The sequence below is a fragment of the Enhydra lutris genome, unplaced genomic scaffold (genome assembly GCF_002288905.1).
Source record: "Enhydra lutris kenyoni isolate GAN:26980312 unplaced genomic scaffold, ASM228890v2 scaffoldscaffold18, whole genome shotgun sequence".
NCBI lineage: Eukaryota > Metazoa > Chordata > Mammalia > Carnivora > Mustelidae > Enhydra > Enhydra lutris.
This window is the reverse complement of record NW_019154102.1, coordinates 1,925,079-1,997,167: the sequence shown is the minus strand read 5'-3', so window position 1 is coordinate 1,997,167 and position 72,089 is coordinate 1,925,079.

Genomic DNA, 72,089 nt, shown 5'->3' with positions numbered 1-72,089 from the left:
TACACTATGTGTTTTCCTCACCCTGGAAACCTTTAAATCATCTATGCACTTAAAGCACATTAACTGTATCCAGAACATGAAGATATGATTTGTATATGAGTTAAGCATAATTTGTAAGAGTTAATCCTAAAAAATACTTTCATTGATTTCTTTGTTACCATAGGGTGTCATTGTTGTTTTACACTAATATACTTGCATAGTCTTTGCCTGAATGCTGTCTTTAACTCATTCTGCTCCTTATAAGAAGTAAGCCCCCTCATAATCTAATGAGTATCATAAACTAAAATACTAATGATTGCATCTTTATCTTGATAAACCATAATATTTTGAGAGATTTGGACAGTTGATCTTTCCAAATGCTTACAAATGACTCATTTCTCTCTGAAATGATACTTAAAAAAAAAGTTTCCCCCTTAAAAGTGGTATTCCAACATATCACGTATGTACGGTATTCTAACAGATCACATGGTGTGTGGGCAAGTAGGTGTGCTTATGTAAGTGCCACATGGCCACTGTAAACCCCCACATCTTTCTCCCTATCATATACCAGATTCAGCTGGAGTCAGATTTGCTTCTATACAGTCCTCTGTGGTTCTATTTGTGTGTGTGGCGGGGGGGATTCTTTTCTGCCTCTGTTGACCTTTGCATATGGTATCTGCTATGATTCACTCCATATTCCAGCCACCCCATATAAACACAAACATATTGTCTGTGCCATACTTCCCTCTATACACATACCTCTCCCATAAAGAAGGAGTGTTGAGTACCATTGCGATCCTTACTCATCAGTACTCATGAGGTCCTGGTGGCGTCCTGGAGAAAGGGTTCATTGCAGTGCAATGGTTTACAAACTGTGATATTGGACTCTTAGTTCTATAGCACTGCCCCAGAGTCTTAAATGGGGAGAATCCCTAGCAGAAAGGATTCCATTTCTTGCCTACCCCCATTTCATATGAGGGTCAAAAATTTTTAATAGGAATTTATCTTAGGATGATTTCCCAGAAACAGACTCTGAAATGGAGGTTCATCTAAAGAAAGCAAGTGGTCTGCAGTACCGGCAAAGTGGCTCCAGGTTGATGCAAGGCCTTCAAAAAGAGCACAGGTATGGGTTGTTAGAAAAAGAGCCCTTGGGCAAGGGGTGCATAAATGGGGAAAGGGACCCAAGGGGTACAGGCACAGCAGCAATAATGTTTGCTATTTGCTTCCATAATGCTAAAGCCCCAGATATGTCCAGTTCTCATTTCACTTTATTTCTCAGAGATATTCCCACTAGCTACTCCCTTCTTGAAATAGTCTTTTACTTTGGTTTCTGTGACATTCTTGTTTCTTGATCTTTTCAGCTGCTGTTGCTTGACCTAACTGTACTCTGACAATGCATTTTAGAGTTTATTCTAGGCTCTTTCTTCTCTATACTTGTTCTCTATTTGATCTCATCCCATGGACTTAGTTATCCGTCATAAACAGATGTTTTAAATGTTGGTATCTCCAAACCAGTCCTTCACTCTGATACCCAGATATGTGATGAATACTATTGTCTTCTTTTAGTATGACACCATAAGCCAAATATGCCCCCAAACCATGGCCATCCCTTGAGAATATATCTTTCCTATCTCTCAGTACCACCACCATTTATTAGTCTGTGCAAGACTGAACTGATGCTAATTCCAAACATTCAACAAATCTGCTCACTTACCCCCCAAATAAATCTAAAACTGTCCTCTTCCACTTCTATAATACTACCACTTTCATATCCAAATGTCTGTTATCTCTTGCAGTATTATTTATCAGCCTACTAATTGGTCTAACCTTTTCTACTGCCACTCACCAATTCAGTTTATCTTTCCCACTAGTCTATAAGCTCTATGAAGCCAGTAACCATGGATAAATTTTTTTCTTAAAAAAAAAAGAAATGTAAAAACCTTATATTTTATGACAGCTTTAGATTTATAGAAAATTTCAAAAATAGGACAAAGAGCTCCCATAAACTGCACCCAGTTTCCACTATTATTAATATCCTACATTAAAATGGCACATTTGTTATAACTAATGAACCAACACTGATACATTATTAACTAAAGTTTATTCTTATTTCTCTTTTTTATTATTTATTATTAACATTGCTTTTTTTTCATTCCAGTATATCTCCCAGGATATTATATTTATTTATCATGTCACCTTAGACTCTTTGGCTGTGACAATTTCCCACACTTTCCTTATTTTTAATAAGTTGTGAGGAGTACCAATCAGGTATTTTTGTAAAATATCCTTTTATGGAGATTTGTTTGCTGTTTCTAACATGATTTCCCTTGGTCTATGGGTTTGGAGGGGAGAAAAACCACAAAGGTGGAGCCATTTCCATTCCATCAAATCAAGGGTACACACTATCACTATGATTTATTATAGTTGATGTTGACCTTGATTACACTGACTTAGGAGTCTCTGTCAAATTTCTGAACTGTAGTTATTCTTTTCTCTTGTTTCCATGTTGTACTCTTTGGGAAGCAGTCACAGTATATAGCGTACTTAAGGAGTAAAATGTAAACTCTCTCTTTGAGGGTAGAGTAGCTACATAAATGATTTGGAATCCTGCTCAGGAGAAAAGTCACTTCTCCCTCACTTATTCACTTATTTATATTTGTATGGACTCATAGACATTTATTTTATGCTTTGGGTCACTACGTTACTGTTGTTCAAATGTTTCTATCTTAGACTTTTGGGAGCCCTTTCAAGTTGGCTCCTATGTCTCTTTGCCATTGTGGGTTTTCTCTTTGAACATTTCTGCATTTTCTGGCACTATAAGACATAGTATTATTTTGTACCTTTTATGCTCCAGTCCTAAAAGCAGCCATTTCTCCAAGAAGCCCTGGTTTCTTTCACTGGAGAATGGATTAGAACCCATGATCTGGGAGCTAGATGTACTCATTGTGACTGGAATGTTCCTATTTCTCAGCTTCCTCCATTGGCAGAGCAAGAAATACATGCATGAGTACTAACATGTATATTTATAAATATTTCTCTATACAACCATCTCTATCTGTAGTAAGCTAAACTTGAGTTTGCACTGATGTCTTCAACTTTCCTCTATTATCACATGGATCACTACAGTGTCCCTTTCTTGTTCATCTGCAACAGTGAAAAACCTGGCTCCCACCACCATGGTGGTGGTGCATCCATGTACTTAATTGTTCAAGTCCAGTATACTTGTACAGAAGTATCAGAATTGTTAACCCATAGACCCATGGCCTACAATTTTATCAGCTAGAGTATAGTACTTACGTTGTTTCTTTTGCCTTTAGTTTTACACATTCTGCTCATTTCTGAAGTTACTTAGGTCAGCACCTTCCATGATTAAGTTATCATCATCCTCTCTATAGACTAACACCATCCTGACATAGAGTAAGTAGCCAACAGGTAATTTTTGCGCCGTTGAAAGAATTGAAGTATTTAATTTGAAAAGTTTCAATTGCTTACAAGAGAAGAAAGAAAAGGAGACATAGAGAAAGAGGAAGAAGACAGATCTTGAATTCATGTTCTACTACTAATTATGATTTGTGCTAAGTTATTTAACTTCTCTGAAACTCAGTTTCTACAACTGTAGCATAGGGATATTGACAACCACAAGGGATTATTGTGAGCAAAATATAAGAAAATATTCATAAATTGCTTGGGAAAATATCAACAACATAGTATATTCTAAACATTAGTTCCTTTCCATTCTCGGAGATTTCTAGACTCATCAAAGTTCATTCCCAGGATTCCAAGAAGTACCTGATCACCACAATTACTTTCCTATCCAGCTGATGAGCACTGAAATTCCTTCTAGAGGGTCTAAGCTTTGTATTAATGGCAACAATTTAGGACTAAATACACACATTTGGGGAGGACGACACTGATGCATTTATGGGAGTAATTAACAGCATTAATATTAACAGCTAACAAATTGTTGGGCTTCAGGCACTATACTGAACCCTTTAAATGCAAACCACACAATGATCTTCCCTGGATGACACCATTTTTAACCCTCATTCACAAATGAAGAAACTCACCCATATTTCAATCACTGTCATAATGTTAGAAGCCAAACAAAAAGGCTAGCCCGCTACATGGTGGCAGATCAACAAGTTTAAAAATTGCGAGCATGAAACATAAATTCCACAATTATTTTTCATTATTTAGATTATTTTTAACATCTGAGTAACATAACAAATTCAGCTCCTCTTACGTCTGCCACTCTGTGATCTCAGGCTAGATATTTAATGATGCTTCAACTTGGCTTTTTGGTTTCTTTAAGGTTTAAAATCCAATGTTCTGAGTAGTCTTTGAGAATGTCTTCTTGAGATGGATTTGACTGTCTGCTACTTATTTTCTAATGCATAACCAAACTCTCTCTCCCGTCCCCTGCCCCTAAATTTGCAGAAGCTTAGTTTACTTTCTCTACCCTGAAAACGGTCTCAAATCATACCTTCCCTACTGATTCTCTTGTTGCATATTCCTTCATGAATAAAATGAGATGTTATTTCCCACAGTCAACTCTGGTTTGGAATGCCAGTGCAACAAATCTGAAAGCCAAGTGTGAGTTCTCATTCTGTGCCAGGCACAGTGCTGAATGCTTTAAAGGCACTATACTATCTTAATCTTTCTACTAGCCCTGTGATAGAGTTATGGATATTATTCTTTTTTAGACAAAAACAAAACAGAAAAACCTCCACAAACATGCATATATACACATATATACAAACTAGCTTCAGAGATCTTAAGCAAATTGCCCAGCACTTGACAGGGCAGAATTCTGAATGCATGACTCCAAAGCCCATGCTTTTGGCCACCAAATCTTGTCCCTTGAGATAAGTTATGTCTTGTATCAAAAGTGTTAATAATTAAGAGGGACATGGAACCAAGGTTATAGACCTGGTGTATGATGAGGCAAAAACATACAGTAACTACACAGTATCTATTGGACACTATGATGTTACACACGATAAGAGAAGTTACTATTAGTATTTCTATTATTCAAAGGAGGAAGATGAGACTTTTAAGTCTAATAAAACTTTCAAATGTAGCTCTGACTCCTACCCAGGTAGCTTCCTACTGCTAAGATGCCAACTTCAGAATTATCTAGACAAATTTATTTAAAAATTTTTTTAAAAAGCCAGTTGTAAATTCAGTAGGCCTAAATCACCATGGACCTAGAGAGCTATATTTTTAAAAGTTCCCCAAGTGATGCATTTCCAAGTATATAAGCATCATACAAATATAGATTTGCCTGATAGAGGGGGTCAGCCTCATTTACAATAGTAGAATACCAGGTCAGTGCTGTTTCCTCAACTTAATAGCCTATTAAAAATACTATCTATCAGCTATCTCCCTATCACCACCCCCAGAGCAAGCATGAACACATTCTGAAACCCATTTGTACCTTGGATGACAGGAATATACTCTTTCCAAATGAGATCCGAGCACCTTATTTACTCTGGGCCTGGTCCTCAGACTCTGGGTATCAGGGTCATGTCTGTAGGATGCTTACAAACTGTTTGTTAGTTTGTTTCTTTTTAAATCTAGGGCTCTTGTAAAGGTGACAAGGCTTGATTTGGTCATGATTTCTTTACCCCACAACTTTAAGCTGCCAACCTGCCATGCTTTTTTCATTTCATCAGCCCTGCCCTCAAGAAAGCCACTTGAAGCAGTCATTTTTCTCTGTAGTCAAAATACTCCCTTAGAGATATTTACATCTTATCTTTTCCTTATTCTTGTCTTTCCACCATCCATTTAGTCAGCAAATTAATTTAAAAAAAAAAAAGGATTTTAGTACCTCTTATATTTCAGGTGCCATTTGAGGCATTGAGGAGATAAACAAAACCCTAAAGTGTTAGAGTGCTTATGCATTCTGTCTCTGTCTCTCTTGGTTACACACACACACACACACACACACACACACACACACACACACACACGCTTTGGCTATGGCTTCGCAGTAGGAAGCCCTGTATAAGTAGAATCCCTTCCTCTGGACCTTTCCCAAATTCTCCCTTTCCTCCTATATCTGAGCTAATAGGCTAATAACTAGGCATTTGTTACTGATTGTGTAGTTTTAAGTCGCTACTTACATTTGATCATTAATTCCTTCTATTCAAATTATCTGCCCTATAATAAAATACAGGATGCATTTGGCATCCAGGGGAGACTTCAACTTCCCTCAAACTACCATAACATGAAGCCAGCTCCTTCATTCCCCAAATTGATGAAAAGTTAGTATCCACAAGGATCCTATTCCTCTTGACCCAGAAATCACAAAGTTGATTGCTCTGACTCGTTGCACAGTTTCACCTAATAATATATTTCAGCCTAAATTTGGAGATATTTTAATGTGCCTTTTCTGCAATTCTCCCCTTCGTTTTCCGCTGTCCTTCTGCTTAGGTAACTAATCTATGCACCCAGATGTGCATACCTAAAATAAAAATTGCAGAAGAGTTTTATTCCTCCTGACTCTGTAATGGGATACAAAAGCAGGGCGCTGACCTAACTGATTCAGAGATAGAGAGAATGTTTTTTAAAGCGATGCCAATGCCCCCTGCCCAACGTTCCAGAGATCAGAACCCTCTTCCTCACTGTAAGTTTTTCACATCTATTCCCCAGAACAGGACACTTTAGGAAATCAGAAGTTTAAAATGCGGACCACCTGAGAGGAAATGGGAACGGGAATGCCACCAATAAGGGAGAAGAGACCTGCAAGCTGCGAGCAAGCAATCCAGGCTGGCTGTAGCGGGCTGTTAATGCACTCTGCAGAGAGAAGGCCGGCATGGCCTGTAAGTGTGCATGCAACCCGCCCACCCTCCTGTTACTCTCTGCCAAGCTCCCCCTCACCCCTCAGCTGCTGCCAGAGTCCACCTCTCCGTCCATCCAGGGGAGCAGGCATGCACTTTGCTGCTCTTGCTGCCTGATACGTTCTTTACCAATTCCAGCTACATCCCAGCCTAGCACTCTCTCTCCCCATCCTTGCTTGCTTTTTTTTTTTTTAATTTTTTTAATTTCTTTTCAGCATAAGAGTATTCATTGTTTTTGCACCATACCCAGTGCTCCATGCAATCTGTGCCCTCCCCAATACCCACCACCTGGTTCCCCATCCTTGCTTTCTTAGTTCCTGTTACCCAGGTCTCCAGGTCTCCTTCTAACTTACTGTGTACTTATAGATTATTATTATTTTTTTTTTAATCTAAACCCATAGTATGTGATTCCATGAGGGATGGGATTTTTCTATTTTGTTTACCACATTTCCACCAGCAATTAGATCAGAGCCCAGCATGAAGTACGTGCTCAATGAGAACTTGTTGAATACACAAACAGGCTTGCGATGAGCTGGCCCTGCAACCATGATTATGTCAAACAAAAAGAAAAAGAAAAAAAATGGAACCGAGTGTTTTTCTGTTCTGGTGCCAACAGATAATGAACTTTTGAGTGTTACATGAACAGGGCATTGGCCAACACTGGACCACTGTATGAAATCTATTCCCTTTCTGTTTCTTCTGATTATATTAAACCCAAAAATCTTTGGGCTAAAATATCATAAACCTTTGCTAATTTTCTTTTTGACAAGATGAAGAGGAGGAAGGGGAGGAGAAGAAAGGAAGAGGAAGAGAAGGGGGAAGACAAGAAGAAAGATGAAGAAGGAGGAGTTGAAGGAGAGAAGAAGGTGGTGACAATAAAGGAGGAGGAAGGGGAGGAGGAGAAGGAGGAGAAGAACAAGAAGAAGATGGTCAATTCTCAGGCTGTCCTTGGTTGGCAGCTAACATTTTTTGTTTTCACTTTTTAAATTTAATTTTTGTCAAGTAATGCAGTGACATAAAATTTCTTTAAAATTACATTTATAAAAAGAAAAGAAAAAAGAAAAAAATGGAAGAAAGGGAGGGAGATTAAGAGGGTGGAAAGGAAAGAGGGAATGAAAGAAAAATTAAGGGAACAGTTCATTTGGTACACAGACTTTGCAAACAATGGTAAAGATGTAGCAATGGTATGGTAAGGATTAACGCTTTGGAACATCAACCCCATGAATACACAGATCTCTAACCCTAGGAGAACACAGGAGGCATATCCTTTGGATACTGATCTCTGCAAATGGTAGCAGCCTGGGATCCCAGTCAAACAGAAAGTGTGGGGTGCATTCTCTTCAAAATATATGCTGCAGGAAAGCCCATGAGTGCCAACCAGGTGCTGGGAAGATTACATGAAAAGAGAAGAAATTTTTAAAGGAGACACAGTTCTTAACCCTTACCAGTGTCTTATTAGGTTGAGATCAGTGCTTAAAAAATGGTGAAAACAGAGAAGACTTGTGTGCATCGTGGAGACTGTTTCTAGGAGAGCCCCCAAAGGATGACGTGTCATTTCATCATGACAGTGACATTGTACAGTTCAGTGCCAGTCAAGTTGTATGCTTTACCCCCTACACAATCTGCACATAAACACTAACGTGCCCCTGCCCCTTCTTGACCTCATCCTACCCTCCGAATGCAGCTCAGCAACTTTACTGACAGCTGAGCCTCCTGGGGGGCATAGACTGACTACAACTTAGACCATGAGCACTTGTCATTCTGAAAAAAGAGCCACAGACATATTTGAACTATAAAGAAATAACAACAAAACAAACCACATCCTTATCTTTCACTGTGCACTTGAATGCAATTTATTTTCATTTTTACATTTTAAGGGGAAACTGGTGGAGACCTGATGGTTAGAATAGAAATGAAGTATAGAGAATATTGCTTTTTTTTTTTTTTTCCTTTCCCACAGAGCTGGTGGGATAGATGTCTTTGCCTTCAGCTCTGAAATTTGTATTCTCTACTCTCTGGGAAGAAAATACAGGATAATGTCCATTCTGCTGCTTTTATCCCATTTTGTTTATTCTCACAAGGTGGAATTTTAAAGAAAAATGAAACACATTAATCTTTATCTAGTAATTTATTGCTCCCCCACTAAATCTTTTAAAAGGCCTATCATTTTAAGAACCTTGTATTTCTTTCAAAAATCTGCATCCTCAGTCCTTTCAAAACTGAATAGGTTACTGAGCTTAATTCATTCTCATGAGATTGCTTCTCATTCTTCTTTCCAGCTGTGCTCCAAAGAACAGCTCTGCATCCCTTGGAGAATCTCCATGTGGGGAGGGTGCAAGGAGTTTGAAAGCCATAGATCAACCTAAGACTTACCTTTCCCCTGGGAAATCTTGATGAGGGCTTCTCATACAACCTGCAGCAATTCCTTCCATCATTGAATTTGCAGGATGAAGATATGTTTATGAAGGAAGTGTGTGGTTTTCCTTACAACCACCATCTCGACCTCAAATTGAACCAGGTACATCCCTTGTCAGTTTTGAAAATCCAACAATATTAACAGTGACGTAGAATTAAGTTTTAAAAGGAAGAGAAGGCCATTGGTTAAAAACTAGAAGAAGGCAAGAAGCAAAGTATGATATGAGTGAGGGGAGATTACTGATATGGCCACCCCTCTAGTCTCTTCTGACACCTTGACTCTGTGTCCAACCTGAGCTTTAACCCAACAAAATCCTAACTGTTTCCTTAATGAATGAATACTGCTCCAGAGCTCGAGACATATACATATTATAAAAAAAAATCACACCTTATGAGTTTTGGTTTGTGTTTGGAGGGTCCTAGAATTGAAGGCCAAATCAGATTTTGAACATTGAACTTGGTGTGAAAGCTTATTCTAGAAATATACTGATTGGCATCTGAATGGTGAAATAATTTGTTTGTAATCATAACATAAGAATAAATATACTTCTATAACCAGTGCCATTTAATAATATTTTAGAGTCTCAAACAAGGTGAAAATGACTCAGTTAAAGAGACTAGGAAGTTCCCAAATACCAAAGACCAGTTCATAAATGGAAAGTCTTACTTCTAAGAACTCAAGAGTTAATTTAGGCTTCATTTTCCGAGGAACAGAAGGTTCTTAATAAAGTTGCCTAGACAACAGCAGCTCAGTCCCAGGGCAACCACCCCTTTGATTTCTCATCATCCTGCACCAGCTCACACCAACCCCATAAACAACTTCAAGGCCATTCAGGGCCCCTCGAAATGGCTGTTGGCTGCTGTTAGTAGACCCATGTGGCAGCAAACAGAAGGATCAACGTATCTAATTCATCTGATCCAAGGTTTGGGCAGGATGTAGGTCACAATGTAGCAGCTGGTACTTATGAGGAATGTCATATGCAGGGTCAGTTACAGATTCAGTTCCTCCCACTAAGGAAAAGGGAGGAATGCCTCCATGGATAAAGGAGATTCGAAATGGTACAAGGTCATCTCAAGTAATTTTTCCTTCCCTCCCCCACCAAACCTTTTTGAGTTTTTCATTTGTTTTTCTACAATGAGCATTTTGTTCTTCTAAATGTCTACAATAAATGTAAATATGTTTTATAATCAGGAATCAATTAAAATTGTCCTGTATACAGGACAGATGCTGATGGCGACTGTAAGATATTTTGAAACTAAAAATTTTAAATCCTACATGTCTCCTTCATGGTGTTTCATCACAATTGTATTCAATTGTTGGATTATTCATTTACTGTCTCTGTTCCCTTCTAAACTGCAAGCAAATCCATGAAGGTGAAGACTACATTTATCTCTTACACTAGTATACCCTCTATCCCTGGCTGCATGTCTTGCACAGAGATGGCGCTCAAAAAGTGATTATTGAACAAATGAACTACCATTTTTAAAATTACAAACAGTTTAAAACCATAGGTTTTTATATAAATGTTATAATTTATTTTGAAGAAAGTCTCTTACTTATGGAGGGAATCATTTCCACAGGCCCTTTAGGTAAGGCAGATAAAAGGCAATCACAAGAAAAATGAAAATAGAAATAATACAAAGGATAATGTTTTAGATTTACATTGTAAGTATTCTGTTTAAAACAAGACAGTGGGTTTATCTTTCAGTGGATCTAAAGCCATCCATGTCATGTGTTAATAAAGATAGCATAAATAATAGATCATATTTACATGTGTATTTATATTTATATATGTTATCTATCATTATACAACAAATTATCCCAAAACTTAGCAGATTTAAGCAACAATTATTATCTTACAGTATCTGTTGGTCACAAATCTGGGGGTACCTTAGCTGGGTGGTTCTAGCTCAAGTTCTCTTACAAGGTTGCAGTCAGGCAATGTCTAGGGCTACAGTTATCATAAGGCTTCTTGACTAGAGCTGAAATATCCACTTTCAAATTATTTAATCATGTATCCACCACCACAATCAAAATGCAGTATATTTCCATTACCTCTCCAGATATCTCCATGTCCTTTTGAAATCAGTTCCTTCCCTAACTCTCAGCCATTGACAACCACTGACATGTTCACTGTTCAGTCTCTGTAGTTCTGCCTTCTCTAGAAGGTCATATAATTGAAATCCTACAATATCATACCGTCTTTGCCTCAGATTTCTTTCATTCTCTTCTGGGTTTGTTTGTTCATTTTTTTGTTTTTTGTATTTTTGGTTTTTTGCTGAGCAGTATCCCACTGCAGGGATGTACTAGAATTTTTGGGTTTTGTTTTTTTTTTTTATCCATTCCCAAGTTGATGGGCAGTTGGGATGGTTTTGTTTTGTTAGGTTGTTTGTTTTGTCAATTATGACTAAAGCTACTACAGACATTCATGTAGAGGTTTTTGTGCAAAACATCAATTCTCTCAGGCAATACTTAGGAAGAGGATTGCTGCTGTGTTACAGGGTAAGAGTAGATTTGACTTTATAAGAAACTGTCAAGCCATTTTCCAAAGTGTGCCATTTTGTATTCTCACTAGTTACATATTAGAGATCCAGTGTCCCACAATCTGGCCAGCACTTGACACTGTCAGGTGATGCTACTATGGGTTTTTGAATCTTACCCGTTCTAGCAGGTATGCAGTAATACTCGCTGTGGTTTTCTTTTCTTTTTTTTTTTTTTAAGATTTTATTTACTTATTTGACAGAGACAGATCACAAGCAGGCAGAGAGGCAGGCAGAGAGAGAGGAGGAAGCAGGCTCGCTGCTGAGCAGAGAGCCCGATGCGGGGCTCGATCCCAGGACCCTGAGATCATGACCTGAGCCAAAGGCAGCGGCTTAACCCACTGAGCCACCCAGGCGCCCCTCGCTGTGGTTTTCATTCACACTTTTTAAATGACCAAAGTTTGGTACTCATTTGCCACCTTTATCTTTGATAAAGTTGTGCTTTTGCTCATTTTTTATTTGGTTATTTGTCTTCATCAGAGGCAAAGAAGAAACTAGAGCAAGAAAAAAGTGAAAGGCTGATCCTCTCCTTAACTATCCAGGGTAAAGACTCAGAAAGGACTCGATACACCTGGCCAATCACAATGTGGACTGTCTAACTCAGGTTCCACACAGTATTAGGTATATCTGAATAGCTTAAACTGGGAAACATAAACTCCCCAAAGTCAACCTGAATCTCAAAGAGATATCTGCACTCCCATGCTCACTGCAGCATTATTCACATTAACCAGGATATGAAATAACCTAAGTATCCACTGACAAATAGATGGATAAAGAAAATGCAGTGTGTGTGTTTATATATATACATACATACATACAGGGGGATATTATTCAGCTGTATATATAAAAAAGAAGATCCTGTAATTTGTGACAATATGGCTGGATCTGGAAGACATTATGCTAAGAGAAATAAGCCAGTCACAGAAGGACAAATACTGCAGGATCTCACTTATGTGTAAAATCTAAAGTAGTCAAATTCTTTAGAAGCAGAGAGAATGATGGTTGCCATGGGCTAGGAGGAGGGAGAAAGGGAGGATATTGATCAAAGAATGCAACTTTTCTGTTATTCAAAATAATTAAGTTCCAGAGATCTACTCTACAACACCAAGTCTATGATTAATAATACTGTATTGTATATCTAAAATTTTGCTAAGAGGGTAGATCTTATGGTAAGTGGTCTACTACAAAAAGAAAACAAAAATAAAACCATTGCAGTGGGAGGAAACTTTTGGAGGTGATGGATAAGCTTATGACATTGACTATAGTGATGGTTTCACACATGTATCCTAATCTCCAAGCACATGAAGTTGTATATATTAAATATCTGTAGGTTTCATTTGTCAATCATACCTTAATAGTTTTTTTTTTAATTAAGGAAAAAATGATAAGAAAGCTAGGTGTCCTAGAAGAACAGTATAAAGAAAATCAAGGATAGGAAATCAACAAATAAATTTTAAAAAATTAACAGAATCAAAGGTCATAAATCTCCATATTAAAAAAGGCCATGGACCACCAATTAGTTCACTTTTTGGCTCAACAGTGAAAAGTTACCTGCTGAATGACAATAAGGTAAACAGTGAAATTTACTGTTGGGTAAATAGGGAGGGAGAAAGAATGGGTCTTGGTAAGTGTGCTAAGTTCTCATCTTTACCACTGGCAACTTAGCGACGATGACTCTGCACTACCATGTACTAGGCTTAAGCTAAATCACCTAGTAACAGTAGGAAGGATTTATAACAATGTGCAATTAGCCAGTAATGTATACCTTGTCATTTCTGAAGGAGTAGTCTTCCCCCTACTATGCTGTGGATTAATATGTGGTCCTATTGTACTTGACTAGGTATGCAGATCACATCACCCACAGATGTGCTGGAGCTCTTGTGTGTGCTCAAGAGAGCTGACTGATTTCTATATTTGACATTACATTGGTTGCTTGAAATCAGACATGGTGGGAGTATTTATAACCAGAAATCAGCAAACACTCCAAATAGAAGGTTTTTTATTGGTGGTGTTACCTTCTTTTTTTCTTGAAAGCTAGTTTACCTGTGCATCCCCACAAATAAGTCTAAAACACAGAATGATCGATACCTTGTTCAATGAGATGAGGCCACTGACGAATCATTAAATGTTGCTGCAATATCAAATATCTATAAAAGTTCCTAAACTCTTTCTCTCAATATTTCTTTTACCTACCTAGTCTCAGACAGGTAATAGCTTGCAGACTGACATTTACTCCTGGACTGCACATTGAGCAGCATTGCTGTAGAGCATATAAATTCTCTTCTCCACCCTCAACTCTGTGTCAGTGATCTTAAAATTTATCTTTATTAGTTCCCCGGTTACCAAACTTAATAAAACTTTAACAAGGGCCCAAGGTCAATTTGCCTAACAAGTTTTACTTTAAAAATATTGCATAAAGTTAAGAAAATTCAGTGAAATAGAAAAGCTGAAATGCTTAGGGAAGTCCTTACCATACGTGGTAAGTATTTAACAAATATCAGGAGTAAACCCCATTACTAGATCATGAGCTTTTTGATGCAAGGGCCATGGTTTTGTTTAGTTTTGTGTGACTGTGTGTTTTTTTATATGAACATTTCCTCTGATCCAAGCAAATTGCCCATTTCCTGAAATTAGCCATATGATTTGACTAATGTGAGCAATGAGAGAATTTGTATTAAACTCAAATCTGAGCTCATAAGTAATCTTATTTGATCCTTTGGTTATTCCCAAAGGAGGATGGGGTACTCACTGAAAACTTGGGCCTCAGTCATCTCATCTGCCAAGTGAGAGAACGGGAGATTTTCCTTGCATCTCTTAGTTCTACCATTAACCATTAACTGCTCTGTGCAGTGAAGAAGTGGATAATATCAGAGTTTCTATGAATTAAGGAAAGAGATTAGCTTTTCTGTTTTCCAAGTGTTGTCAGGAAAGACTTCATGTAGATAAGTCTTGTTTGATTTACAGTTTGTGTATACCTGAGCATCTGGTATTGTTCCATCTTCTGCCTTCTTTGCCCGCCATCTATCATCATCAGCAAACAAGGTGCCAAACATCATGAGACACAAGAAGTAGGACAGAGTTGTAGGAAATGTGTGGGACCAGACATTTCAGTGGCAACTGATGAACCATGTAATATCTGCATCTCCCTTTCAAGGTTTTGTTGTATCTAACTGACACAGTATCCTAACAGAACCTCTTAGGAAGAGCATAATTCATCAGATTCAGGAGAGCCAAGAGTTTGGCTTACAATTCATATTTTAAAGCCATGGTTCTTAATCTCTTTGGTGAAAGCTGTGCACTCTTTATGCAGAAGGCACTTAGGCACAAACTTCTGCATAAAATTTGAGGTTTGTAACCCCTAAAACTAAATAAATAATCCAGGTTAAGAACCTCATATTTGAGAAAGGAGAGTCTGGGATGATATCTATATTGATGACCCTTGCTTGGATGAGGAATTTGACAGAGTTAAGCAGGAGGGGCTTCTGGCATCCATAAAGAAAGGGGTGGGATGGAGAATAAGTATAGTCTCCTGTAGGATGGGAAGAGTCAGCCTCAGAGACAGTATAGTTTGTGAAAGAGAACCTATCTATAAGAGGGTTAAGAGCCCTGGAATATAGTTCTGCTTTGCCTCCAAATGTCGGGGTAATATCATACTATTTTCTTTGTGTCTTAGCTGTCTCATCTAAGCAAGGATAGACATGAATTAGATGATTCTTTTAATCTTAAAACTGTATCATTTGGAGATACAAGATATGCACAGAGTATAGGAAAGACTTGTGTAATGGAGAGAAATTTTATGCCAAGGAGATGAACCTTTGCAAAAGTTTGCCTGAGGGCTAAAATTCATATTCAACACCACTGTGCTACTGGGTTATAATGAGTCCTCAAGACTTCTTCCTTTTTTTTTCCTAGAAGAACATCACTTCTATCTCTCCCAGCAATCATTATAATCTCAATTTGGGGAAGGAAGCAGTAGCAACCTAAAAAAGGTACACCTAGAATTCAAACTGCCTTGGATGAGATTGAAGAGGGAAAAAGGAATATAAAGTTAACAGTTTAAGAAGCCTGCTTTAAGTCCAGAGCCAACGCACCAGCTCAGAGAGAGCCAAAGTGGCTTGTTTGAAATGCAGTACACATAAGGATGACCACTAATTTGTGCTTTTCTAACCCGGCTCTTTGATTTAAAATTCCAGATTTAGAACTAGGTCTGCTTTTCTGCCTTCTGGCTTACAGCTCCAGCCTCAACCTCCAAATCAAAATTTCTCATCAATTTTCCAGAGGTATGATGTGAAGGAAAACTGTTAGGTAGGTTTCAAGCACTCAGAAAACTTTATACTAGGTCCTATAGCAGAATAATCAAATGTTTTTGACCTTTCCCACAGCTACATGAGAAATCAGGCAAACAACAACTTGGATGGCACAAAAGAACCAGGTTTAAAAACAAGAATGTACTTATATAAGTGACTTAAGATTCTATCCAGTTGTGGGTTTGTATAGACCTCACTGCTATAAACAGGCATGGATTGACATTGCTTTTTCTTCTGAGAAACTCAAACCCCCTCTTCCATCATATATTCATTTTGGGACTTTAGTGAACTCTGTGGTTCAGAAAAGAGTTTAAATAAACATGCCTCAAGTCCATGGAAATAAGTGCATCAGTTAAACTTGTCTATCAGGCAACCAGACTCATAATCCATCCTGACCCTTCCTCAGCCCCTCTGGGACATGGCAGCTGGAACTGGCCCTGCTTCATTACTAAATACCCAGTGTAACCCCTTCCCAAGAGTATTTTCTTTGGCATTCTTTGCCATTCATCTAAATATTTACCAAGCACTGCCAGACAACATTACCTCATTTCATCTTCACAGCCTCCCTAAAATAGTGTTATATAGAAAACCAAATCCCACAGAGACTAAGTTACTTGTCCAAATTCCCCTATTTATTAAATAAGAACGAACAAGGATCCAAACCCACATATTCTAACTCCAAGTGTACACGTTTTTCTTCTGGATCCAAAATCTCCCTGTATATGGATGTATATGTATATCTTTCATTTGCAAGGAAAAGAGACCCAAGACATCTTTAAAATATGAGACTTTAATTAAGGAATTCGAATTTTGAATCCCAAACTGCTTTGGGTATTTGTGGATCTCTCTCACAGAAACCATGTTTTCCCTTCCTTGTATCTTCTTCTCCATAATGCTTCCTCCTAAAAATTTTCTAAAATTTTCTTATTGAAATTCTATAGACACCTGACCTAACTAGTAATAACGTGAACTATCACTCTTAAAATTCTTTTAATGACTTTTGCAACAGAACACCTATTGACTTACTGATTAGCCTCTGAGTGGAGCCAACTTTTGGGCAAGTATCCACTCTTCTGATCAGTGGCAGTGTCTGAGCCAAGTTTCCTTTCTTGAACAGGGGTTGTGGGTGATTTTTTTTTTTTTTTTTTTTTTTTTTTAGCTAAAAACACATACTGGACCCAGAGAGCAATGACTGTCATGCCTGTATACACTTAAGCTCTATCAGAGACATACCAGCTGGAGAAAAAGAGGGCATCCAAGAACCTTGTGTCCCGTGACGTCACACAGTACAGCTGAACATCTCTGTGAATGCTTCCAGGCAGACTGTTTATATGAGTAGGTTAACAGATGACCTCATACCCTTTGCCTTTGCTACACTATGTGTTTTCCTCACCCTGGAAACCTTTAAATCATCTATGCACTTAAAGCACATTAACTGTATCCAGAACATGAAGATATGATTTGTATATGAGTTAAGCATAATTTGTAAGAGTTAATCCTAAAAAATACTTTCATTGATTTCTTTGTTACCATAGGGTGTCATTGTTGTTTTACACTAATATACTTGCATAGTCTTTGCCTGAATGCTGTCTTTAACTCATTCTGCTCCTTATAAGAAGTAAGCCCCCTCATAATCTAATGAGTATCATAAACTAAAATACTAATGATTGCATCTTTATCTTGATAAACCATAATATTTTGAGAGATTTGGACAGTTGATCTTTCCAAATGCTTACAAATGACTCATTTCTCTCTGAAATGATACTTAAAAAAAAAGTTTCCCCCTTAAAAGTGGTATTCCAACATATCACGTATGTACGGTATTCTAACAGATCACATGGTGTGTGGGCAAGTAGGTGTGCTTATGTAAGTGCCACATGGCCACTGTAAACCCCCACATCTTTCTCCCTATCATATACCAGATTCAGCTGGAGTCAGATTTGCTTCTATACAGTCCTCTGTGGTTCTATTTGTGTGTGTGGCGGGGGGGATTCTTTTCTGCCTCTGTTGACCTTTGCATATGGTATCTGCTATGATTCACTCCATATTCCAGCCACCCCATATAAACACAAACATATTGTCTGTGCCATACTTCCCTCTATACACATACCTCTCCCATAAAGAAGGAGTGTTGAGTACCATTGCGATCCTTACTCATCAGTACTCATGAGGTCCTGGTGGCGTCCTGGAGAAAGGGTTCATTGCAGTGCAATGGTTTACAAACTGTGATATTGGACTCTTAGTTCTATAGCACTGCCCCAGAGTCTTAAATGGGGAGAATCCCTAGCAGAAAGGATTCCATTTCTTGCCTACCCCCATTTCATATGAGGGTCAAAAATTTTTAATAGGAATTTATCTTAGGATGATTTCCCAGAAACAGACTCTGAAATGGAGGTTCATCTAAAGAAAGCAAGTGGTCTGCAGTACCGGCAAAGTGGCTCCAGGTTGATGCAAGGCCTTCAAAAAGAGCACAGGTATGGGTTGTTAGAAAAAGAGCCCTTGGGCAAGGGGTGCATAAATGGGGAAAGGGACCCAAGGGGTACAGGCACAGCAGCAATAATGTTTGCTATTTGCTTCCATAATGCTAAAGCCCCAGATATGTCCAGTTCTCATTTCACTTTATTTCTCAGAGATATTCCCACTAGCTACTCCCTTCTTGAAATAGTCTTTTACTTTGGTTTCTGTGACATTCTTGTTTCTTGATCTTTTCAGCTGCTGTTGCTTGACCTAACTGTACTCTGACAATGCATTTTAGAGTTTATTCTAGGCTCTTTCTTCTCTATACTTGTTCTCTATTTGATCTCATCCCATGGACTTAGTTATCCGTCATAAACAGATGTTTTAAATGTTGGTATCTCCAAACCAGTCCTTCACTCTGATACCCAGATATGTGATGAATACTATTGTCTTCTTTTAGTATGACACCATAAGCCAAATATGCCCCCAAACCATGGCCATCCCTTGAGAATATATCTTTCCTATCTCTCAGTACCACCACCATTTATTAGTCTGTGCAAGACTGAACTGATGCTAATTCCAAACATTCAACAAATCTGCTCACTTACCCCCCAAATAAATCTAAAACTGTCCTCTTCCACTTCTATAATACTACCACTTTCATATCCAAATGTCTGTTATCTCTTGCAGTATTATTTATCAGCCTACTAATTGGTCTAACCTTTTCTACTGCCACTCACCAATTCAGTTTATCTTTCCCACTAGTCTATAAGCTCTATGAAGCCAGTAACCATGGATAAATTTTTTTCTTAAAAAAAAAAGAAATGTAAAAACCTTATATTTTATGACAGCTTTAGATTTATAGAAAATTTCAAAAATAGGACAAAGAGCTCCCATAAACTGCACCCAGTTTCCACTATTATTAATATCCTACATTAAAATGGCACATTTGTTATAACTAATGAACCAACACTGATACATTATTAACTAAAGTTTATTCTTATTTCTCTTTTTTATTATTTATTATTAACATTGCTTTTTTTTCATTCCAGTATATCTCCCAGGATATTATATTTATTTATCATGTCACCTTAGACTCTTTGGCTGTGACAATTTCCCACACTTTCCTTATTTTTAATAAGTTGTGAGGAGTACCAATCAGGTATTTTTGTAAAATATCCTTTTATGGAGATTTGTTTGCTGTTTCTAACATGATTTCCCTTGGTCTATGGGTTTGGAGGGGAGAAAAACCACAAAGGTGGAGCCATTTCCATTCCATCAAATCAAGGGTACACACTATCACTATGATTTATTATAGTTGATGTTGACCTTGATTACACTGACTTAGGAGTCTCTGTCAAATTTCTGAACTGTAGTTATTCTTTTCTCTTGTTTCCATGTTGTACTCTTTGGGAAGCAGTCACAGTATATAGCGTACTTAAGGAGTAAAATGTAAACTCTCTCTTTGAGGGTAGAGTAGCTACATAAATGATTTGGAATCCTGCTCAGGAGAAAAGTCACTTCTCCCTCACTTATTCACTTATTTATATTTGTATGGACTCATAGACATTTATTTTATGCTTTGGGTCACTACGTTACTGTTGTTCAAATGTTTCTATCTTAGACTTTTGGGAGCCCTTTCAAGTTGGCTCCTATGTCTCTTTGCCATTGTGGGTTTTCTCTTTGAACATTTCTGCATTTTCTGGCACTATAAGACATAGTATTATTTTGTACCTTTTATGCTCCAGTCCTAAAAGCAGCCATTTCTCCAAGAAGCCCTGGTTTCTTTCACTGGAGAATGGATTAGAACCCATGATCTGGGAGCTAGATGTACTCATTGTGACTGGAATGTTCCTATTTCTCAGCTTCCTCCATTGGCAGAGCAAGAAATACATGCATGAGTACTAACATGTATATTTATAAATATTTCTCTATACAACCATCTCTATCTGTAGTAAGCTAAACTTGAGTTTGCACTGATGTCTTCAACTTTCCTCTATTATCACATGGATCACTACAGTGTCCCTTTCTTGTTCATCTGCAACAGTGAAAAACCTGGCTCCCACCACCATGGTGGTGGTGCATCCATGTACTTAATTGTTCAAGTCCAGTATACTTGTACAGAAGTATCAGAATTGTTAACCCATAGACCCATGGCCTACAATTTTATCAGCTAGAGTATAGTACTTACGTTGTTTCTTTTGCCTTTAGTTTTACACATTCTGCTCATTTCTGAAGTTACTTAGGTCAGCACCTTCCATGATTAAGTTATCATCATCCTCTCTATAGACTAACACCATCCTGACATAGAGTAAGTAGCCAACAGGTAATTTTTGCGCCGTTGAAAGAATTGAAGTATTTAATTTGAAAAGTTTCAATTGCTTACAAGAGAAGAAAGAAAAGGAGACATAGAGAAAGAGGAAGAAGACAGATCTTGAATTCATGTTCTACTACTAATTATGATTTGTGCTAAGTTATTTAACTTCTCTGAAACTCAGTTTCTACAACTGTAGCATAGGGATATTGACAACCACAAGGGATTATTGTGAGCAAAATATAAGAAAATATTCATAAATTGCTTGGGAAAATATCAACAACATAGTATATTCTAAACATTAGTTCCTTTCCATTCTCGGAGATTTCTAGACTCATCAAAGTTCATTCCCAGGATTCCAAGAAGTACCTGATCACCACAATTACTTTCCTATCCAGCTGATGAGCACTGAAATTCCTTCTAGAGGGTCTAAGCTTTGTATTAATGGCAACAATTTAGGACTAAATACACACATTTGGGGAGGACGACACTGATGCATTTATGGGAGTAATTAACAGCATTAATATTAACAGCTAACAAATTGTTGGGCTTCAGGCACTATACTGAACCCTTTAAATGCAAACCACACAATGATCTTCCCTGGATGACACCATTTTTAACCCTCATTCACAAATGAAGAAACTCACCCATATTTCAATCACTGTCATAATGTTAGAAGCCAAACAAAAAGGCTAGCCCGCTACATGGTGGCAGATCAACAAGTTTAAAAATTGCGAGCATGAAACATAAATTCCACAATTATTTTTCATTATTTAGATTATTTTTAACATCTGAGTAACATAACAAATTCAGCTCCTCTTACGTCTGCCACTCTGTGATCTCAGGCTAGATATTTAATGATGCTTCAACTTGGCTTTTTGGTTTCTTTAAGGTTTAAAATCCAATGTTCTGAGTAGTCTTTGAGAATGTCTTCTTGAGATGGATTTGACTGTCTGCTACTTATTTTCTAATGCATAACCAAACTCTCTCTCCCGTCCCCTGCCCCTAAATTTGCAGAAGCTTAGTTTACTTTCTCTACCCTGAAAACGGTCTCAAATCATACCTTCCCTACTGATTCTCTTGTTGCATATTCCTTCATGAATAAAATGAGATGTTATTTCCCACAGTCAACTCTGGTTTGGAATGCCAGTGCAACAAATCTGAAAGCCAAGTGTGAGTTCTCATTCTGTGCCAGGCACAGTGCTGAATGCTTTAAAGGCACTATACTATCTTAATCTTTCTACTAGCCCTGTGATAGAGTTATGGATATTATTCTTTTTTAGACAAAAACAAAACAGAAAAACCTCCACAAACATGCATATATACACATATATACAAACTAGCTTCAGAGATCTTAAGCAAATTGCCCAGCACTTGACAGGGCAGAATTCTGAATGCATGACTCCAAAGCCCATGCTTTTGGCCACCAAATCTTGTCCCTTGAGATAAGTTATGTCTTGTATCAAAAGTGTTAATAATTAAGAGGGACATGGAACCAAGGTTATAGACCTGGTGTATGATGAGGCAAAAACATACAGTAACTACACAGTATCTATTGGACACTATGATGTTACACACGATAAGAGAAGTTACTATTAGTATTTCTATTATTCAAAGGAGGAAGATGAGACTTTTAAGTCTAATAAAACTTTCAAATGTAGCTCTGACTCCTACCCAGGTAGCTTCCTACTGCTAAGATGCCAACTTCAGAATTATCTAGACAAATTTATTTAAAAATTTTTTTAAAAAGCCAGTTGTAAATTCAGTAGGCCTAAATCACCATGGACCTAGAGAGCTATATTTTTAAAAGTTCCCCAAGTGATGCATTTCCAAGTATATAAGCATCATACAAATATAGATTTGCCTGATAGAGGGGGTCAGCCTCATTTACAATAGTAGAATACCAGGTCAGTGCTGTTTCCTCAACTTAATAGCCTATTAAAAATACTATCTATCAGCTATCTCCCTATCACCACCCCCAGAGCAAGCATGAACACATTCTGAAACCCATTTGTACCTTGGATGACAGGAATATACTCTTTCCAAATGAGATCCGAGCACCTTATTTACTCTGGGCCTGGTCCTCAGACTCTGGGTATCAGGGTCATGTCTGTAGGATGCTTACAAACTGTTTGTTAGTTTGTTTCTTTTTAAATCTAGGGCTCTTGTAAAGGTGACAAGGCTTGATTTGGTCATGATTTCTTTACCCCACAACTTTAAGCTGCCAACCTGCCATGCTTTTTTCATTTCATCAGCCCTGCCCTCAAGAAAGCCACTTGAAGCAGTCATTTTTCTCTGTAGTCAAAATACTCCCTTAGAGATATTTACATCTTATCTTTTCCTTATTCTTGTCTTTCCACCATCCATTTAGTCAGCAAATTAATTTAAAAAAAAAAAAGGATTTTAGTACCTCTTATATTTCAGGTGCCATTTGAGGCATTGAGGAGATAAACAAAACCCTAAAGTGTTAGAGTGCTTATGCATTCTGTCTCTGTCTCTCTTGGTTACACACACACACACACACACACACACACACACACACACACACACACACGCTTTGGCTATGGCTTCGCAGTAGGAAGCCCTGTATAAGTAGAATCCCTTCCTCTGGACCTTTCCCAAATTCTCCCTTTCCTCCTATATCTGAGCTAATAGGCTAATAACTAGGCATTTGTTACTGATTGTGTAGTTTTAAGTCGCTACTTACATTTGATCATTAATTCCTTCTATTCAAATTATCTGCCCTATAATAAAATACAGGATGCATTTGGCATCCAGGGGAGACTTCAACTTCCCTCAAACTACCATAACATGAAGCCAGCTCCTTCATTCCCCAAATTGATGAAAAGTTAGTATCCACAAGGATCCTATTCCTCTTGACCCAGAAATCACAAAGTTGATTGCTCTGACTCGTTGCACAGTTTCACCTAATAATATATTTCAGCCTAAATTTGGAGATATTTTAATGTGCCTTTTCTGCAATTCTCCCCTTCGTTTTCCGCTGTCCTTCTGCTTAGGTAACTAATCTATGCACCCAGATGTGCATACCTAAAATAAAAATTGCAGAAGAGTTTTATTCCTCCTGACTCTGTAATGGGATACAAAAGCAGGGCGCTGACCTAACTGATTCAGAGATAGAGAGAATGTTTTTTAAAGCGATGCCAATGCCCCCTGCCCAACGTTCCAGAGATCAGAACCCTCTTCCTCACTGTAAGTTTTTCACATCTATTCCCCAGAACAGGACACTTTAGGAAATCAGAAGTTTAAAATGCGGACCACCTGAGAGGAAATGGGAACGGGAATGCCACCAATAAGGGAGAAGAGACCTGCAAGCTGCGAGCAAGCAATCCAGGCTGGCTGTAGCGGGCTGTTAATGCACTCTGCAGAGAGAAGGCCGGCATGGCCTGTAAGTGTGCATGCAACCCGCCCACCCTCCTGTTACTCTCTGCCAAGCTCCCCCTCACCCCTCAGCTGCTGCCAGAGTCCACCTCTCCGTCCATCCAGGGGAGCAGGCATGCACTTTGCTGCTCTTGCTGCCTGATACGTTCTTTACCAATTCCAGCTACATCCCAGCCTAGCACTCTCTCTCCCCATCCTTGCTTGCTTTTTTTTTTTTAATTTTTTTAATTTCTTTTCAGCATAAGAGTATTCATTGTTTTTGCACCACACCCAGTGCTCCATGCAATCTGTGCCCTCCCCAATACCCACCACCTGGTTCCCCATCCTTGCTTTCTTAGTTCCTGTTACCCAGGTCTCCAGGTCTCCTTCTAACTTACTGTGTACTTATAGATTATTATTATTTTTTTTTTAATCTAAACCCATAGTATGTGATTCCATGAGGGATGGGATTTTTCTATTTTGTTTACCACATTTCCACCAGCAATTAGATCAGAGCCCAGCATGAAGTACGTGCTCAATGAGAACTTGTTGAATACACAAACAGGCTTGCGATGAGCTGGCCCTGCAACCATGATTATGTCAAACAAAAAGAAAAAGAAAAAAAAATGGAACCGAGTGTTTTTCTGTTCTGGTGCCAACAGATAATGAACTTTTGAGTGTTACATGAACAGGGCATTGGCCAACACTGGACCACTGTATGAAATCTATTCCCTTTCTGTTTCTTCTGATTATATTAAACCCAAAAATCTTTGGGCTAAAATATCATAAACCTTTGCTAATTTTCTTTTTGACAAGATGAAGAGGAGGAAGGGGAGGAGAAGAAAGGAAGAGGAAGAGAAGGGGGAAGACAAGAAGAAAGATGAAGAAGGAGGAGTTGAAGGAGAGAAGAAGGTGGTGACAATAAAGGAGGAGGAAGGGGAGGAGGAGAAGGAGGAGAAGAACAAGAAGAAGATGGTCAATTCTCAGGCTGTCCTTGGTTGGCAGCTAACATTTTTTGTTTTCACTTTTTAAATTTAATTTTTGTCAAGTAATGCAGTGACATAAAATTTCTTTAAAATTACATTTATAAAAAGAAAAGAAAAAAGAAAAAAATGGAAGAAAGGGAGGGAGATTAAGAGGGTGGAAAGGAAAGAGGGAATGAAAGAAAAATTAAGGGAACAGTTCATTTGGTACACAGACTTTGCAAACAATGGTAAAGATGTAGCAATGGTATGGTAAGGATTAACGCTTTGGAACATCAACCCCATGAATACACAGATCTCTAACCCTAGGAGAACACAGGAGGCATATCCTTTGGATACTGATCTCTGCAAATGGTAGCAGCCTGGGATCCCAGTCAAACAGAAAGTGTGGGGTGCATTCTCTTCAAAATATATGCTGCAGGAAAGCCCATGAGTGCCAACCAGGTGCTGGGAAGATTACATGAAAAGAGAAGAAATTTTTAAAGGAGACACAGTTCTTAACCCTTACCAGTGTCTTATTAGGTTGAGATCAGTGCTTAAAAAATGGTGAAAACAGAGAAGACTTGTGTGCATCGTGGAGACTGTTTCTAGGAGAGCCCCCAAAGGATGACGTGTCATTTCATCATGACAGTGACATTGTACAGTTCAGTGCCAGTCAAGTTGTATGCTTTACCCCCTACACAATCTGCACATAAACACTAACGTGCCCCTGCCCCTTCTTGACCTCATCCTACCCTCCGAATGCAGCTCAGCAACTTTACTGACAGCTGAGCCTCCTGGGGGGCATAGACTGACTACAACTTAGACCATGAGCACTTGTCATTCTGAAAAAAGAGCCACAGACATATTTGAACTATAAAGAAATAACAACAAAACAAACCACATCCTTATCTTTCACTGTGCACTTGAATGCAATTTATTTTCATTTTTACATTTTAAGGGGAAACTGGTGGAGACCTGATGGTTAGAATAGAAATGAAGTATAGAGAATATTGCTTTTTTTTTTTTTTTCCTTTCCCACAGAGCTGGTGGGATAGATGTCTTTGCCTTCAGCTCTGAAATTTGTATTCTCTACTCTCTGGGAAGAAAATACAGGATAATGTCCATTCTGCTGCTTTTATCCCATTTTGTTTATTCTCACAAGGTGGAATTTTAAAGAAAAATGAAACACATTAATCTTTATCTAGTAATTTATTGCTCCCCCACTAAATCTTTTAAAAGGCCTATCATTTTAAGAACCTTGTATTTCTTTCAAAAATCTGCATCCTCAGTCCTTTCAAAACTGAATAGGTTACTGAGCTTAATTCATTCTCATGAGATTGCTTCTCATTCTTCTTTCCAGCTGTGCTCCAAAGAACAGCTCTGCATCCCTTGGAGAATCTCCATGTGGGGAGGGCGCAAGGAGTTTGAAAGCCATAGATCAACCTAAGACTTACCTTTCCCCTGGGAAATCTTGATGAGGGCTTCTCATACAACCTGCAGCAATTCCTTCCATCATTGAATTTGCAGGATGAAGATATGTTTATGAAGGAAGTGTGTGGTTTTCCTTACAACCACCATCTCGACCTCAAATTGAACCAGGTACATCCCTTGTCAGTTTTGAAAATCCAACAATATTAACAGTGACGTAGAATTAAGTTTTAAAAGGAAGAGAAGGCCATTGGTTAAAAACTAGAAGAAGGCAAGAAGCAAAGTATGATATGAGTGAGGGGAGATTACTGATATGGCCACCCCTCTAGTCTCTTCTGACACCTTGACTCTGTGTCCAACCTGAGCTTTAACCCAACAAAATCCTAACTGTTTCCTTAATGAATGAATACTGCTCCAGAGCTCGAGACATATACATATTATATATGTATACATATACATACTACATATGTATACATATACATACTACATATGTATACATATACATACTACATATGTATACATATACATACTTTTTAGATTTAATGATATCTGTTTCCTAGATGCTGTTGTAAACTCTATTTTTATTGAATTTGGTATTTGATATGTGGAGAAATGCAATTAATTTTTATACACTGACTGTGTGTAGCAGACTTACAGAAGGATAATTAACCAAATTTACATAGGTAGTAAATTGCAAGGTTGGGAATCAAACCAATGTTTATAGAATTCTAGACACCGTGCCCTCAACCATCCCCCAAAAGCCTTCCTAAACCATTCTCAAAAATACTCATTCCCTTACTCATATCCTCCACCAGATGGAGTAATACCTTAATCACTCTACTATATTTTTTTCCCTTACCTGCCATGCCATAACATTCTTTTTAGAAATAATTATTTATATGTTTCCTTCTTCTTTCTTATTATGTAGAGGTTCTATCTAACTTCTTCAGCAATCTATCCATCCCACACAGAGCCCACATGCCACAGAGCAGTAGTACTGACATTTCGAACTGGTTGATTTTGTTGTAGGGGGCTATCCCGGGCATTGAAACATCTTTAGCAGCATCTCTGGTCTCTACCCACTAGATGCCAATAGCAACTGATCCCTGTTGTGATAACTAAAAAAAGAAAAAAAGAAGTGTCCAGATATTGACAATTTTCCCTCTGGAGGCAACACTGCCTTTAGCTGATAAACACTGCCTTAGGGTAAAGCCAATCCAGCTTCCAAGAATAACCCCATCATCTTGCCAGTGATTGTTTCAGGAAAGAACATTTGACCAAATTTTGGCCCATGAGACTGGAGTTGAGGTTCACCCTGATTTTTTCTGAAAAAGTTCTTTCTTCTAAGAGAGGCTACAAAGACTCTCTCTCTCTCTCTCTTTCTTTCTGAACATCACTGGCTACACCTGGACTGGAGCTAGAGCAGCCATCTTGCTACCAGCCTGAGGATGAATATAATGCACAGATGACTATACGCAGCAGATCACCCCCAAGAAACTCCTGGAGAAAAGCAGGCAAAACTACTGGATTAAGTCTTTCAGGTATGTGAGACAAGAAATTTCCAATGGTTTAAATTAGCTTATGATGAGATTTCTTCTCTTCCTTCCTTCCGTCTCCCCTCCTTTCCTCTTTCCACTTAAGACTTTAAGTTTATACAACCCAATTGATTATGCTCTCAAAATAAAAATAAAATTCTCTCCCAACTTTCAAATGCAGCGACCCCTCATTTCCTATCATTTTTCTCAATCTCCTCCCTGCTTAGGTACTCATTCCGGTGTTTTGAATATATATCTGTCAAAAACATTTTTACAGATTTATGCAGATAGGCACTGAAGTTAAAATTGGTGTTATGTGTGTGTGTGTTTTGGTTTCCCTGAAGGGTTTTAGGCTATAAATTTCATTCTATTTCCAGCTGCCTTCCACGATGGTGTGTGTGTGTGTGTGTGTGTGTGTGTGTGTGTGTGTGTGTGTATTTCTTTAACTATGTGGCATTCCACCACATGTGATGATACCTATTTCTTATCCTGTTTTATATGAAGGATGGCTTACTTTCTATTACCCTGATTTTTACTTTAAACCATTCCAAAATGGACATTATTATTTATGTGGACCTGAAGATGTAAGTGGAGGGGTTGTTAGGGCATTCCCATACTTCCCTTCTGAATACTGAACTACTTTTTTCCAGAATAGACATCTAAACCAAACTTCCATGGTGGTACATGAGCATCCTTATTTCCTCATATCCCTGACAATGCTTGATGTTTTTAAAGTTTCTTATATTTTTTAATATGACCCTTATAAAATGGTATCTAATGGGTTTCAGTTGTATTTCTGAAATGATTAATCAAGATAGATACTTGTTTGCATATTTAAGTACTTGATTCACAGGATTGTCATGACTGTTTTAAAAGTTAATATACGAACTGAGGGTTGCCAGGGGGAGGGGACTAGGGAGAGGGTGGTTGGGTTATAGACACTGGGGAAGGTATGTGCTATGGTGAGTGCTGTGAAGTGTGTAAACCTGGTGATTCACAGACCTGTACCCCTGAGGCTAATAATACATTATATGTTAATTTTTAAAAATTTAAAAAAAATAAAAGTTAATATACATAATAATTCTTGCGATCATTGTATTAGCTGTTTCTAAAATTACTATTATCAATATTATCATTACTATTATATATTAGCCATTTGATCTCTCTGTGGATTGCTTGTTTGTTTTCCCCCAGATTTCTCTTTCTCATTTACTTATTTCCAATAAGTCTTTTATATTATAGATATCAATCCCTTGTCTGAATAAACGATGCAAATATTATCTTCATATCTTGTCACAAGGCTGGTAATTTCATCTATGGAGTAATTTAGTGACCTGGACTATACAATTTGGACAGGGGCTACTTCATCAGTTTTTCTCCTTATAATTATCTTTCTTTGGGGATGTTGCTTAAGAATCTCTTCATCATCCCAGATGCCAAATATATTTCTATGCTTTTCTTATATTGGCTTTATAGTTGTACATTTGGGCTTCTAATCCATTTGGAGTTTGGGAGATAGTAAAATTTCATTTTTATGGTTTACAATACAGTGAACCTACTTTTCCAATACCACTTTTTAAAAAATCCATTCTTTGCCCTACTGAAGTGTGATGCCTTCTATTCATAGATGGCATCAATTCTAGGCTTTCTATTTTATTCCATTGCCTATTGATTGGTTCTTGAGTTAGTGGCACACAGTTTCTTTAACTATGACTTCATAATAGATTTTTAAACCTCATATTTTCAAAATTGGCTTTTTTCTCTCTCACTCACTCCTAAAAGTGGACTTCTCACATTTCTGTGGAGATTTTCTCACTTTTAGTGGCTACTTTTTATGCTACTTTTTATACTTTTTTTGTTTCTTAGGCTCACAGCTGTGTTAATAAAAAAATTGCAAATGCATCAAAGGAAAACTTGTCTTTTCCTGGTCCCTCAAGTAGCATCTTTTTGGTAATTCTTTCAAACATATGTTCTCTGTATTTTATCCAGACTTTTTACTTGTTATTGGTGAGAAACTTGATCTGTAAGTTGTTAGTCTAGCATAGACAGAAAATTGATTTTTAAAAAATATGGAACTTCTGATCAATAACCTTTCTGAACTAATATTAATTCCAGTATGTTTCCTTTATCAGTGATATCTTTTTTTAAAAGATTTTATCTACCTATCTATCTATCTATCTGAGGGAGAGAAAGAGAGAACACAAGTAGGGAAAGGAGCAGAGAGAGGGGGGAGGAAAAGAATCTCGAACATACTCCTTACTGAGCATGGAGCCCAATGCAGTGCTTGATCTCAACACCCTGAGATCATGAACTGAGCCAAAACTAAGTGCCAAACATTTAACTGACTGAGCCACCCTGATGCACCTCAGTGATATCTTTGTTTCCTTGTGTCACAGACTGGATTCACCTGTAGGAAATAGGGGTAGGTGTTTGAGGTGTTTACTGGGAAACCAGTACTTATGAAAGGCAAGGAGATGAAACAGCACAGAGGAAAGAAAGAAGTTAAGCTGCTATGCAGACCAGACAAAGACTCAGCTGTCAGTACAGGGAGTTCTGAGTACCACTGCTCAGACTTGTCCCATACTGGATCACATTGAGTCAAAACAGCCAAGCTGTGACACACCACCTTGTCACCAGATAACAGGAAGGCACAACCTCTCAGATAGGGCAGAAGGTTCTCTGCAACTGAGCTGGGCCATGAAGGAGCAGACCCCTGAAGGCTCAGCTGACTGCATTCCTTAAGCTGGTTTAAGTCCTTGTTTGATGCAAAATAGTAACAATATGTGTCTATGTTTACCACACTTTCTAAGTTAAATATAACCCTTTACTCCTTTGGGAGAAGCTCCAGATCTGTGAGATCCCGTCCTATTGTGTGTTGCATGCAAGGACTAGGGATTTTGACCAGACCATGTCTGCTTCTCCTACCCATCTGGATGTGATCCCTTTATCTCTTATTGTGGAGAGAGGGAGCTGTTCAGCTAATTTTCAGTTCTTTTTCAGCAGGAATTATTCCAGGTGCAGCTATAGATTTCCTGTGTCCATGGGAAGAGGTGAGTTCAGAGTCTTCCTATGCTATCATCTTGGACTACATACAGCTGTGTTTTGCTTACATTTGTAAAAGATTCTTGCTGGATATAAGATTGTTGCTTCTTATTATTTTCTTTCAGTACTTGAATACGTCATCCACTACATTCTGGCCCCTTTTGTTTCTGATGAGAAGTTAGCTCTTAAGCTAATTGAGGTTTCCTTGTTTGTAAGTAATCATTTTCTTTTTGTTGCTTTTAATTTTTTCTCTTTGTCCTTGACTTTCAGCACGTTTATAATCATGTGTCTAGGTATTAATCTCTGTTTTTAATCTAACTTGGAGTTCATTTTGTTTTATCTCACTCTGGAATTATCTCTGAGCCACAGCTCTGGAAATGAGGGTGGGTATAGTGGCTTGTTTTTCTCGAGTGGACTTCCTGCTTTTCTAGGGGTGGGGGCCCCAGTCTCTGATTGCTTCATTTTACCTCTCCCAGTGTGGAGCCTCTGCCCTACAAGCAAGCCTGGGCAAGGTTAAATGGGATCCCAGCATTCTTGGCCTGACACATCAGGCATACACATAGAAATTGAGTGGAGGAAGGGAGCTCCTGACCTTTCAGCTACATGTGCCAGGAATTCAGTTTCTGCAATTCAGGGCTAGGGGTGATAAGACATGCTCAGGGCCTACACTTCTCAATGAGATACTATACCCTTGACTAGGAGCTGAAGAGAGAGGGAGCCATGCCTTATAGGCCACACCTAACCTGAGTAGAGCTTCTATCATACTAAGCAAGGGAGGCTAGGGAAGGAGTGGGTTGTGACTACAGCGCCATACTCTGGCTGTCCTTACTGAGATTTAGTACATTTCTTAAATGAATGCTTCTTCATTTGCTGTCTGTAGTTAGAACAATTTCCAGAGACGTTAAGTGGTTTCTCTGGATGGATGGATGGATGGATGGACAGACAGACAGATGGATAGAAGAATAGATATATTGATACCTATCTCTGTATTTATGCCTGTAATATATAAATACTACTATTTACATATTACGTAAAATATTTGCCAGCTATGGTCATTTCTCTGAGGAACAGGTTCTCAGAGACACTAGAAGCCCTATACTGGTAGTGGTTTCTGATCTATCTTGTCTTGATGTCCTTTGAGATAGTTTCTCAACCCTATCTTTCAGTACATTAACTCAGATTATATCTGAAAAATTTTTTAAGGTCTCTCTCACCTTGTCTATAGGCATCTCCTAACTTCAGGGACTTGCCTAATACCTCAACCCCAGGTAACACTTTTTCTAGGATTCCTGGTTGTAGATGGAGGGGCTAGGAAGCCAAGAGAAGGATTCTCTGAGACAGATCAGCATGCCTATCGTCCTTGATGTAGCATCTCTCCCTGTCCGTTCAATTTCCATGGTGATGAACTTACTCGCTATGTCTGGTATCAGACTCAACTGGGCTAATCTGGACTGCTACTTCTCTCTCCCATGGTAGCTATTGTACAAGTCATGATTTATCCAAAGCAATATAATAGAAAGGAAAAGACATGTTCAGAAAACTACTTCTAACAATCTCCAATGTTTCCTTAGCCCTCTTGTGTTGCAGTCTACTTTTTATTTCCGTTTCCTTCTTAGTCTTCAGCCACATCCCAACCTCCCTCCCAAAAACACATGACCAAAGACAAGATAACCTTGTTCACCCAAATCACCCTAAATCAAAGTGTTTCACAATGCTTTTATTTTATTTGGTCAACTTGTTCTGAAACCCATCCATCTCCTATACTTTTTTTTCTGGGAATTCTAAGATTCTATTTAAGGAAATAAGTCTTATTCTCCAACTGGTCTAAAACAAGATGCCAACTTTCTATTACTTACATTTTAAGCCATCTTTATTTGCTATTAACTGATCACATCTTCCTTTTCCTATAGTATGTGAGGTCATAAATCATTTCTTCTCCCTTTTTGTGTCCCCAGTGCCTGAACAGTATTAGACAGGCATACTGAGGACCTGATTACGAGTTCAGTGTTGTGGCTCTTTTCAGCGAATAACCTGGAATCTCAGTGGTCATAAGGTGAAGAAGGAGAGATATCTGGATTGGTCTTTTTAATGTATTTTCAATGCTGCAGTTAAATGAATCCCATTTATTAAGGGTTAAACACATCAATTATACCCATAGTTTCAAAATGCCGGTAAATGGAAGAATGATCTATTACTTTCCAACATTGTTGCATGGATAACTAATGCAAAGCTAGCTTTTCAGCTGTGTATCAACACTTTTCTTCTGCCAGGTATTACTGTACTTAAGTGCCTCCCCAAGCAATTGCATTTTTGTTTCTGCTTTTAATACCAGACCATTAATCCCAATGTTCTGTTTGGAGTAATGTGATATGTGTGAACCCAGACTTAGGAGTTATGATAGTTAAAAGCCACATTTAAAGAGGCTGATGCAAAATGGGATTTCATTTCTTTCTGGTATTAGGCTTTTAAGTGCCAGAAAAATAACAGTCTACAGAGAGGAATTTTTCAATAAGAGCTGCAGCTCTGATATTTTAGTCACAATTCTCTCCAAATCAGCTGCAGATATGAATCTTGTTGGAGTAATGGTAGTTCAAGAAAGTGATTGTGTAAAATTGATTTAAATCCCCTGACAGTATGTCTACATTCTATAGTCAATAAAAAAAGATTTTCATCGGCCAAGGCAGTGATTGCTACAAAGCAGATATGCCTCTTCCTCAAAAATCATAATGCAGGACCTTATTCTTTAATGTTTTGACTGTTCCTTCCCCAGCAAGCTCTGCAGCCCACTTGAATCAGGCCCATTTACTTGATATGTATGATAGAAAAAGTAAAGGTGATTGAGAGGCATGCTTTTGGGACTGATTGTCATTGAAATGGAAATATTTTTGCATTTAAATGGAGAATGAGAACTTTTCTACCAGAGTTTCTCAGATTTTTTTGTATTTTCCAGAATTAGGAAGGACTTCTACATGATAACACAGCCTGAAGTCTCTTTTCTTGAGACAGGTAAATGTGACATTAAATTTCTTTGTGGCCTAGACATTACAGATGACATACACATTAATTCTCTTAACAAGGGAGGTAGGCATCATCTCTTTGTTACAGGCAAGGGCATGAGGCTCAAGGAAGCAAAGTCACCCAGGGTATCAGTGTCACAGCTGAGATCTGTACCCTACCCCCCACCATGCTTTTTCTACTCATTGCTAACTCCTAAGTAATTCATGATTGAGGGAGCACTCTGCTTTCAGCAAATCAATGTATTAAAATCCACAGTCACTAAATAACAGATCAGAAGGTGATTCTTCATAGTGTCAAAGGATTTCCTAGCAGGTCCATTTAAATAGTCAGCACTTTGAAAATACTAACATTCAATATATGAGTATTAAAAATATAATTCACTTTAATTTGTATTCACTATTCAAATAATAGTTTCCATTTATAGAACATTTATACATTATATATATATTTAATGTAATATATACGTACACATATACATATATCTATGCATATATGCATATATGCATGTATGCAAATATGCACATTTACATGTATACATAATATGTACACATATATATTCAATCATACATTAATTCTATACAATTCTCCTGAAAGGTCCTATTTTAGCCCCATTTTATAATTGAGGGAATTGGAGTACAGAAAATAAGGTCATACACCTAGAAGGCAGTGAAGGCAGGATTTGAATCCCAGTTGTCTGAATCCTGAGCTCATGTTCCAAGGCAATACACCATATTTCTATTGGGTACAATATTTTCTCAACCTGTGGTATATTATCATGACATAGGGAAAGTTTAATGTATTTGAGGAAATCTCTTATATTCTATCAATGTGTCCCAAATATGAACACCTGTCTATTGAGTGTCAGTGTTTTTTTTTACAATTTTAAAAATAACTTTATTTGAAATATTACCTTGCAGTAGTTTATACATTCTTCCAAGCTATCTTATGTTAGAAATCTGTTTTTGCAGCTGTATCTTTTAACTCTCATGGTTTAGGCTTTGTTTTGTTTCCTTCATGTTTTAACATTTGGAAGGTCCACTTTACTCCTGTTCAATTTCTCACCTTTTCAGAACTTTTGAAGGAGAGTAATCTCCATTGTATGAGAACTCCAAATTAACTTTAAAATCATGTTTTATTCTCCCCAAATACTCAGAATTAAGTAAGTTGAATTGGGAAGAAATGGCATCTGTGATACTTGTTTAATCTTTCTATCTAGGTATATCTTTCTGTGTCCATTCATTCAAGTTTATTTTTGAAATTAACCAATAGTACTTGAAGTTTTCTTCCATAAAGTCTCTCATTAAATTTCACTGATGAATTAATTTCTTTAAGTTTGAGAATGGAAATACTTATTAATTAGAATATTTGCTGTTTTTGAAATAATTGCTAGCTTTGTATTAGGCAAATGTTCTCAATTTTTATTAATCTCTCCCTTTAAGCTTCTGTTTCCTTTTTATTCTCATAAACATCTTTTTATACATGTTTTTAAAAACTCCTTCAAATGTATGTACAGTGTTGCTTTTTAAAAAAAAATATTTTACTGATTTATTTGATGGAGAGAGAGAGAGGACAAGCAGAGGAAGCAGCAGAGGGAGAGGGAGAAGCAGACTCCCCGTTGAGCAGGGAGAGAACCCTACTTACAGAGAGCTAGGTCCCAGGACCCTGGGATCATGACCTGAGCCAAAGTTAAAGGCTTAACCACCTGAGCCACCCAGGCATCACTACAGTGTTGTTTTTAAACCACAAAGGAAGTGGCCCTCTGCAGCTCAGCCATTGTGACCTTTTCCAGATATCCCAGCCTAGTTCAGTGACTGAAGAAAGGGCCCTCAGAATGGAGAGCCTATAATACTTTATTTCCCCTTTCCTCTCATTATTTCACTAGGGGGAAAAAAAGAAAGAAAGAAAGAAAAATACTTGTTAAAAAAAAATTTTTTTTTATCATATTTGGGTAGAACTTGAAATTTAGAGAGAGAATGGAGCATGAGAGAGAGAGTATTGCCTCTGAGGCTTCTGGAGGCTTAGAACTTTCTGCCAGTCTTCTCTCTACAGGCCTGCAGTACGGTCCCAGTGGATTTGCACCACATGCTTGGTCCTGGGCTGCTACACTACTTTTCCTAACCATCAGGCAGTAGAGGATTCCCAGCCAAACTTCCCATGCTGCAGATTGCATTAGATTACAGATTGCCTGTGGCTGCTCCTCTCTCCAGGGAAACCCATGAGTGGGTGCAGAGAGTTCTGTTTCATTTTCCTGAAAGAATTCAGTATTCAAATAAAACATGTAATGTGATGTTGAAATGCTGATCTAAAATTCAAAGTACTTTGAAGTTGCAGGGCATTAAGAATACCTGCAGGCCCTGAGTGCTCCCTAGTCCTGCTCCCACCAGTTTTCATCATTTCATGCTTGGGTACTGGGATAGGATTTGGGTTGTTCTTCCTTTTTGCCATAATGCCTTCCTCCAATTCTTCTCAAGGATCTCAATCAGATAAATTACTTTCAAACTACAATTTTCAGCCTGACAAGCTTTAGCACAAATGTTTTCAGTGGTTCCCTATTATAGGTAGAATAAAATTCCAACTCCTTGTAATGGCATGCAATTTGCTTGAGTTCCCTCTGTGAAATTTTACTCCAACACAGTGGTTTTCAACTGGGGACAATTTTCCTCCCCCAGGGCACATTTGGTTGCCATAACTCCAGGAGGAAGGGACTTACTGGTACCTAGTTGGTGGAGATAAGGGATGCTGCTAAATACCTTACAATACCCAAGACAGCCCTCACAAACGAAGAATTACATAGTCTAAAATATCAACATTGCTCATGTTTAGAAACCCCTCCCCAGACAAAGGGGGCTAGGGGTTGTTTCAGCAATGTTCCGTGCACATATCACTTACCACGCATTCTTCAGCTTTCCATCTCTGATTCCTAAGTATAATTCCTATCTGGACACCTGCCAACTCTGCAGAGCCTTGCTGCATGAAATACTCTCTCCTTCTGGAGTTTTCTTGCATGTATAAGTTACATTCCTGTGTTATTTTCTTAACTGTTATATTTCCCCAATTGTATTATACATTTTTGAAGTACAAATACGGAATCTATCTTCTCTCTCATATCCCCCACAGTACTTATTATAGGGCTACATGTATAATAGGTACTAAAAAATATTTGTTGCTCAGCTGGACACAAGAAAAACAGTTCATTTTGATGGTGGCCTCCCTTTATAGCCATGTGGCTCCACTTACTATATAATTTGATTACTGCAACTGTAGTCACTGAATTCCTAATATGTGGACTCAAGCACAGTTCCTTTGTTTGAAGACAGTGACAGTTTTACCAGGTCCACAGCTCAAAGAAGCATAATGGAATATTGGTGATCAGGTATGGCCTATCTCCCATTGTCATGCCTCTTGGTCTGCTATTATCCTAAATGAGTGGCCATGTGGAACAAATCACTAACGTGAAGGACAAGGCAAAATTGCTAGGAAAGAAAGCATGAAATGGTAAATGTTTTATTTAATCTAGAATGAAATGGAAATGTTTCATCTGATGCCAGCCTGCTGTTTTAAACAACCTCAGCTTCATTATTCAAAACCACTAACGTTAATGTATCTTTGCAGTCAAAAGCTAGCTAAGTAGGCTAAAAGAACACATTAGCAGCACCATGTCTGTTGTGGTCACTGCCTCTCATACAGATAAATGGTTCAATTTAATTTAATTTACCAAACATAGATGGAGCATCTACTACATAAAATGTACATACATATAATACCTGGCATTAGGTATGGTATAAAAATGCCCTCAGAGAACTTGCCCTCTGGTAGAGAAATAAGACAAAATAAGATGAATGGTAGTAAAATGGAGCTCTGTGGGTGCTGCAGGGATAGAGTAATCAGGTTTAGGGGAAGGAGGTGGGTGCCACTTTTAAGACCTTTGAAAAAGGAGAAATTCACCACAAATTTAGTGTCTGCAAACAACACAAATGTATCATTTTATAGTTCTGTAGACCAGAAATCTGACTGGGCCAAATTAAGGTGTCACCCAGATTATGCTCCTTTCTTGAAGCCCTAGGGCAAAATCTGTTCCCTTGTCTTCTCCAGATTCTAAACTGCTCACACTCCTTTTTTCCTGGCTTCTTTCCTCTATTTTCAAAGCCAGAAATAATGGGTGGAGTCTTTCTTATGCCTCATTTCTCTAACCCACCCTTCTTCCATCCTCTTCTACTTGTAAGGACTCATGTCCTTAGATCAGGCCATCTCAGATAGTCCATGATAATCTTCTGGTCTCAATATCCTTAATCTGAATTACCTCTGCAAAATCTTAATTACCTCTGCCAAGAAAGGTTATATATTTGCAGGTTCCAGTAACTGGGTTATGGACATCTTGGGGGATGGTTAGGCTATTATCCTCCTTACCACATAATATAAAACTTACAGTCAATTGTACAAATGTTAAGTATACAACTTGAATATTTGTGTGTATACATTCATGTAATTAACACTAAGAAAAGTAGAACACTTCTAACACTCCCATTTCCTGGAACGTTCTGTAGCCTACTTTGTTTATACATTTATCCAAAGATAACCACTCTTGGACCTCTATCATCATTGATTAATTTTGCCTTTTTTAAAACTTCAGATAAATGGAATCCAGCAGTATGTGTTACTTTTATGTTAAGCTTCTTTTTCTCAGTTGTTTATCTGTGAGATTAAACCATGCTCATACAACTACAGCAACAGTCATCATTTGCATTGTTAAGTATTATTCCATAATGTTCTTACATCACAATTTATTTACCCATTCTATGATAGACATTTAGATTGTTTACAATTGGGGCTATGGTGAAAAAAGTCATCATGAGCTTTCTGTTTTATTGTCACTGGTCCCTATGTATACACATGTTCAGTTTAATAGATGGTAGTGAAGGGTTTTCAAGGTAGTTATAATAATTTATTCTCCCACCAGCAGTAATAAGAGACTCAGTGGATCCACATCCTGACCAACACTTGGTATTCTCAGTTCTCTTGATTTGGGGCTTCAAGTGGGGTTTATAATAAATGGCATTCACTGTGGTTCTAATTTGCATTTTCTTGATGACTAATGATATTGGGCAACTCTTCTTATGCTTATTGGCTGTTTGCATATCATCTTCAATTTTTTTGCTCATTTTACTTTTAGTTACCTTTTTAAAGAAGATTTGTAGGTGTTCTATATATATAGAAAGAGAATTATATATATATATATACACACACATATATATATATAATATAAATATTTAAGATTTATTTATTTAATTTAGAGAGCGAGAAAGTTAACATGAGTAGGGGGAAAGGGAGAGGATCTCAGACTCCCCACCAAGAGTGGAGCCCATTGCAGGGCTTAATCCCATGACCCTGGAGATTATAACCTGAGATAAAACCAAGGGTCAGATGTTCTACTGACTGAGCCACCCAAGTGCCTCTGGTGTTGTATATATTTTGAAAAGAGTTCTCTCTCAGATACACACAGTGCAACATTCTTCCCACCTTGAATAGTTTTCCTTTTGTTAATGATCACTATTGCTGGACAAAGTTACTTTTTTTTTTTAATTTTATTTTTTATAAACATATATTTTTATCCCCAGGGGTACAGGTCTGTGAATCGCCAGGTTTACACACTTCACAGCACTCACCATAGCACATACCCTCCCCAATGTCCATAACCCCACCCCTCCTCTCCCAACCCCCTTCCCCCCATCAACCCTCAGTTTGTTTTGTGAGATTAAGAGTCACTTATGGTTTGTCTCCCTCCCAATCCCATCTTGTTTCACTTACTCTTCTCCTACCCCCTTAACCCCCCATGTTGCATCTCCTCTCCCTCATATCAGGGAGATCATATGATAGTTGTCTTTCTCCGATTGACTTATTTCGCTAAGCATGATACCCTCTAGTTCCATCCACGTCGTCGCAAATGGCAAGATTTCATTTCTTTTGATGGCTGCATAGTATTCCATTGTGTATATATACCACTTCTTCTTTATCCATTCGTCTATTGATGGACATCTAGGTTCTTTCCATAGTTTGGCTATTGTAGACATTGCTGCTATAAACATTCGGGTGCACGTGCCCCTTCGGATCACTACGTTTATATCTTAAGGGTAAATACCCAGTAGTGCAATTGCTGGGTCATAGGGTAGTTCTATTTTCAACATTTTGAGGAACGTCCATGCTGTTTTCAAGAGTGGTTGCACCAGCTTGCATTCCCACCAACAGTGTAGGAGGGTTCCCCTTTCTCCGCATCCTCGCCAGCATCTGTCATTTCCTGACTTGTTAATTTTAGCCATTCTGACTGGTGTGAGGTGATATCTCATTGTGGTTTTGATTTGTATTTCCCTGATGCCGAGTGATATGGAGCACTTTTTCATGTGTCTGTTGGCCATCTGGATGTCTTCTTTGCAGAAATGTCTGTTCATGTCTTCTGCCCATTTCTTGATTGGATTATTTGTTCTTTGGGTGTTGAGTTTGCTAAGTTCTTTATAGATTTTGGACACTAGCCCTTTATCTGATATGTCATTTGCAAGTATCTTCTCCCATTCTGTCAGTTGTCTTTTGGTTTTGTTAACTGTTTCCTTTGCTGTGCAAAAGCTTTTGATCTTGATAAAATCACAGTAGTTCATTTTTGCCCTTGCTTCCCTTGCCTTTGGCGATGTTCCTAGGAAGATGTTGCTGCGGCTGAAGTCGAAGAGGTTGCTGCCTGTGTTCTCCTCAAGGATTTTGATGGATTCCTTTCTCACATTGAGGTCCTTCATCCATTTTGAGTCTATTTTCATGTGTGGTATAAGGAAATGATCCAATTTCATTTTTCTGCATGTGGCTGTCCTATTTTCCCAACATCATTTATTGAAGAGGCTGTCTTTTGTCCATTGGACATTCTTTCCTGCTTTGTCAAAGATTAGTTGACCATAGAGTTGAGGGTCTATTTCTGGGCTCTCTATTCTGTTCCATTGATCTATGTGTCTGTTTTTGTGCCAGTACCATGCTATCTTGATGATGACAGCTTTGTAATAGAGCTTGAAGTCCGGAATTGTGATGCCACCAACTTTGGCTTTCTTTTTCAATATTCCTTTGGCTATTCGAGGTCTTTTCTGGTTCCACATAAATTTTAGGATTATTTGTTCCATTTCTTTGAAAAAAAATGGATCGTACTTTGATAGGAATTGCATTAAATGTGTAGATTGCTTTAGGTAGCATAGACATTTTCACAATATTTATTCTTCCAATCCAGGAGCACAGAACATTTTTCCATTTCTTTGTGTCTTCCTCAATTTCTTTCATGAGTACTTTATAGTTTTCTGTGTATAGATTCTTAGTCTCTTTGGTTAGGTTTATTCCTAGGTATCTTATAGTTTTGGGTGCAATTGTAAATGGGATGGACTCCTTAATTTCTCTTTCTTCTGTCTTGTTGTTGGTGTAGAGAAATGCAACTGATTTCTGGGCATTGATTTTATATCCTGACACTTTACTGAATTCCTGTACAAGTTCTAGCAGTTTTGGAGTGGAGTCTTTTGGGTTTTCCACATATAGTATCATATCATCTGCGAAGAGTGATAGTTTGACTTCTTCTTTGCCGATTTGGATGCCTTTAATTTCCTTTTGTTGTCTGATTGCTGAGGCTAGGACTTCTAGTACTATGTTGAATAGCAGTGGTGATAACGGACATCCCTGCCGTGTTCCTGACCTTAGCGGAAAAGCTTTCAGTTTTTCTCCATTGAGAATGATATTTGCGGTGGGTTTTTCATAGATGGCTTTGATAATATTGAGGTATGTGCCCTCTATCCCTACACTTTGAAGAGTTTTGATCAGGAAGGGATGCTGTACTTTGTCAAATGCTTTTTCAGCATCTATGGAGAGTATCATATGGTTCTTGTTCTTTCTTTTATTAATGTGTTGTATCACATTGATTGATTTTCAGATGTTGAGCCAACAGTGCAGCCCTGGAATAAATTCCACTTGGTCATGATGAATAATCCTTTTAATGTACTGCTGAATCCTATTGGCTCTTATTTTGGTGAGAATTTTTGCATCTGTGTTCATCAAGGATATTGGTCTGTAGTTCTCTTTTTTGATGGGATCCTTGTCTGGTTTTGGGATCAAGGTGATGCTGGCCTCATAAAATGAGTTTGGAAGTTTTCCTTCCATTTCTATTCTTTGGAACAGTTTCAGGAGAATAGGAATTAGTTCTTCTTTAAATGTTTGGTAGAATTCCCCTGGGAAGCCGTCTGGCCCTGGGCTTTTGTTTGTTTGGAGATTTTGGATGACTGTTTCAATCTCCTTACTGGTTATGGGTCTGTTCAGGCTTTCTATTTCTTCCTGGTTCAGTTGTGGTAGTTTATATGTCTCTAGGAATGCATCCATTTCTTCCAGATTGTCAAATTTGTTGGCGTAGTGTTGCTCATAGTATGTTCTTATAATTGTCTGTATTTCTTCGGTGTTAGTTGTGATCACTCCTCTTTCATTCATGATTTTATTTATTTGGGTCCTTTCTGTTTTCTTTTTGACAAGTCTGGCCGGGGGTTTATCAATCTTATTAATTCTTTCAAAGAACCAGCTCCTACTTTCGTTGATTTGTTCTATTGTTTTTTTGGTTTCTATTTCATTGATTTCTGCTCTGATCTTTATGATTTCTCTTCTCCTGCTGGATTTAGGGTTTCTTTCTTGTTCTTTTTCCAGCTCCTTTAGATGTAGGGTTAGGTTGTGTACCTGAGACCTTTCTTATTTCTTGAGTAAGGCTTGTACTGCTATATATTTTCCTCTCAGGACTGCCTTTCTTGTGTCCCACAGATTTTGAACCATTGTGTTTTCATTATCATTTGTTTCCATGAATTTTTTCAATTCTTCTTTAATTTCCTGGTTAACCCACTCATTATTTAGAAGGATGCTGTTTAGTCTCCATGTATTTGAGTTCTTTCCAAATTTCCTCTTGTGATTGAGTTCTAGCTTCAGAGCATTGTGGTCTGAAAATATGCAGGGAATGATCCCAATCTTTTGATACTGGTTGAGACCTGATTTAGGACCGAGGATATGATCTATTCTGGACAATATTCCATGTGCACTAGAGAAGAATGTGTATTCTCTTGCTTTGGGATGAAATGTTCTGAATATATCTGTGATGTCCATCTGGTCCAGTGTGTCATTTAAGGCCTTGATTTCCTTGTTGATCTTTTGCTTGGACGATCTGTCCATTTCAGCGAGGGGAGTGTTAAGGTCCCCTACTATTATTGTATTATTGTTGATGTGTTTCTTGGATTTTGTTATTAATTGGTTTATATAGTTGGCTGCTCCCACGTTAGGGGCATAGATATTTAAAATTGTTAGATCTTCTTGTTGGACAGATCCTTTGAGTATGATATAGTGTCGTTCCTCATCTCTTATTATAGTCTTTGGCTTAAAATCTAATTGATCTGATATAAGGATTGCCACTCCTGCTTTCTTCTGATGTCCATTAGCATGGTAAATTCTTTTCCACCCCCTCACTTTAAATCTGGAGCTGTCTTCGGGTTTAAAATGAGTTTCTTGTAGGCAACATATAGATAGGTTTTGGTTTTTTATCCATTCTGATACCCTGTGTCTTTTGATTGGGGCATTTAGCCCATTAACATTCAGGGTAACTATTGAGAGATATGAATTTAGTGCCATTGTATTGCCTGTAAGGTGACTGTTATTGTATATTGTTTCTGTTCCTTTCTGATCTACTACTTTTAGGGTCTCTCTTTGCTTAGAGGACCCCTTTCAATATTTCCTGTAGAGCTGGTTTGGTGTTTGCAAATTCTTTCAGTTTTTGTTTGTCCTGGAAGCTTTTAATCTCTCCTTTTATTTTCAATGATAGCCTAGCAGGATATAGTATTCTTGGCTGCATGTTTTTCTCGTTTAGTGCTCTGAATATATCATGCCAGCTCTTTCTGGCCTGCCAGGTCTCTGTGGATAAGTCTGCTGCCAATCTAATATTTTTACCATTGTATGTCACAGACTTCTTTTCCCGGGCTGCTTTCAGGATTTTCTCTTTGTCACTAAGACTTATAAATTTTACTATTAGGTGACGGGGTGTGGACCTATTCTTATTGATTTTGAGGGGGTTTCTCTGAACCTCCTGGATTTTGATGCTTGTTCCCTTTGCCATATTGGGGAAATTCTCTCAATAATTCTCTCCAATATACCTTCTGCTCCCCTCTCTCTTTCTTCTTCTTCTGGAATCCCAATTATTCTAATGTTGTTTCGTCTTATGGTGTCACTTATCTCTCGAATTCTCCCCTCGTGGTCCAGTAGCTGTTTGTCCCTCTTTTGCTCAGCTTCTTTATTCTCTGTCATTTGGTCTTCTATATCGCTAATTCTTTCTTCTGCCTCATTTATACTAGCAGTGAGAGCCTCCATTTTTGATTGCACCTCTTTAATAGCTTTTTTCATTTCAACTTGGTTAGATTTTAGTTCTTTTATTTCTCCAGAAAGGGCTTTTATTTCTCCGGAGAGAGTTTCTCTAATATCTTCCATGCCTTTTTCGAGCCCGGCTAGAACCTTGAGAGTCGTCATTCTGAACTCTAGATCTGACATATTACCATGTCTGTATTGATTAGGTCCCTAGCCTTTGGTACTGCCTCTTGTTCTTTTTTTTTGTGGTGAATTTTTCCGCCTTGTCATTTTGTCCAGATAAGAGTATATGAAGGAGCAAGTAAAATACTAAAAGGGTGGCAACAACCCCAGGAAAATATGCTTTAGCCAAATCAGAAGAGATCCCGAATCGTGAGGGGGGAAGAAAGGGGATAAAAAGGTTCAGAAAGGAAAAAAAAAAGGAAACAATTAAAAAAAGAAAACCAATAAAGAAAAAATATAAAAAAGGAAAAAACATATATATATTAGATAAACTAGTTAAAAAACGTTAAAAAAGAAAAGGGTAAAAGTTAAAAAAAATTTAGCAGAAGAAGAGAAAAAAAATTGAAAAAGAAAAAAAAATTAAATTAACTGCAAGGCTAAAGAATCATGGGCAGAAAGCCATGAGCTCCATGCTTTGCTTTCTCCTCCTCTGGAATTCCACTGCTCTCCTTGGTATTGAAACTGCACTCCTTGGTAGGTGAACTTGGTCCTGGCTGGGTTTCTTGTTGATCTTCTGGGGGAGGGGCCTGTTGTAGTGATTCTCAAGTGTCTCTGCCCCAGGCGGAGTTGCACTGCCCTTACCAGGGGCCAGTCTGAGTAATCTGCTCGGGTTTGCTTTTGGGAGCTTTTGTTCCCTGAGCGCTTTCTGTAGAGTTCTGGAGGACGGGAATGAAGATGGCGGCCTCCCAGTCTCTGGCCTGGAGGAGCCGAGAGCCCGGGGCCCCACTCCTCAGTGCGCCCTCAGAGAACAGCGCCCAATTACTCCCGTCACCCTGCCTCTGGCCGCGCTCTGAGCTGACCGAGCCTGCGACTGGTTCAAGGTAACCCCGAGCTTAGAGCTCACTCCTCGGCTCTGTCTCTGTAGCCGGTTTCCCCGTTCTAATACCTGTAAGCTCTGTGACACTCAGACACCCCCGATCCTTCTGTGACCCTGCAGGACCTGAGGCCATGCTGAACCCGCATGGGCTTCACCCCAGTTAAGCCTCTGGAGCGATGTCCCTCAGCGGAACAGACTTTTAAAAGTCCTGATTTTGTGCTCTGTTGCTCTGCCGCTTGCCGGGAGCTGGCCCTTCCCCCCGTGGTCTATCTTCCCGTCGCTTTGGATTCACTTCTCCGCCAGTCCTATCTTTCAGAAAGTGGTTGATTTTCTGTTTCTAGAATTGCTGTTCTTCTTCTCTTCGATCTCACGTTGGATTTGTAGGTGTTTGCAATCTTTAGATAAGCTATCTAGGTGATCTTCCGCTACCTGAAGTAGTCTCAGCCTGCTACTTCTCCACCATCTTGACTCCTCCCCTGGACAAAGTTAATTTTAACAAAGACCATTTTTGCAATCTCTTTATGATTAATGTTTTTGAGTTATATTTCAAAAATTGTTCCCTACTACCAGAACATGAAGGTACTCTCTTGTGTCATCTTCAAGATGATATATTGCTTTGCCTTTTACACTTAGATCTATACTTCATCTCAAATCACTTCTGTGTGTGCTATATGGTAAGGGTCAGATTACATTTCTTTCTCATATGAATATCCATGTAATTCGGCACCAGTTATTGTAAATACCATCCTAATGACTGCAGGGAAGATGATAGAGTAGGAGGATCCTGAGCTCACCTCCTCCCATGGACATAGCAAGGCAACAAATACACGTATTGCAGTGAACACTGAAAACAACCTGAAGACTGGCAAGACAGATCTTCCCTTTATTGTAGAGAGGAGGCCACATCAAAAAGTGTAGGAGGGGTGAAGACACCCTTGGGAACAACACCCCCCTTAGTAACAACCCCAGTGGGAATAACATCATAAGCATGAAGGAGGGGGGAATCAGACCCCGTACCAGGCACCTCTAGCCCTGAGGACTGTTCTAGGAAGATGATTTCCCATTCTGGGTTTGAAAATCAGCAGGGTGTAACTCCAGGGAGTTTTAAAAATTGGTGAGGGGATAACTCCAAGAAAGCCAGAGAGCTTTAGAAAACCAAGTCCCCACCCTTAAAGAACTGACACTCTGAATAATATGACCCAAGACACAGTACATAAGCAGAAGTTTGAAAAGCGCCTGGAGTACAAGTGAAGGTGATTTACTAATTTTAGGATGTATACCAGAGAGGCAGGAATCTGAAGATTCTACAAGAACAAAAGTATTGGTGGGTACCTTTTTTTTTTTTCCTTTCCCAAGCCTTGATAACCAGATGTTAATAGGAGCCAGTTCTAATAATCTTTATCTTGCTAGCAACACAAGCCCTGCCCTAGTGTTCTGCTGTGGACCTATCTGTCCCACCCAACCAGCCTGCCTTAGCAGGCCCTCCTCCAAAGTCGGTCCTGCCTCACCCCACCCTATATGTAGCCCTAGCCAGGACCAACACCCTTCTGAAGTGACTTCTGTTCTGGGGAGTATGGGGCGACAGGGGAGATAATTTCATACACCAGCACACTCGCAGTTCCTGCAGCTGGGTCTCTTAGCTGGCTATGAAGGAAGCAAGCCCTGCTTTTCAGTGTGCTTGCAGCTGTCATAGCAGCTAATTGCCAACAGCAAGACTGAGGACAGACCCTACTCATGAGCAAGCTCATTGGTGGCTGCAGCCGGACTCTCAACAGCATCAAGAGCAAATCCAGCCCTGTGTGCCTACAGCAGACAAAGCAGGCCTTGCACTCAGCTAGGCTCAGGACCAGCCCTATCCACCAGCATTCCTGAAGCCTTTGTGGCCACAAAAGGGGGGTGCATGTAGTCTACACAGGAAACAACCTTAGATTGCCTGGTTCTGGTGACCAGGGGGGATTGCATTACAGGGCACCATGAAGCTCTTCTAACATAAGGCCACCACTTTCAATGCCAGGAGACATAGCCGACCTACCTAATACAATAAACAAATACAAAGAACTAGACATAATGAGAAGACAGTGGAATATGTCCCAAATGAAAGAACAAGAAAAAATAATCACAGAAAAAGAGCTAAACAAAACAGATAAGTGATATCCTGATAAATAGTTAAAAGTAAGGGTCATAAAGATATTCACTGGACTTGAGAGAAGAGTGTATGAACCCAGTGAGAACTTCAACAAAGAGACAGAAAATACAACCAGTCAGAGCTGAAGAATATAATAATTGAAATGAAAAATAAACTAGAGGGAATCAATAAGAGATTAGAGAATATAGAAGGAGAGATCAATGAACTGTAAGATAAAATAATGGAAAATGACCAAACTAAACAGCAAAGAAGAAAATAATAATAAAAAATGAGGATATGTTAAAAGGAGCTCAGCAACATCAAGAACAGTAACATTCACATTATAGAGGTTCCAGAAGAGTAAAGAGAGAAAAGGGCAGAAAATGTATTTGAAAAAATAGCTAATAGTAGCTAAAAGTAGCTAAAAACTATCCTAATCAGGTGAAGGCAACAGACATCCAGGTACACGAAAAGCAGAGAGCCTGAAAAAAGATGACTCCAAGGAGGTCCACATCGTAACACATAATAATTAAAGGCAAAGTTAATGATAAAGAATCTTAAGAGCAACAAGATAAAAGCAAACATGGAAAAGCCCATATGGCCCATAAAGCTATAAGCTGATTTTTCAGCAGAAACTTTGCAGACCTCAGTAGAGTGGCATGATATATTCAAAAGCCTAAAAGGAAAAAAACCCTACAACAAAGAGTACTCTACCCCAGCAAGATTATCATTCAAAATCAAAGGAAAGATAAAAACTTTTCCAGAGAAACGAATGTTAAAAGGACATCATTGCCACTAAGGGAGGCTTACAAGAAATGTTAAAGGGAATTTCTCAAGTGTAATGAGATAGAAGCATGAATAGTATGAAAGGAAAAAATTTTACTGGTAAAAGCAAACATATAGTAAACATAGTTGATTAATCACTTATTAAGCCAAAATGGAGGTTAAGAAACAAAAGTAGTAAAATCAATCATATCTACAAAAATTAGTCTACAGATACATAAAATAAAAATACGTAAAATATAATATACATAAAACATGGAGGGTGTTATAAAAATTTTATTCCTTTTAGAATGTGTTCACACCTTGGGGCGCCTGGGTGGCTCAGTGGGTTAAAGCCTCTGCCTTCAGCTCAGGTCATGATCTCAGGGTCCTGGGATCGAGCCCCGCATCGGGCTCTCTGCTCAGCAGGGAGCCTGCTTCCCTTCCTCTCTCTCTGCCTGCCTCTCTGCCTACTTGTGATCTCTGTCTGTCAAATAAATAAAATCTTTAAAAAAAAAAATAGAATGTGTTCACACCTAAGCAAGTAGTATAGACTGCTATACACATAGAATATTATATACAAACCCCATGGTAACCACAGATCAGAAACCTACAATACATACACAAAAAATAGAGAAAAGAAGCCAAGCATAATATTAGAGAAAGCATCAAACCACAAAAGAAGAAAGCAAGAAAGGAACAAAGAATTACAAAAATGACCAGAAAACAATTAACAAAATGTCAGTAAGTATATACCTATCAATAACTACTTTAAGTCTAAAACAGACTAAATTTTTCAATCAAAAGACCTATGGTAATTGAATGGATTTAAAAAACAGTAAGACCCATCTATACACTGCCTACAAGGGACTCATGACAAGATACCTAAAGACACAAACAATGAAAGTAAAGGGATGTAAAAAAAATATTCTATGCAAATGAAGGGGAAAAAAGCTGGGGTAGAAATATTTATATCAGACAAATTCAACTTTAAAATAAAGACTGTAGCATGAAACAAGAAGATTATGTAATGATAAAGGGATGAATCCAACAAGAGGATGAAACAATTGTAAATATCTATGCACCCATTAGAGAAGCACCTAATTATATAACACTAGTTTTAACAGATATAAATGGAGAAATTAACAGTAGCACAATAATAGTAGGGACTTGAATGTCCCACTTATAACAATGGATAGATCATTCAGACAGAAAATCAACAAGTAAATAGTGGTTTTGAATGATATATTAGACCAGGAGGACTTAATAGACATATAGAGAACTTTCCATCCAAAAACAATAGAATACACATTTTTAAAATGCACATGGAATTTTCTCCAGGATAGGTCAGATGTTAGGCCACAAACAAAGTCTCAACAAATTCTAAAATACTGAAATCCTATCAAGCATCTTTTCCAACCACAATGGCATGAAACTAGAAATCAATTATAATAAAAAAACTGGAAAAAACACTAACACATGAAGGCTAAGGAATATGCTATTAAACAACTAATGGGTAAACAGAAAAATCAAAGAGAAAATTAAAAAATACATGGAGATGAATGAAAATAGAAACATAATGGTCCAAAATCTATGGGATATAGCAAAAGTTGTTCTAAGAAGAAGGTTTCTAGGAATAAAGACCTAGTTCAAGAAACAAAGAACTCAAACTATTGTTAGACCTTTAAAAAAATGAAAAAAGGAACAACATTTCTTGAAGTTAATAGAAGGGAGGAAATAATACAGATCAAAGCAGAAATAAATGAAATAGAGACTGAAAAAGAAAAAGAAAAAAGAAAACAAGTAGAAAAGATCAATGAAACCAAGAGCAAGTTCTATGAGAAGATAAACAAAATTGATAAACCTTTACCTGGACTAATCAAGAATAAAAAGAGAACTCAAATAAATAAATAAATAAAATCAGAAATGAAAAGAGCAGAAATAGCAACTAATACCACAGAAAGACAAAGGATTATAAGAAAATACCATAAAAAGTTGTATGTCAAAAAACTGGAGAATTTAGAAAAAATTGTATAAATTTCTGGAAACATACAATCTTCCAAGATGGAACCAGGAAGAAATAGAAATTTTGAACAGACTTATTACTAGTACCAAAATTGAATCAATAATCAAGAACTACCAAAAAACAAAAGTCCAGTACCAAATGGCTTCATAGGTGATTCCTAACAAATAACTGAAGAAAGGTAAATGTCTACTTCTCTCAAAGTACTGCAAAAAAATAGAATAGGAAGTAAATCTTCCAAATTCATCCTATGAGGCCTGTATTACCCTGCTATTAAAACCAAAGATATTACAAAAAATAAAACTACAGACCAATATCCCTAATGAACAAAGATGCAAAAATTCTCAACAAAATATCAGCAAACAAAATTCAACAATACATTAAAAGGATCATTCACCATGATTAAGTGGGATCTATTCCAGAGATGCAAGGATGGTTCAATATTTACAAATCAATCAACAGGATAGGTCACATTAAAAAAAGATATAATAGCCACACAATCATCCCAAGAAACACAGAAAAAGGATTTGACAAAATATAACATGATAAGATAAAGTATAAGTATCCATTCATGATAAAAACTCTCAACAAAGTTGGTTTAGAGGGACTCTACCTCCACATAATAAAGGGCTTATATAACAAACCTACAGCTAACATCATCCTCAATTGTGAAAAACTGAAAGCTTTTCCTCTAGGAATAGCAAAAAGACAAAAATGTTCACTATCACTGCTTTCATAAAAGTACTGGAAATCTTAGCTGCAAGAATGACACAAGAAATAAAAGGCTTTGAAATTGATAAGAAAAAGTAAAACTGTCACTATTTACAGATGAGATTATACTATATACAGAAGATACTGAAGACTCTACCAAAAGACTATTATAATAAATGAATTTAGCAAAGTTGTAGGACACAAAACTAATACACAAAAACTGGTAGCATTTCTAAATGCTAGTAAAGAAATAGCAGAAAGAGAAATTAAGAAAATAATTCCACTTACAATTGCATCAAAAAGATAACAAACTCAACCAGGGAGGTAAAAGATCTATATTGAAAGTTTAAGGCCTTGAAGAAAATGAAGATGAAAAAACAAATGTAGAATTATACTATGCTTATGGATTGGAAGAGTTAATACTGTTAAAATGCCCATACTTCCCAAAGGCATCAACAGATTCAGTCAATCCTTATCAAAATACCAATAGCATTTTTCACATAACTAGAATAAATAATCCTAAAATTTGTATAGAACCACAAAACCTCCCAAATGGATCAAGCAGTCTTGAAAATGAAGAAAAAAGCTGGAGTTGCATAATCCCAGGTTTCAAGATATACTACAAAGCTACAGTGATCAAGACAGTAGCGGACTGGGGTGCCTGGGTGGCTCAGATGGTTAAACATCAGCCTTTGGCTCAGGTCATGATCTCCAGGTCCAGGTCCTAGAATGGAACCCCAAGTCAGGCTCCCAGTTCAGCAGGGAGTCTGCTCTTCCTTTTCCCTTTCCCTCTCCCCCTGCTCATGCTTTCTCTGTATCTCTGCCTCAAATGAATAAATAAAATCTTTAAAAACAAAAACACAAACAAACAAAAAACCAGTAGAGTACTGGCATAAAAATAGACGCATAGATCAAAGGAACAGGACAGAGCACCCAATATGGTCAAATAAACTAGGACAATGGGGAAAAGACAGTCTTTCCAATAAGTGGTGCTGGGAAAACTGGATGGCTACATGCACAAAATGAAACTGGATCACTTTCTTACACCATTAACAAAAACAAACTCAAAATGGATTAAAGACTTAAATGTGACACCTGAAACCATGAAACTCCTTAAAGAAAACATAGGCAGTAATCTCTTGGACATTGACCTTAGCAACATACGTATGGGTATATATCCTAAAACAAAGTAAACAAAAGCAAAAATTAACTGTTCAGACTCACAAAAATAAGAAGTTTTTGCACAGCAAAGGAAATGATCAACAAAATGAAAACACAGCCAACTGAAGGGGAGAAGATATTTGTAAATAGTATCTCTAATAAGGGGTTAATATCCAAAATATATAAAGAACTCAAACAACTCAACACCAAAACAAATAACCCAATTAGAACTGGGCAGAAAACCTGAAGACATTTTTCCACAGCTATACAGATGGCAAACTGACACATGAAAAGATTCTCAACCTCACTACTCATCAGGTAAATGTAACTTAAGACCAAAATAAGGTCTCACTTCACACCTATCAGAATGGCTAGTATCAAAAAGACAAGAAATAACAAGTGTATCCAAGGATATGGAGAAAAGGGAACCCTCGTGCATTGTTGGTGAGAATGTAAAAGGTGTAGAAAACACTATGGGAGTTACTTTAAAAGTTAAAAATAGGGACAGACCAAGATGGCAGAGGAGTGGGGGACTCCTTTTCAACCAGTCCCCTGAATTTAGCTAGAAATCTACCAAGCCACTCTGAACACCCATGAAATCAGCCTGAGATGTAAGATTACACATGTATGGATCTCTACAGGGGCAGAGGATCATCAGATGAGAGGGTTGATATTTTTGACTGTACATCCCCTCAACCATAACTCAATAGAATGACTAGAAGGAGGAACTCCCAACAAAGAGAAGACAGAGAGACAATGGCCTCTCCTGCAGATGTGATGGATATGGATCTAAGCAAGTTGTCAAAAATAGACTTCAGGGTAGCAGTTGCGAAGACAATAGTCAGGCTGGAGAACTATTAATGGCAACATAGATTTGCTAAAGGCAGAAATGAGAGAGGATCTGGCAGAACTTCAAAATGCTATCAATGAGATACAATCTAATCTAGATACACCAACAGGTAGGGTAAATGAGACAGAAGAACAAATTAGTGATCTTAAAGACAAACTGATAGAAAAGGGGGAGCAGGAGGAGGCCTGCAACAAACAGCTTAAAATCCATGAAAACAGAATTAGAGAAATAAATGATGCCATGAAACATTCCAATGTTAGAATTATTGGGATCCCTGAGGGGGTGGAGAGAGAGGGAGGACTAGAAGATATATTTTACCAAATTGTAGCCAAGAACTTCCCTAATCTGGGGGATGAAATAAACATTTGTGTCTAGAGGCAGAGAGAACACCCCCCAAGATCAAGGAGAACAGATGAATACCCAGGCATGTAATAGTAAAACTCACAAATCTTAGAATCATTTTAAGAGCAGTTAAGGGGAAGAGATTCTTTATGTACAGAGGGAGGAACATCAGAATAATGTCAGACCTGTCCACAGAGACCTGTCAAGCCAGAAAGGGCTGGCAAGACATATTCAGGGTACTAAATGAGAAGAATATGCAGCCAAGAATTCTTTATCCACCAAGGCTGTCATTCAGAATGAATGGAGAGCTAAGGAGCTTCCAGGACCAGCAGAGACTGAAGGAATATATGACCACTAAGCCGGCCCTGAAAGAAATATTGAGTGTGGTTCTATAAAAGGAGAAAGGGCCTATGAATGATATAAAACAGAAATATACAGAGACAATCTATAAAAATAAGGACTTCACAGGGAACATGATGACAATAAAATCTTATCTTTCAATAATCACTCTCAACATGAATGGCCTAAATGCTGCAATAAAATGGCATAGGGTTGCAGACTGGATAAAAAGACAGGACCCAATCATATGCTGTCTACAAGAGACTCATTCGGAACCTAAAGAGACATCCAGACTGAAAGTGAAGGGATGGAGAATTATTTTTCATGCCAACAGACCTCAAAAAAGAAAAAAAAAGTTGGGGTAGCAATTCTCCTATCAGACAAATTATATTTTTAAGCTAAAGACTGTAGTTAGAGTTACAGAAGGACACCGTATCATTCTTAAAGGGTCTATCCAACAAGAGGATCTAACAATTATAAATATCTATGCCCCCAACATAGGAGGAGCCAACTACATAAGCCAACTGTCAACCAAAATAAAGAAACATAATGATAATAATACATTAATCATAGACCTCAAGACTCCACTCTCAGCAATACACAGATCATCTAAGCAGAATACCAACAAAGAAACAAGATCTATGAATGATAAACTAGACCAGATGGGCCTCACAGATATACAGAGAACATTCCACCCTAATACAACAAAATACTCATTCTTCTTGAGCACTCCTGGAACTTGCTCCAGAAGAGACCACATACTGGGTCACAAATCAAGTCTCAACCAATACCAAAAGATTGAGATTATTCCCTGAATATTCTCAGACCACAATGCTTTGAAACTGGAATTCAATCACAAGAAAAAATTCAGAAGAAATTCAAACACTTGGAAGCTAAAGACCATCCTGCTCAAGAGTGTTTAGTCAATCAGGAAATAAAAGAAGAACTTGAACAATCCATCGGAACCAACGAGAATGAAGACACATTGATCCAAAACCTATGGAATATGGCAAAGGCAATCCTAAGAGGGAAATACATCGCCATCCAAGCCTCACTCAAACAAACAAAACAAAACAAAACAAAAAAACTCAAATACACAAACTATCTTTACACCTTAAAGATCTGAAGAACCACCAACAAATTAAACCTAACCCATGCATGAGAAGGGAAATAATTAAGATTAGAGTAGAGGTCAATGAATTAGAAACCAGAAATACAGTAGAACACATTAATAAAACAAGAAGATGATTCTTTGAAAAAATTAATAAGATCAATAAACCACTGGCCAGACTTACCCCAAAGAAAAGAGAAAGGACCCAAATTAATAAAATTAGGAATGAAAAGGGAGAGATCATGACGACCACCAAGGAAATACATACAATTATCAGAAATTATTATCAACAGCTATATGCCAATAAATTAAGCAACCTGGAAGAAATGGATGCCTTCCTGGAAACCTAAAAACTACCAAGACTGAAACAGAAAGAAACTGACAACCTGAATAGACAAATAACCAGTAACGAGATTGAAGCAGTGATCAAAAACCTCCCAAAAAACAAGAGACCATGGCCTGATGGATTCCTGGGGGACTCTACCAAACATTCTAAGAAGAAATAATATGGATTCTCCTGAAGCTATTTCAAAAAATAGACACAAAAAGAAAACTTCCAGACTCTTTCTATAAGGCCAGCATTACCTTGGTCCTAAAACCAGGCAACAGCCCATTAAAAAGGAGAATTTCAGACCAAGATCCCTGATGAATATGGATGCCAAAATTCTCAACAAGATCCTAGCTAATAGAGTCCAACAGTGGATTAAAACAATTAACCACCACAACCAGGTGGGATTCATCCTTGGGATACAAACATGGATGAACATTCACAAATCAATCAATGTGATAGAACACATAAATGAGAAAAGAGACAAGAAACACATCGTCTTCTCAATCGATGCAGAAAAAGCATTTGACAAAATACAGCATCCATTCCTGATTAAAACCCTTCAGAGTATAGGGATAGAGGGAACGTTCCTCAACTTCATAAAATCCACCTATGAAAAACCCACAAGTAATATCATTCTCAATGGGGAAAAGCTGAGAGCCTTTCTACGGAGATCAGGAACATGACAAGGATGCCTATTCTCACTGCTATTGTTCAGCATAGTACTAGAAGTCCTAGCAAGAGCAATCAGACAACAAAAATAAATAAAAGGTATTCAAATTGGCAAAGAAAAAGTAAATGCTCTCTCTTCACAGATGACATGATACTTCTTATGGAAAATTCAAAAGACTCCATCCCCAAATTACTAGAATTCATATAGCAACTCAGTAATTTACCAAGATACAAAATTAATGTACAGAAATCAGTTGCTTTCTTATACACTAACAATGTAACTGTAGAAAGAGAAATTAGAGAATTGATTCCATTTACAGTAGCACCAAAAACCATAAGATACCTTGGAATAAACCTAACTAAAGAGGTAAAGGATCTATACTCTAGGAACTACAAAATGCTCATGAAAGAAATTGAGGAAGACACAAAAAGATGGAAAAACATTCTATGCTCATGGATCGTAAGAGTAAATATTGTTAAAATGTCTATGCTGCTCAGAGCAATCTATACTTTAAATGCTGTCCTTATCAAAATACCAACAGTATTCTTCAAAATGCTGGAACAAAAAATCCTAAAATTTGTATGGAATGAGAAGAGACCCCAAATCGCCAAGGAAATGTTGAAAAGGAAAAACAAAACTGGGGGCATCCTGTTGCCTGATTTCAAGCTATATTACAAAGTTGTGATCACCAAGACAGCATGGTACTGGCACAAAAACAGACATAGATCAATGGAACAGAACAGAGAGCCCAAATATGGACTCTAAATGCTATGCTCAACTAATCTTCAACAAAGCAGGAAAAAATATCCAATGAAAAAAAGACAGTCTCTTCAATAAATGGTGCTGGGAGAATTGGACAGCTATATACAGAAGAAATGAAACTTGACTATTCACTTACACCATACACAGAAATATACTCAAAATGGATGAAAGACCTCAATGTGAGATGGGAATCTATCAAAATCCTAGAGGTGAACATAAGCAGTAACCTCTTGGACATCGACCACAGTCTTCTTTCAAGACACATCTCCAAAGGCAAGGGAAACAAAAATGAAAATGAACTTCTGGGACTTCATCAAGGTCAAGAGCTTCTGCACACAAAGGAAACAGTCAACAAAACAAAGAAGCAACCTGTGGAATGGGAGAAGATATTTGCAAATGACACTATAGATAAAGGGCTGATATCCAAGATCTATAAAGAACTTCTCAAACTCAACACCCAAAAAATGAATAATCAAGTAAAAAAATGGACAGAAGTCATGAACAGACACTTCTCAAAAGAAGACATACAAATGGCTAACAGACCCATGAAATAATGTTCATTATCATTAGCTATCAGGGAAATTCAAATCAAAACCACACTGAGATACCACCTTATACCAGTTAGAATGGCCAAAATTGACAAGGGAAGAAAGAACAAATGTTGGAGAGGTTGTGGAGAAAGGGGAACCCTGTTACGCTGTTGGTGGGAATCCAATTTGGTGCAGCCACTTGGGAAAACAGTGTAGAGATTCCTCAAAAATTAAAAAGAGAGCTTCCCTATGACCCTGTAATTGCACTACTGGGTATTTACCCCAAAGATAGAGATATAGTGAAAAGAAGGGCCACGTGCACCCCAATGTTCATAGCAGCAATGTCCACAATAGCCAAACTGTGTAAAGAACAGAGATGTCCTTCAACAGACAAATGGATAAAGAAGATGTGGTCCATATACACAATGGAATATTACTCAACCATCAGAAAGGATGAATAATCAACTTGGTAAACACCAACTCTGTGCTAGGCACTATGTATATACATGATTTCATGTAACCCTCATAACAAGTCTTCTAAGGGCAACTATTATTATTTACCTAATACAAATATTGAAACTGAGATTCAAAGTGATTGAATAATTATCACAAGTTCATAATGTCAGAAAGAGATACAGAAATATTCAAACTGGTTATATCCAACACCCCAGCTTCATCCCTATAGTACTACACTATTCTGAGTCTCAGAGTGAACTGAAGAACAGTAATCATTCTAGCAATCTAGATCACTGCTCCCCATGCAAAAACCCCTGGTCACATGTGGTTACTGAGCACTAGAAACATGACTAGTCCAAACTGAAATATGCTGTAAGTGTAAAATGCACACCAGATGTCAAAGAGTTAGTATAAACATAATAATTTGGATATATTGGATAAAATAAATTATCAAAACTCATCCAACCTGTTCCTTTTTACTTTGCTAATACATCTAGTAGAGAATTTTACATTACATGTGTGACTCTTGTTTGAAGCTTATGTTACATTTCTACTGGGCACTGAGATCACCAAAGACTTTTTGGTGGTTACTGGCGACCGTTCTTGGGTATAAGCATGGTATAAGCACACTAGTTTTCAACCAGCAACACTTTTCTCCACCTCTTCTAAGGAAGTTCTAACATCGGGAGACATTTTTGCTTGTCATGACTGGGGGGCAAGGTGCTACTGGAATCCAGTAGGAAGAGGCCAGAGGTGCTGCTAAGCATTCTACAATGCCCAGCACAGCTCCCTACAACAAAAGAGTTATTAGGCCCAAAATATTAACAGTGCTGAGGTGGAGAAATCCTGGATTGTGGGAGGAGGAGAATTAGTATAAGCACGCAATTGTTCTCTATTCTGTGAAGAATCAGGAACTAAGCTGGGAGTAAGCAGGGACTTCCACATAGGTGATGAGAAATTCAACACTGGACCAAGGTACCAAGACTAGATCTCAGAAGCAAATAGTGTGAGTCTATTCAGAAACACTGTGCACATCCCAGAGGCCCAACCCTCACGCCACCAGCTCATCCAAGTCAGGTAGGAGTTACTTAAATCCAGGGATGAGAGAAGGGCATGCAAAGACTTGGAGCCAACCAAGGTCTGACACACTTAATAAATGAGATCAATTGCACGATTTTTCCTACAGATTTTTCCACGCCAACTCTAGACTAAGTGTCAGCCTCAACACTCGCTTATGTCAGGGCTCAGAGAACAGTCTCTTCAACCAATAATACAAATTGAATTTATGAAAAAGAGAATTGGCTATGTGGGTTAAACCAGCATTTTCCAGAAATGCTTTATTGGCTTCAATAGACCTTTATTATACATTTTAGAACACATTTCAAGACAAAGAGACAGCTAGGTTTTAGTTGAAGACTGAATTTTAGCAGTAAAATTTGAAATCTGTGATGTGTGCATATTAAGCCATAGAGACCTTCACTTCAGAGGATGAAATGATTAAATTCTGCCTCCGTTCCTGAGATACCGCAGTGTGAGGGAGGGTGAGTGTACTGTAAACAGTTTATTTTTAGCCTCAGCTTGAGACAGAATATTCTTTTCCAGTGTGCTTGACAACAGATATCTCTCTGTCTCTTTAGGTATGTGTCTATATCAGACTGGTCTGTCTCCGATTATATATGTTAAGAAATAGGGTCATGGCAGGGTGCCTGGGTGGCTCAGTGGGTTAAAGCCTCTGCCTTTGGCTCAGGTCATGATCCCAGGGTCCTGGGATCAAGCCCCACATGGGGCTCTCTGCTCAGCGGGGAACCTGCTTCCTCCTCTCTCTGTCTCTGCCTGCCTCTCTGCCTACTGTGATCTCTCTCTGTCAAATAAATAAATAAAATCTTAAAAAAAAAAAGAAATCTTAAAAAAAATCTTAAAAAAAAAAAAGGGTCATGGCAAAGGATACATGGACACAGATGACCTTATCACTGCATTCCTTTGGGCCTTTCCACTGCTCAAGTATCTTTACACACCTTTTTTACCCAAGAGTAAACTGGGAAACATACTTATAGCCAGGGCAGTCTGTTACCTTCTCAGGGGAATCTGGTTTTTCTGCCTATTTATTTATTTATTTATTTATTAAGATCAACCAAGAAGAAGGCAGAGATTAAAGAGGAATGACCCAAAAATGGAAATGGGATTGGGAAGGTCTGAGTTTGGGTTGGGGCTCCCTTGTCACTCTCACAGCTGAGTCATCTTGAACATGTGACGGAACTTTCCCTGCCTCTACTCCAAAATCATAAAGTAGGAGCCATACGATTGGCAACTTCTTGGGCTTATGTGAGATTAACAAAGAATGCCATGTGTTCAGAGCAGAAACTTGAGCTGCAGGATCCAGGCTCAAATCCTGGCTTTGTCACTTGCTCACTGTGTAAACTTGCACCGATTACTTATGTCTGATTCTCCATGAAGTGGGGAAAACAATAGCCCATGCCTACTAGGGTCAAACGAGGACTAACTGGTTATGACAGGTCAAGCACAGATAGTTCTCCGGTCCTATGTTACAGTGTCATTGACCACTGTGCAAGTCACAGAAAGCATAGATGGGCTTGGGACAGGGCTCAGTGGTATAGGAAAGAGCATCTGGAATTATTTATTTCCTTGCTATTTTATTTTTGGTTTATTATTTTATGTATATTTTTATTAAATAATTGCTCCTCTCCAGTGTTTCCACTCATGTCACAGTTACGCCACTCCAGAATCAGATGCATGCAGCAGCTGTGAGGATGTCAGAATACCAGGTCCATGTATTCTTTTCATCATATAAAATCTCTAATGAAGAAACTTTGCTTATTTCAGAGAGGAAGGATTCCAAATGAAAATTGAGTTTAGGGGTGCCTGGGTGGCTCAGTCATTAAGCATCTACCTTCTCCTCAGGTCATGACCCCAAGGTCCTGGGATTGAGCCTCACATCAGGCTCCATGCTCGGTAGAAAGCCTGTTTCTCCCTCTCCCACTCAACCTGCTTGTGTTCCCTCTCTCACTGTGTGTCTCTCTCTCTCTCTCTCTGTCAAATAAATATGTAAAATCTTTAAAAACAATTGAGTTTTAATTTCTTTTCCTCTGTCCAGGTGGGATGTGGTTCTAATATGGATTTAATCTGATTGAAAGGAAATAAAGAAATACAGCAATTCTTGTGCACCCCCCAAATTAGGTGGTTTCATTTCTACCTCAGAAGCATGGAGTAGTCATAGTATAGTACTCTCTGTCAAAATGTCTTCTATGTCAGTTCCTAGTGAACTTATCCAGTTTCCTAGAGGACAAGAATAATCTGTAACGAATATGTCAATTAAAGAGTAATAGCATTAACAGCACTGGGGAAGATGAAAGGTGGAGGCCTGAAGGAAGCTGGGGAAGACCTTCCTCCAAACTCATGAGAGTCATGCCTTAGGAACAAGGAGGATATAAGCCATAAGCAAAGCGATGACATAACAAAGTGGCAGAAGCAGCACTGACCCTAGGTGGGCTGATGTCATGGCTACTGGATTAACCTGGATAACCTGAGGAGGCTCTGTCCCAGGTGAGTAGGAGACAGGCATGCTGATGACTGCACTGTTTGAGCATCAGGAACCAATGTATCCTCCCCTGACTCCCGGACTGGTTTGACCCAGGAACAGTGGTTTACAGGTATATCATCTTTTGGGGTGACTTTTACCCTGACCATAACCAGAATTAGGATGATGAGTGTCCAGAAGCTTTCCAAATTTAAAGCAAGGAAATAGAAAGTCCTGTAAGTTTAGAAGTTTGGATGAAACCTAGTTTTGACCTCTCTTCCTATCCTAACTTTCTGCATTGACGATGGAGGTAATGACAAGCGTACCCTGTAAAGATAAGGTGGTTTATTTACATGCAGACACTGACTTGAAATAACCTATTGTCAAAAGGGACAGACCTAGAAAAAAAATTCCCTAAATAGCAAAGTAAGGCTTTAGTGCCTCCGCACTTCTTTTTCTTTCTTTTTTAAAAGATTTTATTTATTTATTTGAGAGAGAGACAGTGAGAGAGAGTATGAAAGGTCAGAGGGAGAAGCAGACTCTCCGTGGACCTGGGAGTCCAATGTAGGACTCGATCCCCGGACTCTGGGAACATGACCTGAGCCGAAGGCAGTTGCTTAACCAGCTGAGCCACCCAGGTGCCCTGTGCCTCTGTACTTCTGCAATAGCAAGGTTCCCTTTCACTGACATTTGCCCATGTTTTTCTATCTTCTCTTCATCTCACCAAAATCATTAATATTTTCACTTTGAGCACACCTGGGACACTTCTAGATTCATGGAGTTACTGAGCATCTAAGTGGGCAGGAATTTTGAGATCACACGATCAGTCTTCACTTCCCAGGTGAATAAACTAGGGCCAAGATACATTACCCAGAGATGTGTATCAAAAGACATAGCAAGAGGTGGAACTAGAAACCAAAAAGTTTCTATAATGAAAAGAGTATAGAATTAATTACAAAAAGAACTGAGTTAGAGTCCCACTTATGCTAAGTAATAGCTGCACAGACTTGGGAAGAATTTTATACTCCCCATACTCTACCTTCTAATGGGCAAAATGAAAATAATAACCCTCACATTGTATGGTTATAAGTATTTAATTAAATGAACAGTTTTGGAGAGAATCAAGTAGCAAGGCTCTGCAGTGGGAATGTGCTGGCAGGTTTAAGGAACAGCATAGAAGCACTGCAGCTTGAAAAGAGTGGGCAAAGGTGGTAGAAAGAAAATCATCATGGAGATCACATGATTTAGAGCTTTTGAGTCATGATCAAGACTTCGGCTCTTGATGAGTGTGATAAGATATACCCATGGAGTGTTCTAAACAAACAAACAAAAAAAATGTGACAAGAGTTGATATGTCTGAAAATTATCTGACTACTATGGGAAGAACAGACTATAGGAGAGGGAGAAAAGCTGGCTGGGAAGGAAGGAGAATATTGCAATAAATCTGGCAATGAATGATGGTGGCTTAGATCAGAGCTTGGTGGTAGAGAGATTAAAAAGTGGTTAGACTCCAGAAATATTTTTAAGTTAGAACTCAAACAGGATTTGCTAAGTGATGAGTGTGATATGTAAGGGAAAGAAAAGAGTTAAGGATTACGTCAATATTTTTGGTTCATTCAACTGAAAGAGGATATCTGGTGGGGGAAAGCATAAATTCAGTTTTGAGGAGAGTGACTTTTGTGTAGAAGTAGAAATGTTGAGTAAGCAATTGGGTATGAGTCTCACATTCATAGGAGAGGACCTGCCTGGAGAAAAAAAAAATATAGTAGGAGATGGGTTAGAAGATGGGTTTTATTTAAAGTCCTGTCTTGAGATGAGATCATCTAGAAAATGAGTATGGACAGGTTGGAAAGATGTCAGAAGACAAAGCCATGGGACATATGCAGCCCAAAGCAATGAGAAAGAATGTGCAAGAACATTAACAAGGAGGAACCAGTGAAGTAGAGATAAAGGGGAAGGCTATCTCTGAACAGAGTATGTAAAGTAGGGGGAACATTCAGCTATGTCAAATGTTACTGACTGATCTAGTTAGATGAAGACTGAGAACTGACCATTGGTCTTAGTAACAAAGAGTTCCCTGGAAATCTTGATAAAAGCAATGTGGAAATCTTGATAAAATCAATTTGGATAGATCTTGATAAAAGCTAATTGGAATAGGCTTATTAGAGAAAGTGAATAGGAAATTGACCTATCTGCCTACATATGAAAATATATTATAAAAATTCAAAAATTAAGATAGGTTTTATTGGCACATGAACAGGAAGATAGGCCAAAGACAAAATTTCCAGAAATCCAATATATATGAGAATTTGATACATGATAAAGGTAACATTTCAAGAATAAATGGTGTTGAAATAAACTATGTACCATCTGGAAAAATATAAAGTTTGGTCCAACTTTTTCAAGTTTTCCAATGAAACACTTTGATCAAGAAAAAAAAAGTTCTGAAAAAAAAATGGGTAAATTCCCTTATAAACTGGTAATGGTAAAAATTTTGCTAATCATGACTCAAATTCCAGGGACCACATGAATTTTAATGAATTAAACATTTAGTAAATTGGTATTTCCAAAAATAAATGATAAATTGGAAAAGATATTTGCAATACACATCACAAAACACTAATTTGTAATTATAAATTGGAACAAAAATTACAGTAACTGAAAAAAATAACACAATATAGAAATAAAAGAGATATTAATAGCCCTTAAAAAATGTATGACAAGATACTTACTTATGAAAAGGAAAATAGAAATTACACCTACACTGAATGTCATTTATCACCTATCAGAAGGGTAGCAATCCAGAAACTTAACAATATCCTCTATTAGTGATTCTAAATGATAGCCATCTTTGCCATACTTTGTTGGTGAGGGCACACAGTAAATGTCCATGGAGGATAACCCAGGAATATTTATCACAATTACAAATGCACTGTATCACTGTATTAGTTTTCTAGAACTTTCATTACAAAGAACCACAAACTGAGTAGCTACACTTTTTTTTTTTTTTTTTTTTTGGTCAGTGGGGTACATAGTTCTGAAGACTATATGCCTGAAATCAAGGTGTTGGCAAGCCATGAGGTTGGCTCTTGGAAAAAATACACTCTTGCCTCTCATTAGCTTCCAGTAGTTGCTGGCAATCTTTGGCATACCTGGATTTTTAGATGCACTACTTGACAATCTCTGCCACCATGCTCAGACATCTTTCCAGTATGTTTCTGTCTAAAATTCCTTCTGATAAGAACAATAGTCACTGGATTAATTTGGGCTCTCATTTTAATTTACCCTCAATTTAACTGAAGTATGACCCCTTCTTAACGTTGTTACATCTGGAAAGATCCTATTTCCAGATAAGGTCACATTTACAGGTTCGAAAGTTTAGGACTTGAACATATTTTTCTAGGTGACAATATTCAACCCACAACATACATTTTCCCTTTGACTCAGCAAATTTTCTTGGGGAATTTATCTTTCACATTTGTATCTATATGAAATTATATGTGTATGAAGTTATTCACTTCATTATTGTTTGTAACAACAAATGACTGAAAATAAGCCAGGTGACTACCAATAAGGGCTAGTTAAACAAACTATGATATATTTGCACAATGGAATATGTGTAACTGTACACATGTTTGAGAAAACTGTGAACTAATATATAGCAATCTGTAGTATCTATTGCTAGATAGAAAAAAAGCAAGGAGAAAAGAGATGCATTTTTTACATTTTGGGGGTAATAAAAGAATAAAATAAGAATACATGTTTATTTTGGCTCATATTTGTAGAAAGAGTCATTGGAAAGATATCTAAGAATTAAATAAAATAGGTTACCTGTTTTAGGGGGACGAGAAACAGAGAAAGAAGCAAGACTTTCCAATGCAAACTTTTCAACTGTTTCATTTTTGAACCATGTAAATATATTAATTATTCAAAATATTTTGTTCAGATTTCTGTGAAAACAATAACAGAATGGGAGAATATTGCAGAGTGTGAACAGTCTGCAAGTGTGATTCTGGTGATCTTCTATCAGAAAACATTAATGTAAGATTTTCAAACCAGAACCAGGATTTATAATTTTTCTTCAGATTATCCTTAAAGTGTTTCTTTTTTTATTTTTTTTTTAAGATTGTATTTATTTATTTGACAGAGAGAGCAAGAGAGCACAAGATGGAGGAGCAGCAGTGTGAGAAGGAGGAGCAGGCTCCCCAGCTGAGCAGGGAGCCAGATGTGGGACTCGATCCCGGGACCCTGGGATCATGACCTGAGCTGAAGGCAGATGCTTAACCATCTGAGCCACCCAGGTGCCCCCCTTAAAGCGTTTCTTGACTGAAAAGTAGAAGAATCGCTTTTCAGTTGAGTCATACTCCCAGGAATGTAACCATGTCTTAACATCACAACTGCCATCTTGATGACAGAGACTGACAGGGACTGTAAACTGCATCTTGATTTCAGAGATGTTAAAATGTGAAAAACTATGAGCGTTACAATAGGTTTAATATGGTAACATAATTACAGAGTGGCGCCAAGATCTCATTTGAAGTTTAAGATGGTGGAGTCAAAGTAGAACTGGCTAGCAAGATTATGTGTTTCTCACCACCCGTGTTCAGTGTCTAAGAGTAGGTGGACAGTTGTATGTGCCCAGAACTGGAGTATTACCAGGGGATAATGACTAAAAGGAGAAGGAAGTAAAGGAGCTGAAGGGGATGCAGGTAGAGAAGATTGTGGTAATGGAATCTAAGCCAGAGGGGAGGGAAGTGAGGGCCCGTGACATGTCAGGGACAGTTTTTCTTTGCATGTAGCATATGTGCACTTCTTGCATATATTTATGTATTCACTTTCCAAGCACTTATTGAATGTTTCCATATGTGCCATGCACCATTTTAAGCACTGAGAGTAATATATTGAGCAAAAAAGAAGTTTCCCTCATCTCATTGAGTTACATTCTAGTCAGGGGAAAAGAGATCACAGACAACAAAGGGATGAAAACAAATAACAAAAACAAGAATACTGCTCACAGCTAGGCAAAGAAATTAAAATTTGGTACTGTGAGAGAGATTAATTGGATAGCTAGTACATTTAGGATTGTCAAGAAAAGCTCTTGTAGTGAGGTAGCACATAAGCTGAGATTCCAATGTCAAGAATGACCCAACTGCATTAACAGCAGAGACAATATGGTCCTGGGCATGGGGAAGGCTATATGCAGAGTTCCTAATATGGAAGCCCACTGAGTTTGTTAGAAATATAGAAAGGAGACCAGTGAGGCTGGAGCATGGTGGCTGGGGGACAAAGTAAGGAAAAGAGATGGGAGAGGTAAATGGGGAACAGATCATACAGAGCTTTGTAAACCAGAGTGAAATGTTTAGATTTTATTCTATATATACATGCCATGATAGGATCTGTTTTGTGTTCATAAATTCTCAATGTAGAGGCTGTAGAATGAATTATAGAACTGGTGACAATAGAATCAGGGAGACCAGTTAGGAAGTTACTGTAGTAACACAGGTGACAAATCATGGTGGTTTGGTTATGGAGACTGAGAAAACCAGATGGATTTTAGATGAGTATTCAATATTTTACACTCTGAGAGTGGTCAGTGCTTTATCCCTAAAACGAATCATATATGATAGGTCAGAAAAAGCATTCAAGGAGATGAGTGACTACCTGACTCCAACATTTGAATATTGTCCCTTATTATATTCACCCTCTGTAGCTACAGACCCCAGGGGCAACTTCAGGCATATTCATTTCTAACAAATGGTTCCATTCTACCAGAAGCTTACCAAACTGCCAACAGGAAATTCACTCATTTGTCAGGGAGGGAAGGAGAGTGGAAGAGGAAAGAAGAAAAGAAAGAAAGGAAGAGAGGGAGGGAGAGAGGGAGGGAGAAAGACAAGGAAAGAAGGGACATAGAAAAGATGTCAAGATCTCCATGAATGTAACAATTTTAAGGGAAAGGATACAGTGGATACGTAGCTAAAGTTTCATTTGTTAATTAGATTCTATATTTTTAATATTTACCATGTCCTTCATGTACTTCTCAGAGGCATATTTGAAAAGGTAGGATTTCTGTTTCTCTGGGCAATGATTAGGCATGTACTTGTCCTGATTTTCTCAGCCTGCATGTGTTAGTGAGCAAACCTGTCCCTGCTGTCCTCTCTAAACAATGCAAGTATCAATGCTCATGAAAACCACTGCACTGCCTTTGAGATTATGGGATTTTTCCATCCACATTAACTTTTAAGATGAAGAATAACATTTGCCTTTGCATGAGGTGGGGGAAGGGGAAAAAAAAGCCCCAAAGATATGAGGGGCACCAGCAAGCTGTCACTGACATAAATAGTGACTGTGTGTCTTGGTCTGGAATGACACTGAAGCAAAAGCTTTTGTCATAATGGAGTGAAAGGAAAAAAAAAAAAAAGGGTTAGGTTGAAAACGACAAGTGTGTTCAAAGGAGTGAAGACATAGATCCCCTCAGTGAATTCCAGAGGAAGTAACAGCAGTACTCCAGGTAGGGAAATATGCCTTTCAACATGTCCCAGCAGGACAGCCAACTCAGGAATATTGGTCCCAATACCCACCTGCATCATTTCAAAGAGAGCTCTGGGAGGAAACCGAGATATTTGAACCTGGGGACTCATCTTTACGTAATTTAAATGTGCTGCGGACAGCTACACCTGTGCAATTGGCAATTGCTGTTCACAGCTCCATTTTTAGTGATTAGAATTAACTCTAACCTCAGCAAGATGTGGCCGGTATACAGCAATTTTATTTCCCATGTCTTTAGCATGGGTTTGAAAAATTCCTACATTTTGGCTTCAGTTACTCACAAGTTACAGAAAGAGTGATACTCATACCTTTATAAAAAGTATCAAATTTGAGAAAGGATGCCCTGAAACTTAGATGTTTCTTGTTTGTAAAAAGGATGTTAGGGAAGTTCCTAAGAATGGATCATGGTGGTTATCATGGACATTTTCTAAAGAGGATATATTTTGATGACAAATTAGAAATAGAAGTTAATCATTAAGCAAAATTGAAATGCCAGTGAATTAATTAAGTCTGTATGCATGAAATTTATTTTAGAAACTTAACACCTGTCAAAGTACCCCCAAAATGATGACCATAGTTGTGATGTTTTACCTAGCACTTAATCATGTGACTTGGTAGGAAATGTAGCATTCATTTTAGAGATGGTGATGCCAAGTATCAAAAAATATGAGCTGAGAAATGTTACTGGAACATGCTGTGATGAGATTAAAGCATGCAGGACTGAGGGGTATTCTAGAACCAAATTAAAAAAGCACTAGTGGAGGCAGGTCTATGCTTGGGAAAAGCAGAACATTCTTCCTTTTCAGTGCAAGAAGTACTTTCTTGTACTTTCCCTATACTGAGAGAAAGCAAAATCTAGCATGTTTGGGCTACAACATAGTAAAACCATTTGCCCAAGGAAAGGACAGAGTATGGAAAGAGCAATTCTCAAATGGTTGATGATTACTTAATTTTCTTCTCAATATTCCAGAAGGTCCAGCACAGTGTTGGATACATGGGTACACAGTTAGCCATCCATGCTGGGTGCCTGATTCAAAAATTATGGTCTGAAGTTTGCCAAAGAAGACACTATACCTTTTGTAAATATACTACCAAAATTCTGCATGAAGGATAGGGTTTACCTTTTTGGTTTTCTACATTTTTTTTTAAAGGAAAATGTTAATTTATTTGAGGGGGTAGGGAAGAGGGGCAGATGGAGAGAGGGAATCTTAAGCAGAACATGTCTGAATGCAGAGCCTATCGCAGGGCTCAATCTCACAACATTGAGATCATGACCTGAGCCAAAATCAAGACCTGGACACCTAACCAACTGAGCCACCCCAGTGCCCCTAAACTTTTTTAAATGATGGAGAAAACAGTAATAATGCTCATTAAGTTTAGGTGCATTATTCTGTAGTTGTCACATTATATATATACAAAAAATTGAGCAAATATTTTTCTGGTAGTCAAAAACCATTAATGGACTATAAATATCCTTGTGTCCTGGATGAATGAAGAAATTTCCAACATATATCTTCCTTGTGTTACTATCAACTTTCTCTCTAATGTAAGGTAAATTTCAACCAGTATTCATGCTAAAATTACATTTGTTCATCAATTGCAACTATAGCTTGTCTCCAGATAAAATATTTTTTTAAAAAATCAACAAAATATTCTGTGAGAATCAACTGACTTTATGGAATTTACAATAAAGAATCTGGTTATGTTATTATAACTTCTAAACTGTGTGCAACATATCCTTTTATCAATAAAATTCATATAACTGTGTGCACTCCAGGAGCACAAATTGTTAGACCCCTTACCATTGAGGATAGGGCAGATAATACCCAAATTGAAAATACCCAAAGACAAAGAAAATGAGGCCTGAAATGACCAAATTTCCGTATTTAAAATGTGAAAGTACAGATGGAAATCTGGGTTGCAGGAAATCTAAAAATGAAAAGATTAACAGATGCTGGTCAAAACAGGAAGAACTGACCAGTCTTCTACATTTTTGAGAACACCTGTAGCCTTTGCTTACACTTTTTTGTCTTCAAAGAAACTAGTAACTAAATAACTAATATTAGGTAATTACCATATATCAGATGCTATACTAAACATATTACATGGAACATCCATTTAATGACCACAAGAGCCCAAGAAAACAATCTGGTCACTCTCGTTTACTCAGATGGGAAAACAGCATCAGTGTGATTGTGAGATACTTGCTGGTAGTACTGGTAGTTGCTCTGGGAAAGTTTTTTTAGACTAGAAAGAAGTGCTTATCATTTCCACTGGAAATAAATAAATAAACATATAAATTAAATTACTCCATTTGAGTAAATCTTCCAGAATTTCAATCTACCTTTCCAGCCCTAATCCACCACAACTGAACTACCATACTAATAGTTCAACAAACTATTTTTCTGTACAGCTCACCTAATCTCTCACATACATATGTTACGTCTTCAACTTGTTTGCCTTTTTTTTCAATTAACCTTGTTTCAAATAACTTTTCCTCACAAATCCCAATTCTAAAATCTATCTACCCTATAGGGTTGAATATAAATGTAGTCGCCTCTCTGGATTCCTTGATCTTCCCAGCTTAAAAATAATCCTTTACTCTTCTCACTCAAGTTGCTTTAACTGTGTCCCCATAATACTTAGCCACTTTCCACATTGAATTAGGAAGTCTTTCCCAAGTAAGATTCTGTAAAAACTCTACTCAATTGGTTCTACCATCTTCAATGTCTATTCATATCAAAGGCTTTGAGAAGTCCTTGCACTACAAAAACATGCTGTAACTTTATTTTTCCCAACATTACCCCATTTATTTTACCCTGGAATCCTCTTTTCCCCAAATACCCATTAATAACACATGGCTCCAGTGTTCCAAAGGGATCACAATTTAGGGAATACTAAAATATATCAACACTCCTACTAAATGAAGGACAGAAACTTGCATGGCCATCGAAATAAGGTCACAAAACCAGATTTTATCTCTTTATCACTCAGTGAAACGTACCATTGCTTTGCATATAGGAACTTAAAAAAAAATTGGTTGAATGAATGAGTAAATGAATTGGAATCACTAGTTTTATACTTGAATAAGGAGGATCTAACAGTATCTAACTGGATAGCATCCCTATGACAAAGTTATTCCAAAAAAACAGTCTAAATAGCAACCGACAGAGGCCATCGCCAGGCATATGGCTAACAGCTCCTCAGTTTACTGCACAAGTAGGAAAAATAGCAGCAAAGATTTGGGAAGTATCAATATGGCCTGTCATTATCCCAAAAGTGTTTCCCACACTGGCATGCCAGAAGACTGTTTATGGAAGTTCTTTCCTTAGGTTCAGACCTCCTGCCTATCCCTCTCTATTTTGCAATCTTTCTGGTAGGAGTCTCTGATGTAGAACTAGCAATTTTATCTTATGATCCTCTTTTTCCAGACTGGAGAGAGAGGACACAGGAGAAAATAGGTACCTTCCAAGGAGAGACTTCTGACCGGGGCGGGGGTGGGGGTGTTATAAAAAGGCCACCAAAGGACTAACTTAGTAAACTAACAAGTTTCCCAATTGTGAATGTAGATATGCATATCTGTGTGGACCTAGATGTAAAAGGGTTTCCTCCTTTTGAAAACCATGTTTCCAGCTGCAAACAACCATAAAAACACTGAAAAACTAGCACAAAGTTTTTAATATCAAGATTATTTTCCTTTTACCTTTACCCAGAGCTGCCAGGAGAAAAGCTCAGTAGAAAAGCATGAAGACTGTAGACAGAGAGAACCCAAGTTCAGTACAGTCTAGCAAACATGATGGCAAGATGTGTCTTTATTACCTATTACAAGCTGCCTGCTCTGTTCTCTGAAAAATGATCAAATCTGTTACCTCCTGAAAGCCAGTCACTGATAGATGCTCCTCCCCTGTCCACCTACCTGGAGCTGCATCTCTCCTGCCTAGGGTCCTCACACAATCTTCCACGCCATGATTTATGGTTAGAAAGATAAGGATTGCCAGACAAGTTGTGTACTAGAGCAGAAGGGAACCTAGACAAACCAATAAAGAGAAGAAAGCAAGGGGAGGGAGTAGACAGGAGAAAAAAAATAGAATGACTATTAAATAATTCAGGACAATTGCCCAAAGGAAAACACACACTGAATGGGAATGGAGGAAATAAATAGATCAAGGTATACAGCAGAAGG